At 43.9% G+C, this 72,089-nt stretch overlaps 1 pseudogene; it reads left to right on the top strand.

The window, feature by feature from the left end:
* Window positions 1-37,128: 37,128 nt before the first annotated feature.
* On the top strand, window positions 37,129-40,870 carry LOC146183599 (uncharacterized; annotated as a pseudogene).
* The last annotated feature ends 31,219 nt before the right edge of the window (window positions 40,871-72,089 follow it).

The following is a 72,089-nucleotide window of genomic DNA, read 5'->3' as shown; positions in this document are numbered from 1 at the left end:
GCAACTGCACAAGCGCCGGATCTTCAACTGCAGCGCAACATAAATCCCGGGTCGAGGCACTTGGAACTGGCTCATTCTAAATTCTTGCCGAAGGCTGAATTGCAGTAGGCGCCAGCATCGTGCACCCCGCAATGGTCTTACGAGTGATGATTTGTACGGCATATTCTATTCTGAGCGTGCAGCCCCTGGCACTGTCTCTTTTCCTAGACACTGCAAACGCATTCACCCTTCCCTCGTCAAAAGCAAACTACCGTTATGTTATAATGACATGCGCGTCTTGATGTTTACGAACTAGCGCTGTGTTGGCATGCATCATCAGTTCTGCGCAAAGTTTTTAGGAGAATGTACAGGGAAGACGGAAATTAACTTACCTCCGAGATGTCAAATGTATGCCGGGTGGTGGCCGCCCTCCAATAGTCCCGTCGTCAGCGTAGTGTTTGCAGTGAGAGCGCACAAAGGAAACGCACTACCTGTCGGGCACGCGAGCACACTTTTTGCACAGGTATGCACACAACCTTACCACGCTTCTGCACATCGCACGAGCTATTTTGTTGCGCTCTGTGCCTCGTATATCTCGAAATAATGAAGCCGCCAGCAGCAAGGCGCCCCGACAGCACACAAGAGAAAAAGGCGCGACGCCACCAACTCATAATGGCTATGGCTAGCACTTCGATCCGCTTCGGCTGCCTCGTCTGGTTTCGACTTGTTTCGGTTTCGGAAGTCGCTGACCTAACGACTTTGCTGCTCGCCGAACAGTGGCAAGCACGATGTCGGGCGTCTACGCGCTAACGCTGCATGTTTGTCGTGTATACGCACCTGTAGTTTGTACATTCAAAAATTAGCAGTGCTAGCGAAAGACCACCGTGAGTTTCGCTTCTTTTCTCGCGATGCTGGACAAACTAACTGCGTGCTTTGCTTGTCATGTACGTTAGGTTGACCGCGGTCTGTGGTTCGGCGAATCGGAGCTTTGGCCCAAATTCATTGCCAAGTTCCTTGCGAAAACTCCTGTTCATAAACAGTTACACTGGCAATTGTTTGTTTGTTAATATTGAAAGACTATACGGCGTTTTACAGATCAAGTGATTTGTTTGGAAACAGAAGATGCTGAATTGTGCTCGCTCATAAAAAACAGTGGGCGAGCCCGCCCGCTGTTCCTTTATGGGCGCCACATCTATGGCTGTCAGCTCCAACTGGTCACCTGAGAGCGATCATTTCTTGTGTGATATGTGCCTCACTACTTCAGTGTTTAACTCTGAAATGGGGACGAAATTTTTTAATGCCTGTAGCTTATAGCAAAAGCAAGGACAGTGGGGTGAAAGCCTGAACTCTCAATCAGGAAAGATATGCGATATGCAAAAATAGCTTACCGGTCAAGCTTCAAGTGAAGGCAGTGTGGGGTGTTTGCACGCTCTTTACTTCAATTAAGAAACTGACCATACAAATATTTCAACTTATCTCTGTGGCCTACAGCATACAGTAAAGAAGCTAAAGCAATCAAGCTGCTCTTTCCATGCAGCCTAATGATTATGCACTGCTGGTGGAAACTGCACAACATATATTCGTGGAGTTGCACGTGCAGCTTTCCACAATGCATCTCGCGTGACGCAGCCTACAGTTACACTGAAAAATATGCCATCTAAAATACATTTCCTTGCAATATGATGATTCAGCATATATGTGTATAGTGTGCGTAGCTTCAAGATGCAACACATACTGTTGGTATCACCTCTCATAAACTACTAGGATTTGTGTATCTCTTCATTAGTCTAAGATCACCGATTCAATCCTTTCTTTTTTTCTTTTTATTTGACATTGAGACGGACAACATTTGCAAATGTCATTACGCAGCAGAAACCTTCAATTCAGAGTAGTGCAGTTCAGCAAATTTTTGCTATAGTCTCAGGAAACTTAAAAATGGTGTATATAGGTGTAGATGAGCAAGTCAAAACTCAAAAGGCTGTAGGAGCTGTTTTGCTCAGCCTATCCTTGTGCTGAAAAAGAGAGTCAGGCTGGTTGGTTATAATGAGTCTATTGAGTGAACAGTGCTCTAAGATAGTAAGGGAGATAAAGAAGCAGAATTGTTGTCATCTTCTCTCCCATCCCATCTGTTAGTGCTGTTCAGTCGTTTGAGAATTGTCTTTCTGTGGTCTTTACAAGTGAATATGAGCTCGTGAAGTTTAGTACTGGAGTTGGCTTTCACATTTCTGCTATCATATTTACTATTCCTTCAACAGATGAAACTCCAAGCCAGTTCTTCATACAAACTTATGATGCCTAATGGTGGTAATAGTGTGCAGTTATAGTGAGTTTCCTCCATTCATATGCAAAATACAATGTAAGGGAGATTTTGATCGCCAGTTTGACCGTCATCTACTTGGCAGGCAACACATCAATGTTGTGCACACAGCCTTTGTCGTGCATCTATGGCTCCGTCCAACTTTCAGAAACGAATGGTTGAAAGAGAAGCAAATGATGCTATTAGATCTAGTTGAAGTATCTCGCTTTTGACATTGTTTTACAGTGAGCTTGATATGTCGAGTAGTTGTTGCTCAGCGTGCATGTTGTCATATAAAGATTTCTGCATAATGAAAGGAAGCAAGCACTTTTCTACTAATGTTGAAAATGTGCTGCAAGCCAAGACCAAAATTGTGAAATATGAAAAAGTGTACCTGTCGCAAATAATCATGAAGTAATCATTATATGAAAGCTCTAACTTTGACCTCTTTCATATTGGAAGGACCTACACAGTCTCAACGACTAATTTTTTAGCATGCAAGCATGTACATGGCCACGTAGTTTGCATGCTCTCTTAAAGCATCTGTTCACGCACTGGCTCCATGTGCTTCTACAAGCTCGCAAAAATACGTGACCAGCTCATTCTCATTCAATCTTGCACAGTGGCTGTGCGTGCTTCTGTGAGCTCACTCATGGGCTCATTCAAACTCACAAGAACTTGTACAATCTCATGCGTTCCTGCACAGTGGCTCTACGTGCTCTCATAAATCCACGTTTAATCTCCCAAGAACTCACATATTCTTATACATTCTCATTCACTCTCACACTTTCTTGTACAGCTCACATACAGTTTTTTCAGTACGGTTATTCAGCTCAGTACACCACGTTACATAGCGCAGCAGGTAACGCGCCCTGAGGTGGAGTGAGTGGAATATTTACAGGTGTTTCGTTCTGCAACCCGAGTGCTTTTTACTACTTGCTTGCACAGCACTGTTTCGACCGAATTTAGAATAGTCATTGGCAGGTTGGAATCACCACAATTAAATCTTGCTAATGCCATCGAGGGGGTACAAAACAGAGCTTCTATAGATTCATACATTCATGGTGTTCACGCGATGTCAGAATTTCATCCCGAAGAAAAATAATCACATCTTTAAGATATTTTATTTCGATGCCACATCACTAGTCTATGTCTTTATCATAAGTTTCACTATTCTATACTTTGTCTTTGTCAGAAACTCTATGTCCGCACACCTGCTGCATGCTTTTCGTACCGTAGTGGCAACAGCCTTCAAGTTTGACGTCCACGCGCCCGTACCAGCACCTTTTCAACGTCCTTCTTTTCGGGAATAGCAGTCCACTGGAAAGACCTTCCCCCCTCCATCGCTGGCATCATGTGCCCATTGATCTTTGGTCAAAGTGTTGCCGCGAATCATGTATAACGAGGGAGTTTATTGTATTTTACCGAACCTCTTGTGTAATCCCCCTAAGGGCCTCCTTAATATAATAGAATGAAATGAAAGACATTTAAGACGGCAAAGCACTGGCATTTGAAGGTAAACATCGATCACTTGGCAACTTTCATAATGTAGTGTGTCGTCTAGTCGTAACAGTAGTTATTACTATTTCAGTATACCATGTGTTTCAGGGAATACTTTCAAGATTTGTATGAAGGAGCACTCAACAAGGGTAAATGGGGTATGCCTCAGTTCGCAGGTCGAGCCAACGTTTCGACAAGTGAACTTGTCTTCGTTCAAAAGACAAGTCCACTTGTCGAAACGTTGACTCGACCGGCGAACTAAGGCGTATCCCATTTATCCTTGTTCAGTGCTCCTTCATACTGTGTAAACCATTGTCTTCCTCTCGTTATACCTAGATTTTCAAAATTTGTGGTAAACAAGGAACTCAAAAATGGAAAACGCACTTTAAAGAACAAACTCTAAGCCGTGGCTGAAATTTGAGTTTGGGGGTATCCTGTTCGAGAATAATTCTCTATTCTTAGGAATTTTAAAGTATTCGCGGAAATATTTGCTGAAACACAGCAGCAGCCGGTATAGGAACGGCACGGGAAAGCTTTCCTCGAACCTCACTTGGACTAGTGAGGTTGAACATTCACTCGGCAGGGTTGAAAAAGGTTGAACCTCTTGAAGTGTTTGTCAGTGAAGCATCTTCAAGAAATAACGTAAGATGGGGGCTTTGAACCGCGGAATAAGTACGGATAAAATACGTACGATGCTTCACATACGCGCACGAAGCGCCAAAATTCGCTGACCCAGCACCAAAAGGAATCTCTCTTATAAAATTCTACTATTCCTATTGTCTATTGCGCATGAGGTGCTAGAGTGTAATTGCAAAGAATGCGGATACATTGAAATAAATACAAATGTATAAGTTACCAATTTTAAATGGAATATTGAGAAATATAACAGATCAAACCAGTACAGCAATCATTCAACAATCAATGCTTTTTAGAGCACCTCTGGAGCACTCTGTCAAAATCGGTACTAGTTCGCTAGTAACAATCATGCGAACAAAAAATGAAGCATTTATTTCGACTATATATAGAGTGATCGAAACTACATATATCAACAAAAAGCAGTAATTTGTACTGTATATACAAACCTCAACCATAAAGCTTTTTGGGAGGATTTTAATAGTGGCGGATTGCGGATATTGTAGTGTTAGCACATATATACCCAGTAAAGTTTGCAAAGTCTGGTAATTCTTCAGGCCAGAGACAAGATCTAGGCTTCACGTTTTGTCGCAGTTAACTCAAGTGCGATGAAGTTCAGCGGCTCAGTCGATCATGTCTTGTTAGGCTCATTATCACAAGGAATTGAAATAAAAATACTGATATAATAGGAACACATCTAGATGTGGGTAAACGAAGGAATGATGTACGTGAAAAAGAACGAATAGTCTGCTAGCACGAAACAGCGAAGCGACGCCGGGATAAGGAAACGTCGACACTGTGCGGGTGCAACATGCATGACGCAATGAGGGAAATTAGCAAAGAAATTATAGTTCCAAGGCATACTTTCGGCATTGCAGTTTTGTGCCTAAGGGCAGACGTGCAGTCTTTGTATGAAATAAATCACAACGGTGATGAAAGATCAGCACTAGTAGCCCACACTAAAACCACAAAGGATGCAGTATAGATAGATATTGGTTAGCCATCTTTTGAGACGCAGGAATCTCAGAGCAAAATATTATGGAGAGCCTGAATAAATTGAACGGTAACATGTAGGAAGCTAAGGTACCTAAACATTGTACTGGAGAAGCATTCACTTATGATGAGGAAAAATGACATGGACACAATGCATTACGTATGCAGGATACATGGACAGAAAAATGAAGACCATTACATGAGACATAAAAAAGCAAGACAAAAATTGTATATATACAATGCAAAAGAAGACGACTCTGAAACTTGAAATTCTGAAAACTCTGAAAGACTGAAAATTACAAACGGCAGACCAAGAAGGAATCGTTTCATAATAGCGGAAGAGACAGTGCCCTATTTTTTGAAGCTAGTAGTTAGGCCGCCTCACAGCACCTAGTTACAAAATGATCCTGAGTCAGTCACTCTACTTCTAAGCTACGACTACGTAAAGGGGGGCTTTATATGTATGTGGAAGGGATGTTTAAGGTTACATAAGTGAAAAGCCCTAGTGGTATGCTACTGAGCATGTGTGAGATAATAGCAACACAAATGAAGGCATCAGAAATGAGGCCAGTAGTAAACTACATGTACTACTGTAAAAGGAGAGGCGGATGGGAGACATTGCGCGGCCACGCCTTCATTTTGTAGGTGGTGCTTACCTGTCCACCATATTTTATTGCGATAGCAATACTACGCCATGTTTCGGCCCGTCACGTAGTCCCGGGAAGGGCCAAGTTTGACCTTGAACAGCCACGAATACGACGAAGAAGAAGACGCAGACGAAGATGAATATGAAGAAGAAGAAGACGAAGAAAATTACGACGAAGAAGACGAAGAACGCTCGGTCACCCGCAGCTAATGACTTTGCTCCACATTCGGTTCAGCTGCATTCAACCCTTCTCATTTATACGTGGGCTGATAGCTTACGCTCTCGCGTCATAGTCTTAAAGGATGAGCTCAGGTGTCCCCAATAATGTAGCGCCTTACACTGACAGGGCGTGACGGGGGAATAATGTAGCAGGGAAAAGAAGCTTCAGCCGTCGCTATCGCAATTCAACTACGGTTAACCAGAGTTAAAGCACAACTAATATTTTACGCGAATCATGGATGTGTCACTTGTCGGAGGGTACAATTGCTCGAGTACCCGTTCTATATAGTGCGTGACTTTCAGACGCTTAACCCGAAAAAATAAACCTAGACAAAACTCTAGCAAGTAGATATTCTCAAAGAGAGTGCTGGGTTTATTTGATATGAAAGGTAGAGTATCCAAGCTTCGCTTGAGAACGCGCATAAACATAACGTATGTGAAAGAATGTTTATATGATTGCCAGAGATTTTGTGTAAGTGATAAGCGAAAAATACTGCTCTCCACAGAGTGGGACAATCCCTCAATGTAGCCATCGAAAGAAGTATGCTACATTAACAAGTTTATAGTGATAGGCAGCCGTACGTGAAAGTGCTGGAAGATATATATAGTGGCTGCACAGCAACCATAGTTCTGCATAAAAAAGTAACAAAATTCCCATAAAGAAAGGTGTTAGGCAAGGAGACACAATCTCCCCAGTACTATTCACAGCTTGCTTAGAGGAAGTATTCAGAGACTTGGAATGGGAGCAGTTAGGGATAAGGGTAGAAGGAGAATACCTCAGTAATCTGCGATTTGCTGATGACATTGCCTTGCTAAGCAACTCGGGAGATGAACTACAAATAATGATTGATGACCTAGACAGGAAAAGTAGAAAGGTAGGCTTGAAAATCAATATGCAGAAGACTAAGGTAATGTTCAACAGCCTCGGGAAGGAACAGCATTTTACATTAGGTAGCGAAGTAGTGGAAGTAGTAGGCGAATATGTCTACTTAGGACAGGTAGTAACCGCAGATCCGGACCATGAAAAGGAAATAACAAGAAGAATAAGATTGGCATGGAGCGCATTTGGCAAGCACTCGCAGATTATGTCTAGCAGGTTACCGGTATCGCTCAAGAGGAAAGTATACAGCAGTTGCATCTTACCTGTACTCACCTATGGGGCTGAAACGTGGAGGCTAACCAAGAGAGTTCTACTTAAGTTGAGGACAACCCAGAGGGCTATGGAACGAAAAATGGTAGGGGTAACATTAAGAGATAGGAAGCGTGCAGAGTGGGTCAGAGAAATAACTCAAGTTACCGACATTCTAGTGGACATTAAGAAGAAGAAATGGACATGGGCAGGACATGTAGTGCGAAGAGAGGATAACCGATGGTCGCTTAGGGTAACAAACTGGATTCCAAGGGAAGGGAAGCGTAGCAGGGGGCGGCAGGAAGTTAGGTGGGCGGATGAGATTAAGAAGTTCGCAGGGGTCAAGTGGATGCAGCTAGCACAGAACCGGGTTAAGTGGAGAAATATGGGAGAGGCCTTCGCCCTGCAGTGGGTATAGTCAGGCTGATGATGATGATGGCTGATAGGCACCAGCTAACGATACAATCGTTCGTCGTTACTGCGACCCCAGTAAAATATCAGAGGGTTTCTTAGATGCTCTTAAGAGGAAAATGGCGAGAGCCTACCCTTCCTATGCTATAATTTGCCTCCTATCGTCAGCCCCTTGTCGGCATTCGTTGCAGTGCGACATATAATTATAATTGTTTTGCAGGAAAGGAAAGGCGCAGTATATATCACACATTGTCCGGGAAGTTTGTTTGGACGGTACACCATTGCTCCTGTCGCATGGCATTCCTTGGCGCGCGTTCCTTGTCGTGCTTCTGTATTTTGAGAGCAGGACATGAAAAGAATGGGAATTCTGCAAATGAAAGATTTATGCGCGTTTTCTTTACTGGTTGTGTGCTTTAGAGTGCAAAGTTGTCATATGTATGCGTTATAATATTTCTAATAGCGTGACTGACAGTAAATAAAAGTGCAGAACACGCCACGTAAAAACCCGTAGTCAGCAGCTGTTACCAGGCGGAGCATCGGTGCAGTAACGTTCGTGAGCAGTTGTAGTGAGACCATTTATCTAGACGCCATCAAGCTGTGGCTGAATAAAATCTGTTGTTGGTCTAGGTAATCCCACTATATCAAGCGTAATGGCGATCATAGAAAACGTGTTTCTGGCTCAAGAAATTACGTTTTACTTCAACTTCACGGCTAACTGCAATGCACTGAAGCAGACCTTGTTCATAGTGCGTTTAGTTTTATTGTTTTTCTTCGTCATTCGTTATTATAAAATTTACATTTATAAAACGTTTTTCTCGAAACGAAAGGTGTCCAACTAGCGACCCAAGGCTGTATTTAGAATTAATATATGTATTCCCGAGTCATTTCAAATCATGAGTTTCCATTCTTATTTGAAGCTTCTTAAGCTTTCTAAAAATTGAGCCATGTCGTGATAAACTTTGGCGCGGAGCGACTGTGGTCCTCACCATTTTAGACTTGGAATGTAGAAATTATTTTGGGGTGACCTTTTCTTGCTTCAAGAATAGGTCATAATATCGATTTTCTTCTATAATGTGTTTATACAGTATGGCCGTGTCTTGTGGAGTACGTATTGCCGTCTTTAGCAGTTGTTTTCAAGTGGACGTATCTGAAAATATTGCAGTTCATTTACACTTACCTAAATGGCGTTTCAGTTGAAATTTCCTTACTCCCAGGATTTCAGACCTCTGAAATGCCGGCGGGCTGAGTGTGGGAATTTTTAGATGTGCGCAAGTGACGCCATCGGTACAATTATCTCAACAAAAATTGTGAAGGACACATAAGCTCCGCCTTTGTGTAGGATGGAATAAAATAGGCTACCAGCCTACATATAGGGCTCCGAATTAACGAAGTCTTATAAATGTACCCCTGTGCCCTAGGGGTATCATGAACTTACGGTCCTGGCAGGCTGATTCTGGTATCAATCTCCCATATGAAAGGAGAGGCCCGAGTAGCAGCTCCTGGCACACGTAATGTCAGGCAGCCCTACATCCATTTAGTGTTCGATGTCAGTTATCGCTTGCCAACTTCATGCTCGTGTTTTTTCTCACACAACGTCAAAGCCGGCAGACGGCCGTAGACGTTGGCACCTACGGCTGATTTTTTGGTGAACGGGGACTTTACGCTGTCGTATCGCGTTAAGACCGAAACGGTTAAATGCAAGACCCTCTCAGGGCGAGGACATATTAGGGTAGCTCCAGAGGCCTTAAGGGGGGATGGTACCCAAAATGTGTCTAAAACCACTTTTTTCAAAACTAGGGCCAAATAATACTTCACTATACGGAAAAGATATCCAGCAAGTGGCGTGCTCGAAGCTGCCCCCTAAGCGATTCAAAAATCGCGCCGCTGGTGCACACCCACCCGCTCACGAAAGTCGGCGCGGCTTCAAAAAAAGCTTGTTTACATCGTACGTTTCACTGTAAATGCAGTATTACAACTCATGAACCGATTTTTTTATTCGTAATCTGAGAAATATTGACAGCAATACCACTTTTTATATTTCAGTGGTTTAAATAGTTGCCGCTAGTAGCACAGCGATGTGTCGATGCAGACGAAAAACGCAGGAGCGCGACACGCGCTTGTTTTTGTGTAGACGCTGTCGCTGTGAGACGCTGCGCCACCGATTGATGTGATTGCACTTATGAACTTGTGTGACCACAAAACGGAAGGCCAAAGAAAGTGCCACAAAATGTTTTGGAAAGAAGTCTGATGCAGATGACCCTGCCGACTACGCCCCAGGTGCGTATTAGGCGGATGGGCGAGCAGTGAAATCTTTAAAACAAGATTTCTAGAAGAGCTGTTTGGACGTGTATAAAGAAGATTTTCTCCGCATTGAATAAATACTTTTATTTGAAACTTCAATCAATTGTTCCTGAGTTGTCATCGCAGAGTCTGAACCAAAAACATTACTTTTGGACGAAAGATTTTTTATATTTACTACTTTCTCCATCCCGAAGCCCGCTAGCAAGAATGCAAAATATAAACAAAATTGTATTTCTGGAAAGCAGCAAGCAAATTTATTTCTTTTGGTTCAGTCAAAACCCTGCGTTGGAAACAAGATACGTGAGAACTTTCGCCGCTCTAGAACAAATAGTTATATTTTAAATGTTCCTTGACTGAAGTAAAAAAATTATAATTTTTTATACAAAATTTATGGTATTGAAATTTTTATCCAACATTTCAGATAAGACAAGCAGACATAGATTTAAATGCGTGTGCAAATTGTCAAAGGTTTACATCTGGTAGAAGTTGTGATATTCGCCAAAAACTGCAACGTCGTGTCTCCGGGTGCCATCCCCCAGGCGATGAGCGGGAGGTAGATTGTACCGTGTCTATCGTGACAAAAAGGAGGATTACTATTATATTATTTTATTATTATTATTATTATTATTATTATTATTATTGTTATTATTATTATTATTATTATTATTATTATTATTATCATTATTATTATTAAAAGCTAACTGATAAATTTTTCCCTGGCTTGTTCAGGTACAACAATGTGGTCTTCGTCAAACAATGTAAAACAAATTTGCCTATATATGGTATTACATGGAAAAAGCCGATTCAAGGACGCAGTACACAACGCGGGTATCTTATTCAGAATGGGGCCTTGCAAAGGAATAAAAACAAAAGTCGCTAATTACAGGTGTGCATCGATTGAACACCCAGAAAAGAAATCAAACTGAAGAACAGTATTTCAGTACAAAAGATCACTCACACGCTTTTAAAAAAGTGAAAGATCTGGCAATATGTGTACACTGCATAAAATAAAGAAACGCGGATACGACGAACAGGCGCCAGCTGCTGACCCTCAACTGTTCATTACGAAATAGAAGCACATCTAGTTTTAGCACTAAACCATACCTAGTTTCACAGCTTCTGTGCCTTATCGTCTGTCACTTATCGCACTGCACATTCACCTCTGCGCAGCGAGTCTGGGAGGTGTATCAACGTCTGTCTTGGGGAGCATAGAAAAAAATAGAAATTATTCAAGATAAATATGTCACTTTGGTCATTCGTGCAACCGCGTGCAAATGCGACCCTCGAAATCTCTAAGCAGCCAACGACAGAGAGTTTAGGCATAAGCAAGTACAAGCTAGCGAGGATATTGTTTCACCAAGTAACGGAAAAGGCAGCCCTATGTGGAAGGGATACTTCGACCAATATGTAAGCCTCAGAGTTCGAGTTTATTTGCCGAGATGATAGCGCAGTGTGATTGCTGACTGCAACGGTTACCCATAAAATGTGTGAAAGTGAGTGTAGCTCGGTGTTATAGATATATGTGCTTCTCTTTCATAAAAGGCAATTGAAAGTTGCCGCCTGTCCGACGTCTCCTCGTCTCTTTATCTTGTGTGTATACAAGGTCGTCCACTGTTAGGCACACACGAGCAGCTGGCCGCTCTCTTTTAAAAGCCGTTGCATTCGACACGACCGCACATCGAAGCCGATTGGCGCACGTACAGATCCCTCTGGAGGTGCTCCTTCATATACTACGTATATTAAGTCGAACGCGTTTCATAGCTCAAGACTCGCTGGGAGGAGTGTACCACTTACTCGCGAGATACCGCGGTATTGTGACGTCATCACCTTGTGAGGTCTTCGGTCATGGCCAGATGTGATGCCATGACCGCATGTAACGTCATTCCGGTCACGTACAGTAACCGCAAGTGACATCATGACGTCACAGGCGATCACGAGTGATTACATCACCAGGTGACTCACGCATATAGGAAGCTGACCCCGCCGGCTGTCAGATCCAGGCATCCGTGCTGCGCCTTTCATTTTTCGTTTTCTAGAGCACGGCACTATTTACCCGTTAATTAAAAAATTGTGATCCAGCGGGAATCGAACTCGTGCCCCTCCGAACAGCAGCCGAGCGCGCTAACAGAGTGTACGACACGCTGGACAAGTGAGAAACATACCTTAGTCCTCCTTGTCTAGCATTATACCAACACAGTCGCCATGGAGAATGCTGCCGCTGACATCAAGGCTCATCACAGCAACAACGTGACATCGTGGCAGAAGGCGGCGGCGCGATGAGTCGTGCGGAGAGAACGTTGGCTCGATGTCAAAAAAAATGTAAAGGTTGGACGCGTCGAAATCGCTTGAGGCGATTCCGGCTTGCGTCATAATTTTACGTGGCTAACAGTACTCCGCGCGGTAGCAGGGACCCCGTGCAACTAACTGAACACTTGAGCAACCACTGCAGACACGGTGTTCCAAGGAACGCCAAGGCAAATACCTTATAGGCTCACTAATGTGCGTCCGTGCATGCTTGCGTCAGACCGTAGAATGTGTCACATACATGAATAAAAGTTTAAACATCTAATGTGAGGTTTTGCCAAGTTATTTAACAGGCGCTATAGAGTCAGTAAGCAGTCATCCACAGTTTAGTAGAGATGGCGCAAAAGAATCAACGACCACGGCGCTATAAAGGTTTTCGCCTCGCCGCACTTTAATGGTCCCAAAGTGCCCCTCCAATTTTTTTCCTTCGCTCCCCTTTCAGATAAAACGCACTGCTGCTTCGAAGAGAACAGCCATCCCACAGTTGACGACCATGTAGTACATGTACAGCCAGGTCCTTTTCCTTTTTAGTATGATTGCAATATTTCACGAGCTTTAATTGGGCCTTCATGATGTGCTTGGCTTACCCTTGAGCGTGACCTTGCCAGACCAAGCAGCAACAGCTCGCCCGTAGTCAAGCGCCAACTGAGGGTTGCATAGAGGGCCAAAAGGAGGCTGCACAAAGGGAATTAGAGGGGTCCGTGCGCTCGGCGTATTTCATAGGTAAGTGCACAGGCGCTGACACAAGTCCCCTCAGTCACGCTTCTTGACAGGGGTGATTATCGTATTAGCTGGACAACATGATTGTCTCGCTCGTGTGGCATCTACAGTGACTTAGCCCTGACGAGATGCGATTGATATCTTGTTCCGCGCCATGGTTGCCTGCATAGGCGCACCGCGCAACTGCTACGGCGCCTAAGTCCATCACAGGATGGTGAGTGAGCAGAAAGCGCACCGTGTCTGGCGGGCTGGGTTGGCACGGGCGAGGAGACGTCGTAAACGTGAATCTACCGGTCCCGAAGACATGGCTCAACGCAAGGAGAAACTTACAAAGAAAGGGCAGAAAAGAAAGGTCGCCCTAGCGACCGGAACACCGGAACAACAAATTTTTCGCGTAGAGACGAAACGCAGTCGAATATATCTAAGCCGAATTGAAGCGCAACAAGATCGGCTCGCCGAGGAAATGGACGAAGGCCGGGTGAACTGTGAAGTGAAGTTGGCCATGACAGCCTCCGCTACTGTCAAAGTTGGCCATGACAGCCTCCGCTACTGTCAAGTTTCAGCGTGAGTTTGCGCTCCACCTATTTGGCAATCCTTGCGGTGTGTGTGATCGCATGCGTCTTATCAAAGATCTGGAGCATGAAGAAGCGACCTCTTTAAAGATTTGCCAAACCACTAAAGGTATTTGCACCAACAGAAGATTACGTTGTGTAGCGTGAGCAACGGGTACACGTGTCCAGCGATGCCTGTCGGTTTGGCCCCGCGAAACGACGTAGCATAGAGAATACTTTCCACTGGTATTCCATTTATGCAAATCCTTCGTTTGCTTTACTCTAGCCGGGGTCATTTCCGAGGGAAGAGACCGAATACGGATCAACACCTAAACCAAATTAAACCGTTCTTTCGTATGTCTAACTCGATTTAACCTTAGTTGGAAACCTGACCACCGAGCCCAGATATAATCGTTACTGAAAAACGTCTAACATTTACCGAAAGCGTAAGCAATGAAGGAACCCCGTACAAAATATCAAACGAGAAAACATGACCTTTAGGGCTAAAATATAACCATAAATGCATAAGAAAGAGGTAAAAAATAGTGAAAAAAAAAGCCAAGTAAAGTTTAAGAAGTTTGGTGGTGTCAAAACTACATTTAGTGAAGAGTGCTGAATATAGAGCGCTACAAAATTGAAATATAGACATAACTAGCGTAGATTGGAAAACCTATATGTAAAGAACATAAAATTAACTTATGCACACTATGCAGCGAAAACCGGCAGTTTAGAAGCGCAGGAACTGTAAACATGGTTTAATATTGTACCAAAAAATAATATTTATTTAAGGCACACAAGAAAAACTATATGGTTTCGGTGCTAGTGCATTGTTCCCAAAGCTATGTAGAAATTTTATGACTAAGATGCGACACACGGGAAAGAAGAAATCGAATAGGAATTCATCAGAAGCTCACAGTTGAACAAAATTCTGAACAAACAAAAGTAAAAGAAAAAACTATTTACAGCAAGCTCGGGCACCCAACTAGTGCAACCAGATTGTTAAAACTGTCAGGAAAAGAGTGAAATGGCAAACTAAATTTACAATCTTCTCCACGCTACACCTAAAATATTGATTTTGAGGAAAGCGTGCGTATAGATTATCCCACATATACACAACTGAGTCCATCTCGGAGAGAACCTTTGTGCACTCTTTTCATTACACCACTTTTCAACAAACCACTTGACATCAACGAAGGCGTAGCGTGTACAACATCGAATGCTCCCTGTTATCCGCGCCTTAGTTAAGACATTTGGTTTCAAGTTTGTTTTCTTCTATATAGTTATATCGCATGTTCCAATAGAGCTAGCTCTGTGTTATTGAGGCAAAGAGGAGGCTATAATATCTGCACGGGAATGCTTGTGCATATTTTATGTGCTTGTCTATTCGATCACGCACACAGAAGCATTCGCGCAAAGTAACAAAATGCGGCCACAGGAATCACGTGCAGGAGCAAGACAATAATTCCTGAGGGAGGCAACGAATGCTATATAGACACCCCGCTGGTTCTAAGATATAAAAAAGTAATGTTTTCAACCAAACTGCTTTTGGTCATGTCGCGAGAAAACTGTGCATTCATAAAAGCAAACTTTTTTATACTAATATTTATCTCTCGTATGCTAAGTAGAGGACAGTTGCATTAATGCGACCCCTCCCTTCCAATGTTTCAGTGCATATCGGCTAGGTCCATCTGAAGTCAGTCTTAACCAAAGAGCGTCCATGCATTATGGGTATCGTGCTTATAAGGCGACCTAAGGTCCTGGTTTTGATTACCATCCGTCGAAATTGCAGCAAGTTTATTCTAAGCTCGTTTGTTTTCTTTTAATTGTCAAAATATCTCAGAGATATCGGTCGTGAATTCAAATATATTTGACCTGATCCTAAGTATTACCGCCCTAATATATCGCCATTTTCATGCAGTGTTGATGGACCACCGCACAGGCAGACGTGAAAATGAGATTGAAAATGCAGTTGTTGAGCACATTTACGCACCAAAAGCAGCCACAATGACCACATGTGAAAGCGCTGAATTTACCGCGCTTCGTAATTGGTTTTATAATACGGAAAAGCGTCAGTGATGATATCTAGACATCTAGAGTAAATGTTCTGCAGAGATTTTTTTCTGTATATAGCGAGCATCTACTCTGCAAAGTATTTGTTGTAATATCGTGTTATTACCCACAAGTATTGCTTTCTCGCAAATGTTTATTATTCATAAAAATAAACACTCTCACAAGCATTATCAACATGGTCTTCATAATCTTGAATGCACATTTAGGAGCGTATGTTTGTTGCACTCATAAATTTTTGCCAAAGAAGACATTCGCTGCAGAAACGTCTACGTTGGGTGCCAGGTAAATTGCCGGACGAAAACTCTGCCCTTGTATAGTATGGCTTCTTGCCCTTCACCTGTAACTTTGGAATTTGCGATGGCTAAGTACAGCTATTATTTTGCTTCCAGCTCGTCTTCTGCCCCGAACAGAACCACCAGCTCCTTCGTTGATGATATCGCCACAGCATATAATTAAAGTGAGTGCTTCTCCTCACGTTTCGACTGCATTTGGAATATCTAAGGGTAGTGAGTGCAAAGTTGTGAGAAGGAAGCGAGCGCCTGTGATGCTGGAGCCTAGACACGTTTAGCATTGATAACAGCGTTACGTTTGTTAGCAATGACGTGCACTTCTTTCGTGAAGAACTTTTCTCTTCCGTCTGATCAGAAAACAGGGAAGCTTCCACGCTAGATGCGAATCCCACATCCGCTTTTTCAACTTTTTACGACAATGCTATCTTCCACTCATCAACTGCGGCACCAACCACCCATCTCCACCTCACTTTCTTTTAATGGGAGCCTGCTACGTACGGCTCTCACCTGAAAAACGAGCAACGACGTTTTGAACGGACTGGTTGGATATCGCTAGCCGATATTTTCCTCGACTAAGGACTCCAAACGAAAAACGCAAGAATAAAAAAAAGAGAAATAAATGATTTCCCCTCCTCTTACATGCACCACAATGAAGAGCCCTCCCGGCCAATCTACGTTTTGCCAACACTTGTGATAGCTCAGCGTTAGTGATTAGTAAGCAATGAGCCTTCATGTGGTAGAGCGACCTACAGCCTCATGAGCAGCTCCTGTCAGGTATCTGTAAGAAATTACTCCAGGTGACACCAAAAGGTCGCATTTCGGCTAGTAGAATTATGCGTTTTTCATCAAGAATTTATAAACGAACTAAACGATCTAAAAAAGACATTCAGCTTTTTTTACTGCATGGCCACCTATTTTGCGTTCCCCAGGGAAGTGCTCTCAAAGTCCGCTTGCGGCAAGCTTGAACTTGACTCAGCGATGGTCGGAAGGGATCACTACTATAGACACTTGTGCTCACGCTGAAATGCTCAATACTTCAAGGCCAAAGTGACAATATGTTGTTTCACCCTTTATTTATTACTGACTGAAACCAGCTAAACAGAACTTCGTAAAAGAGTTGCATCCAATATCTATTTGTCTCTTATGAGAAAGGAAGTTCCGCAACCGGACGCCGCCACATAGGCAGTGAATGCAATATCGTCTCCAATTTCTGTTTACCTTTGCCCTTTTACTTGTACTCAGACAGAAGCTTTATTAGGCTGGGGATTCGACTCACCAAGAGATATACAACCTGTCATTTGGACACATCTAATTCTATTTATTTATTTGTTTGTTTGTAACACCCTCAAAGCCCGGGTCGGGTTTTATAGAGGGGAGTGGTATACAAGACCAAATGTTTAGGAATAATAAAAAAGTACACAAAAATATATAAGAGTAGAAATCAACGAAAAATAAACAGTGCAGAATGATCAGTTAGGAAAAGCAGCAAGAGCATATTTGAAACCTTATGTCGGTTATAGATACTAGCGCAGCAGGAAGGTGGTTCCAATCATTAATCGAACGCGGGAGGAATCCATCGTAGAAAGTGATTGTGCGATATGTTGAGGATCCAATTTTATGATGACGGTTCACACGAGATGATGTATCACAGGGACGCTGAATGAAATGAGCGTGAAGAGCACCATAACGGTATATTTATTGCAGCAGACATAGTCGGAGTATCTGACGCCTCAGTGAGAGAGCAGGGAGGCGTAAGGTGTTGTTCATGCTAGTTGTGCTGGCGGTACGGGGTTAATTACTGAGTAAAGGTAAACAGCAGACCGATTCTGAATGGCTTCGACGGAGTTTATTAGAAAATCGAAAAGTCGGGATCAGTACAAAGGAATACTTATACAAAGGAATATTTATACAATTGGTTCACAGGAAGGGAAAGACGCAGTATCGGTCACGCTTGTTTCTGTGAACACCTACACGCGCCGTAAGGGAAGAGAGGAAGGTTGGAGTGAAAGTGGAGAGAGAGAGAAAGAGGAGCCGCGTAGTGGAGGACTACGGAGTAATTTCGACCACCTGGGGATCTTTAACGAGTGCTGAAATCGCATAGCACACGGACGCCTCTTCGTTTCGCCTCCATGGAAACGAAGCAGCCGCCGCGGTCGGGATCGAACCCGGGCACTCCGGCACAGTAGTCTGGCGTCTTACCACTGCACCGCCCCGGCGGGGCGTACAAAGGCATGCATATTTAATTTTGGGGTGAAATAATGTTTTGTAAAGTTAAGATTTAAAGGACGAATGAATGCTTGGAAAATTACGTTTCAAATAGAGTAACGAGCGATTAGCATTGTTGGTTACGTATTTGATATGCGTTTAGTTAGAGGTGATAAAGATACCCAATAATACTTGGATGACAACTTGGCAAACTAAAGCTATAACTTGATTTTGAGAAAGTATAGCTTTTAAATGAGACATGGCGGAAGCCAGCGTGATCAATATTACAGAAATGTGAGAAATGCAGGAAGAGCATTAACACGGGCTCAGATCGTCGCAATTACGGAAACGTCTCTTGCCGACCATAATATATTATGTTCAAAATTCATTTTCGTCTCTTCCAGAAAATACTTTATTTTTTTTTTATTGTTTTACCAACCTTATCCACGAGGATACTGTAGTCACGCTTTCATATAAATGCTGAATCCAAAAATGGGGCCTTGGCGACCCTCGTGCCAACTTTATTGCAGATGACGACGGTCTAATAGAGAGATTCTTACAAAATTGTGTAATCTTCTGACGGTCCGTTCCGGCCTGTTAAACCTACGAAGCGTGCTGAAATAACTTAGGTCGCGTGAAAATGTTCTTTATACCGGCAACAGAAGACATGTTGAGATTTATAGATTTATGAATGGATAGCTTTAGTGCCAGTTTTTTTTTTTGTTGTTGTTGTTGTTGTTGTTGTTGTTGTTGTTGTTGTTGTTGTTGTTGTTGTCAGCAATTGCTGCCGTTGATACAGTGTATTCTGAGCGCCTAACGCCAGCGCTAGTAGTTGTCGACTGCCGGCACTAGTATTTTCTGGCTCTTCAGCAGCAAAAGAGAGCCACTGAGACGAAGGCATTATCGAGGTGGGAGCAACACGCCGAGTACGTTTTACGCCTTGCAAGCGGAAAAACAAAAAAAAAACGATTAAACTTATAATTGTGACCACTGAAGGACAATTCGTATCTGGCTCTGGCAGGAAACAAAATAGAGGATAACTCAAAAAACGTGAGGCAGCAAAAGGAGTGAAGGTTAGTGGCAACCATGAATAAAAGCTGTCAGACGTGGTCTGTGTAGCTTCTTCTATAAGACGGGAATAGGATTGGACAGGTTGGTAACCATTGTACCTGGGGAAACATACCGCTAGAAGAACAGAAGAAGGAAACAGGCAGGCACAAGCGCTAACATTCCAGTGTTTATTGTGAAACAGGGGCATATAAACGGATCTGATTCTGCAAACAACAAGAGTTAGAGAAAACGTAGAAAGGGCCATATGCGGTATTGCCATGAAATCGAGCTGTTTCCTTAAGAATGCCACAGGCGACCTGCTATCCCTCCAATCTCGAACGCTTGTTTGACATCGGCAGTCAGGTCATTGCAGGGCCGATACAAAATGGCAGTCTTATCGAGCAAGCGAGCAAGAGATTACAAAAGAGTTATGCGTAGCACTTTTTTTTCCAGCCAGCTGACCATCTGTAGCAATCTTACACCTTTAGTAGTGCTCTTGGAGACGCACATTCTAACATCTACTCGTTTTGCCTATAAAGCGCTTTCTATATAAAAGTGGAATTTTTCAGACAACCCTCACTTGAAGGAATAAATCTGCGTTTAAGCACTTCGGCTCCCCGGTTCACCTATAGGTCTTTTTGCACAGGCAAAATTTATTTAGTGCCCTGAACATAATTTTAAGCCAGAACTTACCCTACATTCTGGGGACCTATTATGCAGGTAGGGAATCGCGGTTGTCTGTTTTTCTTGTTTCTTCTATTTTCTTCTGGTCCCCCACTTTCTGCTCGTAACAGATGCGTAATTCAATTTTACTTCCCCGATGCAGACCTTCAGTGACCAACACGATAAAATATTAAGGATGCCCGCCCTCTTCTGATGCTCTACTTACGTTTGTACACTTTCATCCGCAGTATTTTGGCATGACCTATACAGGGAGCTAGAATTCTGCAAGAAGGAAATAATGCTGCTTCTCTTTACTAGCTTTGAGTGCACAGAGCTGTCCGTCAAAGGAGGCTTTTTAGCTCTATAGGCTGACACAATAGGCATGAATGATCCTGGTGAAAGCTCAGCCGCCGCCGTAAAACACAAATTCTATTGTAGCGACTCGCGTGGCATGCGTCCGGCACGTGTCGAAGAGAAGGAAGCAGCGCCGGCACGAGAGCTCAGGAACGCTCGCGAGCTTCACCTAGGCCGGACGCTGCCGTCGTCACCTCTTCAGCTTCTCCTCAAATAAATGTGGCCGCGGTCGCCCCTGCCTGGCGATCTCTACACTATAAATCGTACCGTTCGAGGCTTCCAGCCGGGGTCTTCCACAGTAAATGTGATTTCTAAGCCTCAAACTCTATTGCGGTTATTTTAGGAATGTAAAATATCACACTGAGTACTCCCACAGGAAATGTGATTTCTAAGCCTCTAACGATATTGCGGTTATTTTAGGAATTTAAAATACCACACTGAGTACTTCCACAGGAAATGTGATTTCTAAGCCTCAAACAATATTGGGGTTATTTTAGGAATGTAAAATACCCCACTGAGTACCTTTGTTAAGCATGGATCTTCCTTGTACCTAAAAAGGTGGACTGTATCATTGATTGCATGCCTTTAATGCACCGAAATGACTGATGTTATAAGAGTAACCAGAAAAAAAGAGAGAAAAATTACAACGGTCTATAGTGAACATTGACTAGTGGCAAAAACTACTCATGTGGAGTAATTTTAGCCGCGCCTGAATCAGCTGCGACAAGTCTCAGCACTCTTGTTTTAATCATGACCAAGGCCACAAGTCATCATCATCATCATCAGCCTCACTATACCCAGAGGGCGAAGGCCTCTCCTATATTCCTCCAATTAACCCAGTTCTGTGCTAGCTGCATCTACTTGATGCCTGCGAATTTCTTAAACTCACCCCCCCCCCCCCTTCCTAACATTCTGCCGCCCCCTGCGACAGCTTTTCTTCCCTTGGAATCCAGTTTGTTACCCTAGGCGACTATCGGTTGTCCTCTCTTCGCACTACTTGTTGTGCTCAGGCCCATTTCTTCTTCTTGATTTCCACTAGAATGTCAGTAACATGAGTTATTTCTCTGACCACAAGTATGCTACATTTGAAGGGGAAGTACAACCAAATTCTTTGTTACCTCTACTAGAAGAACAACTGTTTCAGTAGACCCACGATTGGCAATACTGCTTTACCTTTGGTTCGATTTGGTTTCAAGGTCCAAAAGCGCCTCAGGAGATTAGAGACGTCGTAGTGGAGGGCTCCGGAAGTTTCTACCACCCGGGGTTCTTTAACATGCACTAACATCGCACAGCATATGGGCGCCTTATCTTCCTCTTCCATGAAAAATTTGGTGCCGTGGCTGCGATTGACCACACATTCTTGGTGTGAGGACTCGAATGCCTTAACCACTGAGCAACCACTACAGGGCAGTAATGCCTTGAATTTAATAGTTTAAAAACGACACTGTTTTAAGGAACACTTCTTTGCGTTTCCTGATGAACTCGACCCATTTGTCGTCCTTACTGGACCAAATTTTCCCGAAAGCTTCAAATGACGAACGACCACTACCCATTCTAAGAATTTTTTTTTGTCTTGGAAGACTGGCAAGATTGTGTCTGCCATTTCGTCTTTTCGTTTGGTCCCTTCAATTCTCCAGTTAATATGGCCAGTTACTCGAAAGCGCATTTGAAATATTGTGCAATAGCTTTTGGTTTTACCGGCATTGTTCTAAGAATGTTTCACAATTTTTCAGGGAATTTTTCCTTTTTTTAAGGAAGAACGGCGCCCAAGTAAAAAAATCGTGTCCGCAAAAATGTGCGAAATGACGGCATCATACCTGAATTCTCGAGCGCTGAGCCACAGCTAACTATTTAAATATCTGTATAAGCTTGACCGCCAAAAACGCACTTGTGCACAGTACAGCACCGTTACCATCCCGGTTGTTAGTCGATTTTCTTACGCAAGCCTCCTGAAAAAATTGATTGCGTGATAAACCTATTTTCTAAAAGCTTAAAGCTCTCTAAAGAAGGCAGCAGGGAGCTTAATTCCTTTGAAGTGGAAGGCATCACATACGCATCCTCCTAGTTCACTGAGCAATTTAGCTCAATGTATCGTGAATTCTTAAACTTCTGAACCTGTTGTATTGGCTGGTGTAAAATACAATAAAATCCATGCAAAAATTCGCCACCTGTACCGGCCACCAGGACGATACTTGCCGGTGCCATGCTGGGGGAAGGTGGGAAAAAATTTGCACTTTAGTCCTCGCATAGATAAAACGGGCCAAGAAAGGCTAATGGTTCAAATGATCTAGTACCTCCTGCTTTCTCTATATGTATGGATCATTTTCTTACCTACAAACTTTGAGTATTTTCCGGAGAAGAATTCTTGAACGCAATTTTTTTAATATTATCAATATTCATCCTAGCATCATTTTTGCGCCGACATTTTGTGAGGAGTCTTCTAGTGTTCAGCTATTATTTTTCAAAAAGATGCCCAATGGTTATGAACGGCAGACTGGCTTATTTCTTGCGAGCGCAGATGCGCATAATATTTTAGTACGCTTTTTGGAATCATCAGAAGATACGATCATTTCAGTGCTTATTTCCTCCAAAACAGTGCTAAATATTTGACTGCTGCCAAGTAATTCTTAAAACAAACCTCATTATTTTTCAAGCGAAAAATTTATTTACTGATAGTAAGCGCAAGGAAAATTGCAGAACCAAGCAATTTCTGTGCATCGGTAGCTTATACCCTTTCTAGCAATAAATAGATAATAATTATCTCATAACATTTTTGCCTCATGATTACTTTCAGAAACGAAGACGATGCACTTTTTGTGGCAACATTACGCACTAGATGGGTATGCAGGAAAGGCTTTAGAAGCTAGTTTTTGCTACGCGTAGAAGCTTAGACCAATCCCATCAACGCGAACATAAAAATGTCTCAATATATCCGACATTTGCTCCAGAATTAAAACGGTGTACTCTAGAACCATAAACCTGAAGATTGTTGAGCTCCTGCTGCGTTTCACAAAGTCGTCACTACGAATACCATGACTGGATTTACGAAAAGGCACCGTCTTTGCCAGAAGTAACAGGCTGCATGGTTTGCTTCTCGCTTGCATTCTAAAGTCAACATTGATTACCAGACGATCACCACTTGTTAAGAAGTGAGGACAGAAATTCGCCTTTACTTTACGCTGAATTACAGCTTAGGACGGCTTACGAATTCTCTACTTCCCGTCTTAGAAGCGGAACATGCAGCCTCGTTACTTTTGGCAAAGACGGTACAGCCGGCTTTAACGGTGACGAGCGGCCGTGAACCGCCCGGTGCTGCCTCTGCCTCTTCTTTCTTTTTTTTTCCTTTTCTCCTTTCTTCTCCTTTGTTCCTTCGCTTCTTCTTCTTCTTCTTGTGAGCTTTGTCTGCTAGGCTGTTCTGACTGATGCCAAGCAGCCCCTGCCATAAACGGCTGAGGGGCATCAGTGCCCGAAGAAGCTGTCACTACATGTTTTTATACTCTGCATATGGTGAGGATAATTTCTGTAAAGAACCCACATTTGTAGTAAACAACCTGATATGCCGAATATTAATTTTCTAGCGTTACGTTTTGAGCAAATAATTGCCGAGAACCTCAAACCCCTCCACATAGAATAACTTCAAAAGAAACCTCTTCGAGACTGTACGCGCAAATGTAACTGGGGACAACTGTAGTACTTGGAACATTTGAGGTTTGCACCAATGAAAGCCACAAGCGCGCAGTATATAAAACACCTCTCAGAAATCGGATATGAAGCTTGATTCGAGGCGTTGCTTCCGGCAGAGCAGAACAGTTAAGAACAAGTTAAGAACAGTTAAGTTAAGTAATAAGAAGACGACTCTTAATTCCAGCAGCATGATTTCACTCCCATGTTCATTCCCGCCACAGATATCCGCTTTGCTTCAGCTCGGCTTTGCTGTACTAGGCAGTTGACGGTCACGCAGTACTGCTAAAAATTGTCCGGGCGTACACTGTCACCACGCACGTTGACACCTAATGCTCGACAGAATAGCCTGGACTGTCACCAGCGCCGCGAACCATAGCCCGCTTAGGGAGCCTGTACCTACATTGCCTTAGCTAGAGCACAGTTTGATATTACTAGTCTTTCGCAGTCGCAGTGACCGGGCTATGTCTCCACATTTCGGTAGTCAGCGGTCAAACACACTCACATTGATAGCAAGCTGCAGTTTGCATATCTCCGCAACCCGACATGGCGCTCTACTTCGCTTGCGGATTTCAAATTACGCAATCCTTAATTTACCGCCTGCTCTCTCGAGGAAAAGAGAAAGTAAGTTCCCAGAAAGGATGGGTCCTATTTGACAAAGAAACAGCTATAGAAATATCAGAGGTCCATGATTTGGAACAGTCAATTTTTCAGGTCTCGTAAACGATGTGAAGTGGCCAATCCGACACTCTTGCTCCTTTCGCAGAAGCATCAAACTGGGATGTTTTAATAAACTGGAGAAAACATGCAGTGATTATAAAACGCTCTTCACAGTTGTATACCCCTATGAGCTATGATGCTGGGAATGCAAAAGCAATATTGTCAATACGAAATTGTAGAATTGAATTTCATTCTGAAATTGAACCATTGATCTATTTTAGCGCTAAGCGGTTGCTCAAATATTAAGCTGTATGGTAAAAATTGTTATGTTGAATGTTTTTATCACTGACTTTCCCTCCGCACCCCCCCCCCCCCCATATAAAAGTGTAGCCATAACGCGTATTGCGTTCTACTATAATTAGAATCTTTGATGAAGTTTATGAAGCTTATGATGAAGTTTATGAAGTTTATGAAACCTCAATACAGCTGCTTGTCTGGTTTTAAAGGACACTTCTGTTCTGTTAAGAGGCTCTGTGCATCAATCAGGATGTTATAACAAATGCCGGTTAAGTTTTTGCCAGGCGCAATACATTTTGAGTCGGCGGCTGGCAAAATATGACAGATTGTTTGCTTTATTTGTCGGCACTGCCATCTCTCGGAACCTGCATAGTGCGAACGAACTTTGGTTTTGTGCGTAAAAGCTTTCAAACACTGATTTCAACTTTTCTTTTCTCCACGTTTCTGCTGGTTTCTGGGCTTTAGCATTCACTCTCCCTTTTATCCCTTTCATGCCGAACCGAAATTGACTTTCTTTATATACGCCCTCTTCGGTTTTCCAGATTCTCAATCACACCAAATCTGTGCCAGCATTAAAAAAAACCTTCCCGTTCATGCCTTGCATAGCGGAGAAAAATATAATTGACTATATGCTTCTTTTAAGTATGTCACGCTATTCTTGTAAAATCCTGTCATATTTCTTCCTATCGCAAAATTGTCGATGACACGTGCTCTGTTTTTTGTTCATATAGTTTCAACTGAGCCGACTCTCGTTGTACAAACCTTAATGAGCACTTTTTTGCACCTTGTGATTCATCACACTACGCGTTGTGTCTTCGCTTGTCGATTCGACTCCAATTAACTGCTGTATTGAAGGAATAAAGCAATTGGTTGTTGCAGAGTAGCCTAAAGACTCACAGACTGACCCTTTCATTTATTTACTAACAAACGACCTAACTAATGCAATTATCAAGCTCGTTGATAAACTGTAATCTTTATCATTCATAGTTGCTTTTGACATGTATGGCAACAATTCAATGAGCTTTTAATAACATAAATATTATCTCTTAGAACTTACACAGCCGAATCTCCATCCTTTCTTTTAGACAATGTGGTTTGCCAAAGCCCGCTGTGAATAAACTAGGGTGCCTTGCTTTTTACCTACAGCTTCAGACGAAAATAACATTTGCTGATTTAGTATATGGAGCAGCCTAAACGGTAGCATCTATACGCCAGTTACGCATCATTCCCATAGAATAAGCTTCAGAAATGAAGTTGTGTTCAATCAGTCTATTTCGATCTCAAATATTTTCTTGTTGTTTCAATCACGTAAGCAGTATTGTACCTAGGGAGCATCTTTAAGGCAGATACATATATTTTATCGCATAGTAATTCTATCTGAGGCAAAGTGCAGAGAAGAGACGAATAGTTCCAACTACTAAGCTCTTGATAAACTCTAATGGCTGCCATTCTTAGTTTATTATATCAGCGTCTGGTTTAAATTTCATGAGATGGCTTTTAGTAACAGTGAGGCCAGGTTATAAAAGCTAAAAAGGGGAATTTTCGTCCTTTCTTTACTTGCGTTACTGAATACAGAGCTGTCTCAATCTCCAACCATACCAGAACAGACCCATGCAGCTGCTGCACACATGCAGTTTCAACTACAGGCGTACGTTTGTGTCGACGTGTGTCTCACATTCCTCTGCGTTCTACCTAGGCAAGAGCGGTCTCTGGAAGCTGGGCTCAGGCAGAGAAGACCACATACAACATACCGGCGAGTTCGTGAGACAGCGGAAACTTGATTTTTCCGGGCTCTCTGATTGTTAAAAAGCCACATTAAGAAAAGGTACATCCGTACGTTCATTTCTCGGTACTTCCGATACAAGAAGTACAGTTTGGTTCATTTGATTGAACAACAGCTAAAGAAAATTGGCGGCTGACTGGTTTTTCTAACATGCTAAGGGTTTCTTTGCAGGTTTAACTTCTTGTCATTGCGACAGAATGAAACCTGAATCATCTATATGCTAATATTGAGAAAATGCTACTTAATGGGTGAGATCAGCTCTTAGTTGCACAAAGTGGGGGTTCTTCAGTTCTTTGCCATGGGGGCGTTACCGTATAGCGAGACATTAAGTCTACTGATTGGGGCATTGTTAGTGCAGTTCTACCTTGAAATGAGTAAGATGTGGACACTGACAGTCCTGGTTTTTGAGATTTTCTAAATAATGCAACAGTTTATTTGACAGAAAGCTGCACGCTTGTAAAGAAGGCTCGCTTGCAAGAAGCCTGTGAGTAAACCGTCCCGGAAAATTTTATTGTCATCAAAACAAATAGATCGATGATTCAATTATCTTTCAACCAGTTATTGAACCTGTAATAAACCTCTGCGGCTATACCTAGTTACTCAAACACTGTGGCACTTATCCGCTCTCTGTAATGCACCTTGTTTCACTCCACTGCACTCATTTATTAGAATACCATTTTTCCCTACACGCGCTACATTTATAACTTTGTCTAATCACCATGCAAAGAGCAAACACCTCTAATGCGCTACTTTTAATTTTCGGAGAAATTGAGTTGTCATTGTATTGTTTCCTTAACATCATTCATTTCGTGCTTAGTAGATTAACTGGCGTCCGACTGTGCCTCATTTATCTAGAAACGATGTCCTACACACGAGTGACAGGAATACCACTAGAACAGAAAGACGGGCGTGTCCTTTTTCACGTACTCCGTCGGTGAAAAAAATTGACCATGTACTTAACGGAAACTCGAAGCCGCAAAAATACGTGAGCCCTTCGCCGAGCACACATGAGCAGGAGCCACACCCACGACACGCGCTGGGTGCACTCATTTGCATTCTCATCGACACGCGAGATCATTCGCCTGCAGGGTCTATTATACGGGGACAGCATTTGCTCACACGCGCGCCCAGTTTTCGGCAAAGCTTTTTGCACCCCAGGCGTTGTTCGTACTCTTTTCTTTCGAATTGGTCTGTTCGGGTGGATGCACACATGCGCATCCATTACTTGCTATAACGAGAAGCAAATGGCTTGCCGCCCTGCAAAATGGCCTGCAGGGACAATTTTCATACTGATGGAGCCATTCAGTTTTCTCATCGTGTAGTCTACACGCGAATTCCAATAAGCGAGCGCTAGTGTAACTTACGCTCGTGTTCTGTGTGCTTCGTGACTCCGTATTACCTAAACTCATTAAGGCGAATATGGCGCCGCAAGTTGATAGGTTCATCCAGGCACGTCTAGATTATCCCATAATACACGTCCGCATGAACACGTGATGGGGAAATGTTTGGGAACTGTGTAAAACAGGACCGGGTTGTATTTCTTCTCACCTCCGTAAGCAGTTTCATTTATGCATCGAGACGATGACGGTGGCCTACTTGAAACTGCTGCAGTGTCACTGAGTACGCAACTCGTTCACGCAACACATCTGAAAAAGAAACGTCATATGCACTGTCTAATGAAACTAAAAATAATCTAGCCAAGCTGCACCAGCTTTTATGTACAGTATGTAGTGCGTAAAACAATTGATAACACTTCAAACAAGCATATCAAAAACGATATATGCCTTACAGAAAAACCGTCTAATGGGGGTCGATTTCGGAGATGAATTTACCGTTGTTTTTTTTTTTTTTTTGCTCGTTTTTGGTTCTTCCAGTTTTGGTGCGAAACCTGTAGTCAAGCAAAATTCAGTTTTAGGTTGGCTAAAAGCCAATAAAAGCGAGGACTTATTACTATTACTATTATGTTTATTACTATGGTTCGCCGAAATCAACAAAAAATGCATGTCAACTATTTTTGAGCACTCAATTCACACGTGCCGTTAGAGAGTTAAGAGGCCCCGGCAAGGTTTTACATTTCCAATTGTCAAGGGCAGTACGTAAATAAAACCGCTTGCGCCACCTGCGCAACATAGTGGGTGATGCAAGTTCTGGCATAGAAGAAAAATTGAAAAATCCTTTTTATCTTCACTTCTCCCAAAGACAGCTTTATCCACAGCACGAGTACGCAGCGGTTGGCTGATTGGGAACAGTTAAATATATATAATTTGTTCATTATTATAATCAAACATAAGGCGGATGACATTCGTCAGCAGCTGGCTTCTCTCGCTCTTTCTCATTGCGCCGATTCTTTTCCTTTAAAAAAAGACGCCATATATTTTCTTTACTTGAACTCCTTTCCTTCTCCGCATGGTGTGTCTTTCCCTTAGTTTATTTTTGACTGAGAGTCGTGTTTTACGGGAATTACGGCATACCATCAGGTTGTGTTTTGGGAGGACAGCTTCTTGTAGGTTATCAGAAGAAAGACCTACCTGCAATGCACCAGGATGTGAAAACGAAAATAGCTCGTGTTTAGGCATGCGCAAAACTAATTTTCTCATGTACTTCGTGCATCCGACTCAATATACAGAGCAGAACGTTGTGTTTGCGAAGACTCGCTGCCTGCACGGTTGAGACAGACGAACCCGAAGGGGGCATCGCATATTATACATGGCAATTCCCTTTGAAAAGGAACATAAAAAATTACTAATTATTTTGCCGAAACTTTTAGAAGTGTAAACAATTACATCACTAATTACTGCTTCCGGATAGCAATGAAATAATGATAATTATTCCTGCTGAGTTACTTAATTAGTTTAAATTACTTCCTTATTATGTTCCATGCAAAAACTAATAAAGATAGTAGACAAAATAACTCTCCAGATGGTGACGCCCACATCCTTTTGTCTCATTCCGGCCTAAATTGCAGTTCCAGACAGCTATTTCCTCCTGCTTTGCTACAGACCATGGTATTAAACATAAGACAAAGGCAAAAAAAACTGGCACATGGTCGAACGTCCGTAAAGTGAACAGTAAACCTAGCTTCTTTTCTGGCCCTCAGCTGTCTCCACCATTTGAAATCCTAGAAGAAGCCAAGAACCGACCTCGGCCCCTTACGCTCAGTAATGCTCAAGCCATGGACCCTTCTGCTTATATTCCCTGCCCATACCAGCTCTAGCCCATGATTACGAGTGTAATCAGGCACTACTGAGCCCTAGTCTACGCAACAGAGAGTGCCACTTCGGGCTCCAAACGTGTTTTGAACTCCGGCCATCTTGAACCGTCATCCCTGCTTCTTTGGGAATGGTTGCAACTACCCGTAGGACAGCCGAACTAAGTAACCCCGCTGCACAAGACACACGAGGTCTCGACACAGAGTTCCGCAGAATTCTGCCTATTTTTGCCGATCCGTTACGCTGGACCAGACTTGCCGCACGTCGCTCCGGCTTTTGTGGCACTCTGCAGCATTTTATATTGAAAGAGCAGCGGTGCACTTTAGTAAAAGTAGTTCAGTAAAGAATTGATAAATCTGCTGCGAAATTACTGGCAAAAGGTTATTCATTAATTTTCTAAATTACTATGCCAGAAAAGTAATTCATTACATCACAAATGACTTGCAAGGTAATAGTAATTCAATTACTGTCATGTCTGTTGCAAAGGAAAGAAGAAGAGATAAGTGCCGTTGGAGTATTATGGAAGTGCTCGATGAGCAGGTTATTTAAGAATGACCTGTTTGAACAAAGTATATTTCGTTTCGAAACAAAGAGATCGGATAAGCTATGTTATTCTTACACGCTGCAAACGTATTTGAGGTACGCTTGATAGGGCGTCGACTTTTAATGCTTGTGCATGGCTCCAATAGCTTCCGAAAGGCGCAGGAGAAAAAAATTAAATTAGTAGTTATTTTTTTCAAATGTACCTGTATCTGCGATAAACCCGAATAAACAATTTACAATTTTTTTTTTTAATGAAGTCATCATGTAACGAGTCTTCAATTTCAGCAAGTATTTCAGCCCGATTGCCAGACCAGCAAACAGTGGTATGAAGACACGATTTCTTCAGTGAATTCGCAGAACAGTTAATAATGTCTCATTTTGCTGGCTACAAGTGAGACTAACTATGACGTAATAATGGAAATTTACGTCCAGGCTTGAAATACGGGTGCATAAGGTGGACGTAAATAGCAAAGAAAAATCAAGAATTCTGATGCAGACAAAAAGTCGATTCTGCTCCGCTTTACCACAGTAGATGAGAGACACATTTTTCTTCTGAAATGTCTCAAATATTCCCTGGATATGTATATAAGCTTTTGTGATTGAAGAAGTAATTAGCGACTGCAAACATATAATCTAAGGACGAAATAAAGCCTTAATGTGTATCAAATCGGCAGTTCAAACCTCATAACACATGAACTCGTAGGTGAATTTCTCTTATCAACGCCCATAAAAAGCTTCCCGACATTTCTAAAAACCACATCAGGCGGTCCGAAAAGGCTGGTTATCTCACCTATGTTATCTACTGCGCCCCTAGCATACTGGAAAAAAGAAAGCAGGCAGAAGGCTCTAGTTTTGAAGTTGGAATAGTCGACTAATTTGCAATTTAAAAGTCAATTCTTATTTCGATAAATAGAGAGCGGCAGTAGATATGTTATGATGGTGATTTTTTACATACGCACTAGGCTGTACAGCTTTTCGAAAATCCTCACCATGAAACAACACACAAGTGAAAAACATCGCATATTGCATATCGAAAAAGTACCAGCGTTGAAGTGCAGATTGTTGGGTCAGTTGGTGGATCGACATATTCAAGAAAACTGTGTGCAGAATGCGATCAGACACAAAGGAGAAACACGCACACTCACACAAGCGCATTGCTTGTGTACGGCATTCCACTTGGCATGCGTATGCCCATTCATTACACAGAACTGGTGAGTGCTAAAAAAGCAGGCAGTATTGAACATAAAATGAAAAAAAAAAAGACGCCACCTTGGAGGGAAAACTGAACCACAAGCGCCAACCTTCGCATAACGGGCTGCAATTCTGCTACGCACAAAATCAGTGCTTCAGAGGGAAACAGAAATAATTGACACTTTCCAAAGAATTGCCGTTTTTAAACGCCATATGCTGTATAAAGTGTTCGTATTATGTTCCCAGTTTCGGGGGCTTTTTTATGTTCAGAACAAGGTTCGCTTTGTTTATACATGATAAATTCTTAAAGGCCTCATGAGCAGGAAATGCTGTTTGCCGAAGTGTCTGCAGAATGTGCCGCCAGATGTTATGGTCCCAAAATACAACGCGACTTTGTATGAGGGTATGTCATCTCAACAGTCATATTGCATTGTTAGTGGTGCAATACTAAGCCGTGCAGCATAATACTCCGTCATATGACGTGATACCAAGTTGTGTTCTCCTGAATACTCGCTATGTGTTCTGTCATGAGATGCAGAAAAATGGTTTATGTAACCTTATGCAAATTACGTGTAACTTTATGCTAATTCTGTGACTCATGACTAAGTCGTAATAAGAAGTACCGCATGTTCCAGGATCACTTGCAAGAAGGTTATGACGTCACACCAGCGACATAACAAAGAAGTATGAAAGTGCAAATAACAAGAGTAGAGGGGGAGGGGATCAGTTCGCAAGTCGAGCCAATGTTTCGGCAAGTGGACTTGTCTTCGTCTGACCAGCGCGATCATCACTGGCAGGAAATTAAATACTCTTGTGCTTCCGAAGGAAAGCTATAGAGGGAGAAGAAGGGTGGGAGAGGAAAAAGTAGGTCAAGGAGTGAAAAAATGTTTCTTCGATATGTATTTCTCAACCTGGAACCGGTGATCCCGTGGCCCGAAAAAGAAAATAAAAATAGGCGGCAGCAGGAAAAAAAAGCCAACCAATTACCCTTGAAGCCTATTTGTAGCGAAACCTACACTGCGCTAGGTTTTCAACCCGTCGGCGTAGCACGCGGAACGTGGCCGTTGCCTAGCAACTGTCACGTGGTATATACCGAGAGCTGGGCCTAGAGTGGGAGGAGGAATGAAGAAGAAAAAAGGTGAAAAAAGAAGAAGAAGAAGAAAGATAACTGTTTACTTGGTAGAGGCGAACGACAAGAGCGAGTTGCTGGGACAGCAGGTTCGTTCGAAAGTTTTGACGGCGGCACATTAAATAAACATGTCCGAAGAAAAATTGACTGCAACACAGCATTCGCTCTGTCATTGGTTCAAGTCATGCTTAAGCCCTCACAATTTTTTCAGGACATGGCGGGTGTGGTTCACTGACCTGTTATTATTCTCTTTTTATGTCCTTCCCCCTCCTAGCGGAAAGCTTTTGCGAACTGTTCCCCTGTAGATGTATTCTATATCAGAACTCTTTGAAATGCCTGTATCCTTCCTAGAAAGGTGTGTCTGCACCGAACCTGCTTTAGGTGCTGACTAATCATCCACCCCGCTTGTAGGTTCTCGTATTGCTGCCGCTTTTTATTTCATTTTTCAGGCCGCAGGATCACCGGTTCCAGGCTGAGAAATAGATACCAAAGAAAAATTTTTTTCACATCTTGACCTACTTTCTTCTCCCAACCCTTCTCCCTCCCCCGCTCTAGCTTCTATTCCGCGGAAACAATAGCGTATTCAAACTCCTGCCAGTGATGATTGCGCTGCCCAGACGAAGGCAAGTTCAGTTGTCGAAACGTTGGGTAGAATTGCGAACTGAGGCTCCCCCTCAACCATTGCTCTGTGCTCTTTCATTTCGTGTAGTCATCTTTCTCTCGTTCTACCCTGGACGACAAAGATGTGTCACGTGAACCAGGATGGCTTGAAAAAAGAGACCGTGTCACACCGGATACAGGCAAAGCAGTATCACTTGATTAAGCGTCATCAGCAACAACACTTAATGCTTTCGAATTCATTCATTGAAGCAGATTTTACTGTCTTGGTAATTTTCCTGCCTTGCTGCGGCGTCTTTTCACACCGTTAACAGGAAGTTTTTGGTATTATTTGTTATAGTATTACCTCTTTGCACTGCTTTTCTGATATGAGTTGCATCGCGCTTTATGCTCACCTTTTTCTTTTGTTAACCATGAATTTTCATACACTGTTGCTGCTCTTTGCTTTGGGGGTATCTGAGTTTCAATCTATCCAAACTTACAACAGTTTATACTTATAAGTACTGCAGAACTACACAAAAATCTTACGTTAGCATAGAACTATATAATATTTCCCGTCTTCTCTCACAAACAGTTTTGTACGTTCTTATTTTGAATAGGCTATAAAAAGCTGTCGGGGGGGGGGGGGGGGGGGGGGGGGGGTAAAGTAATAGACGAGTACTGAACTCATTATTGGGATCGCTTGGACCGACAAAATAAATGACATCTCTTCATCGGCGGCGGGAACAAGTGCGCTCGCCGTTCGGTGGCAAACAGGAGCGACAGCTTTTCGCTGTTCAGATTTTCAGCATCATCACCATCATCATCAGCCTGACTATACCCACTGCAGGGTGAAGGCCTCTCCCATATTTCTCCACTTAACCCGGTTCTGTACTAGCTGCATTCACTTGACCCCCGCGAACTTCTTAACCTAATCCACCCACCTAACTTTCTGCCGCCCCCTGCTACGCTTTCCATCCATTGGAATCCAGTTTGTTACCCTAAGCGACCATCGAATATCCTCTCTTCGCACTACATGCCCTGCCCATGTCCATTTCTTCTTCTTACTTTCCGCTAGAATGTCGGTAACTTCAGTTACTTCTCTGACCCACTGTGCACGCTTCCTATCTCTTAATGTTACCCCTACCATTTTTTGTTCCATAGCCCTCTGGGTTGTCCTTAACCTAAATAGAACCCTTTTGGTTATCCTCCACGTTTCAGCCCCATAGATGAGTACCGGCAAGAGGCAACTGTTGTATACTTTCCTCTTGAGCGATACCGGTAAGCTGCTAGTCATAATCTGCGAGTGCTTGCCAAATGCGCTCCATCCTAATCTTATTCTTCTTGTTATTTTATTTTACTGAAGAAAAATCAATCAAGATAAAGAGACGAAAGAACGTATATATAACCAGACATGTGACTTGAAGCACTGCGGGGCCTACGATGATCTGAGCCAATCAAGATGGTGCTTGCCACAAAAATGTTACTCCGTGCCCGTCATACCGCGAATGATGGCTCCGTCACAGACAAGGAGAGGAATCAGTGCGCAGCGGCTGTATGTAAGAGGCGTCAGATGACTGGCTGGACCAAAGACATTTTACCGAATTCTGTCGCACTACTTTGCTGCAGGCCTCCGCATCACTTGAGAGGGCTTTCTCTGGCAAGTTAACGAGAGAACAAAACTTTCGTAAGTCTTAAACGAAGAGGCAGGAAATAGTTTGAGCTGCTTAGGTCAATATTTAAAAAAAAAAGAACAGTTCATCATCGCACAGGTATTTAAAGGAGAATTTGTGCTGCTTCGGAATTGACTGCACCAGAATATTGTAGGTTGCATATTGCTGCAAATAACTTTTGAGACTGACCTGGAAACAATCTTTAACGACGCAAAAGATGTAGAGCAGAGCTGCAAACATTCAATGTAGGTCTGGTCGGAAGTTACCGTCGGCAAAAAAAGAGATAAAGCCGCATGCGGTTGATATATGAGCAGAAATTAGGAAACACGAAAATCTTGCAAGGTATTTTGCTAGAAAATAACTCTTCTTCCCTTTTTCATCTCCTTTTGAGCACCTGAAGCAAAATGATCTAAAGAAGCACACGACCGATTGCAGAGACGCTGTCAGCCTAGAAATTGGAGCCGCCAATATTGCCATACTTTCACTACTCCGTTACTACGGTAGCGTACATATCCGATATGTTCTAGGAAGCCTAGTTATGCATTGGTTGATGACGTACCGACGTACTTTCTTTCCCAGAACGAAAGTAGCACCGAGATCTTTTCTAAGGCAAGTCAAATGCGTCCTCATGATGAGACTTTTGTTACTGCCCGCCAGTAAGGTAATGGTACGCGGCGTGTTTTTGAAACTAGCGTTTCTGGCTTGCCTCTTCCACAATAAGATCCAATTTACACTTCACAGCTTGCGCAAGCCGGCAAGCATCGAACACCACCAGAGCCGCGGATCAAACAAAGAGAAATTAGTCCTTACCAAATACTGTATAAACTCGTGTCGGTTTACAGGCAAGCGCCGCAGGCGTTTGCAACTGCATATTGCACACCAGTAATGTGAACACAGGGCTGGGTCTTAATGTTTTTTCATAATCAAGGAAAATAAAGAAAACACAAATGTATTTTTCTCTCCGTTCCTCTCTGATTACGCGATTCGTTCGTTATTGATAACATCCGCTCCCTTTTTGACAGTTATCTTCCAAACACCAATCACTGCTCCCACCCCCCTCCCTCCGCAGCATCTTGTATGTTGTAGAACATTTGTAGAAATTACCGCAGCAGCATCACATTACGACTTCTATTAAATCCGATGTCGCTTTGGGACGTTATTACTGTTATGACCCCAGGGCACAGTGGCGGTTTTGATGGCGTTTGTGTGTATCTCTGAGCTCTGTCTTCCCCTTTTTTCGTACTGTTCTGCCCGGCACTTCTAACTACAATAGTATCTCACTTGCATGAACCACCATAAATTCTACTGCCTGCCGCGGTGGCCCAGTGATTAGGGCCTCGCGGAAAACAAGTAGACGTATAGCTCTTACAGTACACTATCGAGCCAAAATTGTAGGCACACTGAAGGGTGCTAATTAAACTTCCCACGGTTAATGCTCCTTTACGCTATACTTACAAGATCATGCATAGAAATCTGATGTCTTGAATACCAGCAAGGCCTAGATGGCTTCCAAAGCTACTGCTAAATGAAGCTGTGGTGCATTCTTGGTCGTCCCCTACTCCCATAAGCCTGATTTCAATCTATGTTTAACGCCTCTGCGCGCCTGAATTCAATTTGAACATCATATGTATCATCACTCAGTATATGCGCCCTAGAGCCGCCTAAATAGTTATTTAGGCGGCTATAGCAGTCCGTACGAACAATGTACCCACCGAATATAGACATTACCAGTGTGTGACTAATTCGACACGTGCCGATGACGGGAACTTTGTTTACTTGTCCTTGAAAATTTGAGCGCTCATGACCATTTTAGATTCCTACCACTCGCCTTTCGGGCGCCAGACGATTCACCTGTTTGCTTCGCGACGGAGTTGCGAAACGTTGGCAGAGTGAAGTGAAGCAATGTTCGGGATGCTAAGAGAAGCCCTCGTGGAGGAGCGGCACGTGTGATTCTATTTATGCGCTCTAGAACTTGAAGAAGCTGTGCTCTAGTGCAAGTGCCGGGAATTTTCTCATCTGTGTCGCACCTTTGCGAATGGCGAAATAGACCAATGCCGAGGGCAGCGCCCAAGACGACTACGTTTATGGCACTGAAGGGCTTCTTCACTCCAGTGGCTTCAGCGACGCTATATTGTGAGGATGAGGTGACCTATTCGGTATCCATGATCACGACGCGTGCGCATTTCATGCGAGCATTGACACAGAATCCGTCTATATGCTCGTGCTTTTATTTCAAATCAAATGAAATCAAATTAAAGTTTATTTTTTTTCGTACATAGTGGATGGATCAGCCGCAAAAAGCTACTGCTACCAAGAGCTCGACGAAGCGACTTCCCCCCCTCATGACAGCGTCAGAGGCATAATACGGAACAATCCATTAACAAAATAACAAAGAATAGTTACAAATGTACTGTCATGCGAGTCAACATATACAGCGTCACAAAAAAAAAGGAAACATAACAAGGGAAAAATCTCACTATCAAAATAACAAAGGAGCGTTACAAATATAACGAGCCAACATATAGTGTTTCACAAAAAAGGGAACATGGGATTCAGGGGATAAAGAGAAGAATCAAACTGAGTTTACATTTCACATGTTTCATTAATATACCCCAATAAAAAATGTTTTAAATATCTTTTAGACATCGTAGTAATATTGATGGGCTGATGAGCATAACTGTTGAAGAGAACTGGCAGAGTAAATGTTATTGACTAAAGGGCGCAGTTGTTTGGCGGGGTTGGTATATAGAACACATCTGGGCGTCGTGTGTTATATTTCTGAACAGTTGGCTTCAGTGTGGCGATGTTGTTGTAAAAGAGTTATTCTTTTTAGAGCTGTGGTGTACAATACGGTAAGACGTAGTTATAATATTCACAAACCTTAATAACTGCAAATCGTTTAAAAAGTTCTTCTGTGTGGGAATCATACTTTGCGTCAGCAATAATTGCTATTACTTTTTTGTAACAGCAATAATTTGTTCAAGTTTGTTTTGGCTGTAGTTCCCCATACCAAATGGGCATATGTCATTTGGGGTAGAATTAGGGAATTATAAAGCAGCAGCTTAATCTTCTGAGGTAACCCATGCCTACAGTTGTTTATTATACCAATAGTTCGCCAAACTTTCTTATAGGTGCCATCAACATGTTGTTCCCAAGTTAGGTTACTGGAAACATGACCACCCAGAACCTTCATACTCTGTACAATTTCAATCTGACTGTTACCAAGCACTATTTTAAGTGTGGAAACACATTTGTTTTTAGGTCGAAATAGGACTGCCTTAGCTTTTCCTTTATTTACATATAATGAACTATGCTTCGTTCATGCTGCAAACAGCCGTATTGACTCACAACTGACTGTTTCTATGTCTTGGGTTGTTTCTCCTGTGATTAATAAACTTGTAACATCGGTGTAACAGATCAAAGAAGCCGCTGAGTTTGGAAACATCAATGCCAATCATTTACATACAAGCACAATAAATGTGGCCCTAGTATACTTCCCCGAGGAATTCTTGTTTTTATGTCTTTAATGTCTTAAACAAAATTGCCAATTCATGCAAACTGCTTACGCTGACTTAAGTAAGACGCTATAGTAACTGATGTGAAGCACCACGAACACCGTACAACTAAAAAGGAAGTTTTCATGTCGCAAGGAATCGAGAGCCTTTGAGAGATCTGTGTATATTCCAAGTGTTAAATTATTTTACAAAACGCTTTTTAAATTATTTCCTTTTGCTTGAGTAGCGTTGTCTCGGTAGAGCGATACTTGCGAGAACCGTACTGGAAATCATGAAGCACTGAATGTTGAGTGAAGTAGCTGGATAATCTTGAGCGTATAAGTTTTCCAATGCCTTGGAAAAGACAGGCAAAATCGAGATAATCCTGTAGTTTTTCATTATGTTTCTATCCCCCCACACACACACATATATATATATATATATATATATATATATATATATATATATACACATATATATACGTGTGTTCAGACAAGAACGAAAATGAGGTCCCATCACTATTTTTTGTTTTCACTGAAATTTATATATTATGCGGGAATATGTCTCTGCACAATGGAATGTACATTAGTTTTGCAAGATATGCAGTACATTTCTCGGAAAAAAAATCGTATATTACTACAGGTGAAAAACGCCTTTTTGCTATTTCATTAAGTTGCAAGTTTGGACGCCGGTTGCATACACAGTAAACATGTCTCGTAAATTATTTTCCTAAGCGAATATGTTTACGCAACTTTGACTAACAAAAGCACTAAAAGAAAAGGGTTTTGATGCAATATGTATTTTATTAAAAAAATTGTGTACTTTGATTCAGGAGCAGCGTGCTGCACAAAAGTCAATATTCAGCCTTTTTTTCTGGCATGATGTTCCTAAATTTTTCCGCTGAAACCTTTTGCCCGCAGTATGTAGGTTATATTTTCTATCTGAAGCAAAATATGCAGTTGTAAGAGTGTAAAAATTTTTTCCATGCCGCATCAAACTCTGCTGAGGTTCAAAAACGTCAGAAAATGAGCGAATTTGATTTGAATTAAAAAACAAAGACATCTTCTATTTTGTTTCAAATTGTCAGAATGATCGCACATGTCTCGTAATTATAACTCGCTGAATAAGTGTTGTATTATATTGTTTTAAATTATAAAAATAAATAAACATTTGAGTTAACCTTTTCATTCATTTGAATTTCTGAAAATGTGCTCTCGGAAAGTGCCTTCTATGAAGCTTCGACCTAGAAAAGGCTAGGTATATTTCCACATATTTAGCGGTGTAATTGTCTAGTGCGTATGCGGAAATGTTTTGCGTTTTTAGCCTTGATATAAGACAAAAACGAGTATTCGCTTTGAAAACTTGCATGACACGGGGACATGTTTGACTCGCAGCATACTTTAGCTCCTAATATTAGAGCTCGGATATTTATTGGTAGTCTAGATATGTATTATGACGCGAGTTGCTGCTCTCAAGGTATCTTTAACGAGATGCCGCTGCTCACGACTGCAGCCGCTACATAGGTGTATAACCCCCGGCTGTGATAGCACCCCTTTTGCCGCCGCCGCGTGGGGAGTTAAGCTAGATCCCATCGGTCTCAGTCGCAAACTACCTCTTTTCCAAACGCTTCACCCATTTGTTCGAGCTATGGTCTTATACGCAACCGAATCTATCCGTTGTGCTTCCCTATACGCACGTACCATGGGCAAAAAAGCAGGTTACCGTTTATACATGCGTTGCCACGTCAAGAAAATCTTGGAACTACGTGTTATTTCTGACAACATGCCAATTATGATTCAGCTCATGCATGCTTGGCTCTGGCGAAGGTCAAAGCCCACCTCGAGGGCAACGCACCAGTCTACACCAAGGTACCTACGTAAGCGATGGAGCTCCTGCTCACTTCGAGAATACATTCAGGTTTCATGAGCTGCAACATAATGAATGCCTAGAAATAAAATGGATGTTTTCAGCCACGGCGCATGTCAAGAATGCTTGCGACGGCGTCGGTGGATTAGTTAAGCATTTAGCAAAGCACCACAACCTGAGAAAGCCTGCGAAGGAGGTCATAGAAACGGCAAGCAGCTTCGTAGACGCACTTCAAGGAACGCCTAAGAACGTCTATATTCTAGAGCTTGCACAGAGCGAGCTCGCAGATTTCCGTGAAAAGAAGACAGAATGTAAAGTATCAAGGGAAGTGTCTGGAGTCCAGACGCTTCACATGTGGAGGTACGTGCACTCGACTGAAGGCAAGGCTTTTTACGTGGCCCCTACTGCAGATGCAGATTGAAAGAGACTGTGATCTGGTTAGTTCTGTGCCAGAAAATATGTGACGCAAATACCGACGTCAATGACTGCTATTTTTTTTTCTCTTACATGATTTTCCTGTATTAGAATCTACACACAAAGTGGCATCATATCTGTAACTTGCCTCACCGGTTAACCCTTTTTGAATTTTGAAAATAAAATGTTTCCCTTCAGAAGAAACAAATTTTCTACTGTGGCAGTGCCCTGCAGAACCACAGGAACTCTAGGTATATCAGATGTATAGGGAACGCCACCGTTACTAAAAAAAAAGAGGGCTGTAGAAAAACAGACGACTTTTTGCGGCAGAATGATGCCGAAAAACGTCACCTTACTCCTTCAGTGTCAAGTTGGGGGCATGGCAGCTCTGTGATCGGGGAATCTTTCAACACAAGTGCTGGGTTTACTAACAATTATTTTTTCCAGCATAAGGGCGGAAAAGGTAGGTACTGATGTTTATTGCAAGAGGGTGAGATAGACGCTTGCTAGAGGAAGAGGATTGCTTCCAGCTCCGTCGTCGGGCACACGGCCATATGAGTGAGCCGTCACCGACAGCGCCGAAGATATCAGATTTCGCTAACCCGCGCCGCTATCGTGGGTATAGCTTGTAGTCATTGCAGTAGTAGCTATCTCAGAAGCGGCCACCTTGTATGCGCGAACGAGACAGGCAGCTGGAGCGGTCCTGCATCGGTTAGAGCGCCCAGAAATCAAAAACGCAATATTTAACACTTTTGGCAAGATCCCTGAAGATTCCTGTTATGTATGCAGATGCAAAAACGATTTTAAAAGTGCAGTTATTTTATTTCAATAAATAATCTATATCGTAGTAAAGCGCCGCATACAATGTACAACTTACACAGTGCAGAGACGTTTGACCGACGTTAAGCAGTTCTTAAATAATTATGCCAAATAGCGAATGTGCCCCAATTTTAACACCCTGTAATCGCAAAAAATAAACCAGGGGGTTGATGAGAATTTTTTAAACACTGCGAAAGGAAATCTGCTTCCATTTTCATCGCGGCAAATTTATTGACCCTTTCGCAGTTAAGCTTTACAAGGGTAGTAATACTAAATCCCCAGGAATGCGATCATAAGTTTGAGTTTGTATTTATTTTAATTATAAAAGACAGTATAATTGCAACACTTTTTCAGCTTGTTATAATTTCGAGACATGTGGGATTATTCTGACAAATTAAAAAAAAATTCAAGTTGTTTTTTTATTTCAAATCAAATTTGCTCGGTTTTTGACATTTTTGAACCTCAGCATGTTTTAAAGCACCATGGAAAAAAAACGTTTACAGTCCTACAACTGCAATGTTTCCTGGAAATAGGAAATATAACCTCCACTATGCAGGCAAAATGTTTCAGCGGAACAAATTAGGAGGATCATGCCAGAACAAAGGGCTGAATATTGAATTTTGTGCAGCGCGCTGCTCCTGAATCAACGTTCACGAGTTTTTAATAAACCACGTATTGCATCAAAACGATTTCTTTTAAAAGTTTTTATTATTTAAAGTTGGGAAAACTTATTCGCTAAGAAAATAATTTACGAGAAATGTTTAGTGCGTATGCAACCGGGTTTCAACCTTGCAACTTTTTGAAATGGCAAAAACGGCGTTGTCCACATCTAGTGATATACGATTTTTTTTTCCAAGAAATCTATTGCATATCTTGTAAAACTATGGATCATTCCTTTCCATCGAGCCATTTGCCCACCACATATAAACATTTAATTGGAAACAAAAAATGGTCGTGGGACATGAATTTTCGTTCTGCACACCCAGCTTTGCTGCCCCACCGCCGCCCGGATTTGAGAATAAAAGCAAACATGAACTTAAATGGCAAGAGCTAAAGAACCATAGAAGAAATGCTGGATTAAACTTTTTTCATACCATTTATTACTATAAAATGGCATCAACCTCGAAAAGTATATCCAGGCACCAAATTATATATCGAAGCGACTGGACCACAATTTGAAGGTCAAGGAATTTTCTTGTAGGGGCTGACGTCTTGCGTTACTATTTTTTTGTTAGAACTGTCCGAGAATGAAACAGTTTGTCATCAAGCACTGTGTATATACCTATGAACGATTCTTTTTACCATACATTGTAATGATATGTGAAGTCATAGTTAACAATTATAGTCCCCTGCTGTAATGATCTACGGGTGATTAAGGTATCCAATAAATAAATAAAATAAAATACGTGTTCTCGAGACTTCGATGCTGTGCTGTTGCTGATACGGGATCCGCCGTCCCTGCGTTTCAGACGCCTTCCGCTTGGCTCATTTGGGAACACCCAAACACGCTGATGAAATTTATCTGCGTTGTTTGGCGGCACTAACGACCATGCGTCGCATCCGGTGACTTCCACAAGTAAAAAATGTCACAAAAGGGTCCGTGGAGCTTTCTAAGCGTTTAACGACATCGACTGCTCTGAGCCTGCCATAAGACATTGAAGGTTGCCCATCACGTGATGCCCCGCCTGCTTGCAGCGGGGTCGTCACAGATGCGTCCCTCGCTTTGACTTACAAAGCTGCAGCATATTCAATAAGCTTCAGCTTAGTCCTGTCGTGAGGATAATGAGCATTTACAAGCGGATAACGTTTAAATCCCACGTTACGTCTTCTATATGTAATTTCTTTCTTTGTTGTGCTTCCTTACGAGGGAACTCAGCGCTTGTTTCGGGCCGCACTGTGTTTCTTCGTGAGGGTCTTGCAAGGCACCGATTACAAGAGCAAGTACTCTTTACACAAACCGTCTCATTTTTCGTCAGGAAATGTGAATGCGAGGTCACTGTTTTTGTCGAGGCTGCTAGTGAACCCTATGTTTAAACTGACTGAGCACGGTTTTGTAGTAATTGGCTTCTTTAATCAAAATGCTGTATTGGCGGTCAAATAAAAACTGCGTTCATCCTAAATTGCAAGGCTCAGTGATTTGCACGCATGACACACTCAAGGCGCCCCACAAGCGAGCCGTCGTACCAGCGTGACATTTTTCTACGGACACTTCATTGTGAGCACTGGTTACGTCTCTACCCGCATTTCTAGACTTGCTGTGCCTAAAATTTCCTAATTACCCGAGAAATTTCGGCCTGACTGGCAACAGATTTCTTGCCCGTATTTTGTCGTGGTTCTCACCACTGAGTGCAAAGCAGAAACTTCACGCAATGCATTAGCGGTCTGCATTAGAAACTTCATTACCAATCTACACAAGCGATTGCATTTAATTACAACTCGCGCCGTGACTATTCTGTCCAATATTTCTATCTTGAATTTAAAGAAGCGCGTAAAAAGTAAAAATTGCTTGTTCTTGCCGTCCTGTGAACAGGCACCACTTTCTTAGAGGTATTAAATGCGGGATCAGCTTGCTTTCTCAAAAAGCACTCATGTTGCCATGGCTTTCGAAATCTGAAATTTGCCATTAGCAAATTGACCTCACTCGGGAATGTGAAATACGTGACCAACTCAGCAAAAGTGTGATTAGTGTTTTAGGATTAGTTTGTTGCACTTTTGTAACCTTGCGATGTGGGGATATCGGATGTAGTGCTGCGCAGCCTTTTGGTAGCTTATGATCATTGCCACCTTTAAAAGGGCCCAGCCTGTGCCTCATCTTACGTAGGCACTCCCCCCCTCCATCCCCTTCTCTACCTAAGATTGAGTGTAGTTGGCATTGTTTAAATATCGCTAAATGCTCATTACAATTCTAAGACGTATATGTCCTCATTGCGGGTACCGATGTCTTTTCTGCTTTTTAGATGTGTTCAAGATACATTAAACATCTTAAACAAATGCAGCATACCCACCTAATATTTACATTTGCAAAAAGGAACGACTATATTCCGAGCAACTAACTCACCATCTGACGCAATATTTAGAACGCACTATTTGTGTTACGGAGATGACACGGTATTCACGCCTGATTTTCCTTTTCTGATATTCTGCTTAAATTATATTTCTGGTTCTGAAACCTGCTACTCTCGATCACAGATATATCAAACCCGAGGGCGATCGCGAAATATTTCGCTGTATCTATAGTTCGGTGTTTCAAGCAGGCCAACAGATGAGGAAATCGATAACACAGAAGAACAAATGCGGTGTACCCATAATAGCGCCGCGTTTACTGCTGCGATGTGGTGCCTGCCTGCATTCTGGAAGCCACCGCACGTAGCGTTGCGTTGATCACATAGGTGCATGCAGGCGCAGCAGCGCGCTACAGTACTCACCTCGCGCCAGGAGTTAAAAGCAAGGGTGCACTAGCAAGGCCACTTTATAGAGGCACGCGGTCCAATCACGCATGCAGGCTGCAAATATGTGATAGGGAGAAGTTGGAACGTCCGACATTGCGCTGATCGCAATTCGCGCCTCGCGCACTGTGGCGCAAGGGCTGCTAGGGCTTGGACAGACATCAAAGCTCATGAGGAAGGTGCTTTGGGTGTTGGTGGGGAAACTTTATTTCCAGCGGATAGAGACAAACGACACATAGAGACATAGAGACAAACGACAATCTACAATAAAGCTTTCTGAAGACTCTCTCTTTCGTTGTGTGAATGGAAAGCCGAACTGCTTGTTTGAGGGATTTTTTATTACGGCCTCCACTTTCTCTTTTTCAGTTGCCTTTAGATGTAAGTAAGGGCATATGTAGGCTATGAGACTGATCACATAGGCTTTTAATAAGTGGAGAAGATTCTCTTCTTTCAAGACGGAATGGCGGTCACCAATGCGGCGGATGAGTCGCTTAATTTGCTGCGAGGTTCCTTGAAGCTTTTGAATTGCATCACTATTGAAGCCGTGCTCTTGAGAGGTTACGCCCAGGATTTTAATGAACTACAGGACTCCGCGAATATTGAGTTCGAATATTGAGGTGGTTGCGCAAGAAATCTGGTTTTGCGAAATATGTAAAATTCAGACTTAGCCGGAGAGCACCACAGCCCCATGGAGGCTATACACAGTTAACTACGATATCAATGGCACACTGCAGCCTCTCCTCGATTCGGGTATCACTGCCCTCTGTGGTCCACAAGGTAATGTCATCCACATGGAGGCTATGATGGAGCTGAGAAACCTCCGCTAATTGATGCGGAAGTTTGAGCATTGCCATAATAAAGAGAAAGCGCGAAAGCACCGATACCTGCGGAGTATCCTTGTAGTCGAGGGGGAAGTCATCCGCGTTGAGTCCCTCCTCGAAAGGAGGCCTTTCTACCCGAGAGAAAGTCCTGGGTATAGCTGCAGGTGCGGGCTCCGACCCCGAGTTCGGGGACGTTTTTTAAGATCGCATCATGTCTGGCATTATCAAAAGCCTTCTCCCGGTCTAGTCCGAGAATGAGTGTAGTGTGCCGCGTTCTCAACTCAATAATTCTATGTTTTAGCTGGGTCCTGTGTAGAAAGTTTTGGCCGGAATCCAATCATGGGGGAGGGGGGGGGGGGGGGACCGCTCTTGCTTCTCCATAAATCGGTTGAGGCGGGTCTCAACTACATGCTCTATGAGCTTACCTACACAAGAGTTGAGCGAAATAGGCCTAAGGTTTTCAAGGCTTAGGGGTTTTTCTAGTTTGGGATTGAAAATGATCTCTGCCGTCTTTCATATTTGTGATATTTAGAGCGCTCCGACCAGCATTTCTGCATATAGATAGTTAGGGAATGTAGAGTATCTTTATCCAGGTTACGAAGTATCTTGTTGATTACCGAATCTGAGCCAGATGCGGTGTTACAGTTTAGCCTGGCAATTTCTGCCCTTACCTCAGCAAGAGTAAGGGGGAGTCGATCGGGCTGCTTCTTTTCCGGACCTGAATAATTTGGGAAGGCTTGGTTAGGAGCATTGTCAATATATCTGTCTTTCATTTCAAAAAAAGGCCCACTGACGTGCCTGCATATACATGTATGAGCTTTTTGTAGACTCTGCCTCTGAGTGGCTCTGCTACCTGTAGGGTCAAGTAGATAGCGGAGAAAACTGCAAGTCTTAGAGACTCCCATATTGCTTTGGGAAAATGCACCGCTGATCAAACGTCGCCTAATTAGGTTTCTTGTACAGTATAATTGCCCTATTACTTTACTGAAATAGGCTGCAGTCGATTTCTTCATCTCCTTCAGCTGAGAAGAACCAAGCGATAACCGCAGAAAGCCGTCAAACAGGAAGGCTAGCTTCACCACGCGAAGCCCTGCACCGAACTCTGGCTTGCTCGCATGACAGAAAACCGCTTGACGAGGTAAACATCGTGTTCGATTGCAAGTATCCTTTAGTCGGTGATGCGGGCTACGTGAGACAGAAGTGTCACGTCACGTAATAATAGAGCTAATAATAATAATTCACCTTGGACTGCTGAGAGCTGAGGCACGCGCGCGTCCAGCGATGAACGTCTGTATTGATGCGGGAAAAACGTAGGTATACATAAGGGGTCGCTGGGTGAGACGAATGTCAGGATGAGCCAAAAAAAAAATTGCCCACGATTACGTTACTTCCTAATGTGAAATTTGAGCGCAGCTCATCAGCTGCTTCACCTTTTCGATAAATTGAGGCAAAGATTTCGAGCAAGACACCTATGTACAATTTACAGATATCTTTTTTTTTAATTCTTCACACGTATTCCTTCAAGAAACACTCCACTAACAATTCCTGGCTGTTATGAAAGAAGCTTTGTGATCGGAGAAATGAAGAGAACAATTGGGTTATCGGGAGGTTGCGGGAGGCAGCTGGGTCCATGCATAGGAACGTTGCGCGATGAACAGATAGCAGCGACTGACTGATGCTGGTGACGCCGCTAGCGAGTAAAGCGAGTGAGAACGGGATGCACGCACCGTGCTCCGCTTAGAGAGCCGGCATTACGGCAACCGGAGAGCACCCTTGCCGCCACTCAGGAAGAGTGGAGGGGGCGGGGCTCCTCCTCTTTCTCCATTGCGGCGACGGTGTTCTACGCAGCGCCTTGACTCGCTAGCGGCGTCAGCGGCACCAGTCAGTCGCTGCTAGCGCTGTCTTGGGCGAACCCCCCCCCCCTCCCCCCATTTTTTTCCTCGTGCTCTCCGGTTTCTGCGCGCTCTCTTGCCCCCATCGCCCATCGTTCGCCGCTGAGTGTACGACCCCCCCCCCCCCCAACTCTTCCTGCGAGGCTCCGGTTGCCGAAGCGCCGGCTCGAACTGGGGGGCTGAAAGGGGGGAGGAACTGGTTACGAGGCCGACGACGCCGACGCCACCGTGAAACCCAGGAACAGGGGCCGAAGAGCTGCGCTCTAAAAAGGGAGGGCATCAAAGGCGGTACGGCGGTATTGTCGAGGCACATAGAGGCGCAGTCGTCTGACGTTTCACAAACGAGTGGCACTTCGCAGCCAAGAAGCAAAATGTCTTCAAGCACGAGAGATGTGCGAAGCGTGCTAAGGAACAGTAGCTCGTTATCAGTAATGTGAGCCGTAGCCATGGTAGTAAATTCGATGATTTGGCGAGAGTTGTCTATTTCACTGACTACTGCGTGAGAAAGCGCGTTAGTAACTGTGTTGGCCTTGCTACTAACGTGACGAAGTGTCGCTGCTGTATTCAGAAATATTTGACGGGGAGCATAGGAATTGCTGCTAAACACAAGCGCTGACTTCAGCTGTTTGCGATCGATGAGGATATGAAAACGACATCCTTCGAAGAAACGTCGGAAAGGCTTCAAGGCCAAATAGGTTGCCAGTTTGCTACACGGGCACTCAAGAGGCGCCAACATCTTGATGGTGAAGCATATCGGTTTCCAAGCACCGGCGACTAACTGCTTTAAGAACATGCCGATGACGGTGTCCGATGCGTCGTTCATGACGGATGTTGGAGCATCAGCTTTGCGATGGACGAGGAGTATCGCACTGGAAGTGATTTCTTTGATGCCTCTGAGTGCTGTGTCGACAGTGGGGATTAATTTTACAGGAGCCTTTGGTGACATGGGCCCGAGAAAAGTTCACTGTAGAAGAGTGCGACGTGCACTGGTATTGTAGAGAACGGGCGCCTTATTATACTATAGCCTCCATAGAAACGCCACTTTCGGGGCGTGAATTTAAAGTGGCACTTTGAAATAAACCGAGCACCGAAGCCACTGAAGAACCATAGTTAGTTTTATGAGCATAACATAGAGCGGTTTACGTTTAAGGGGGGATGCGGGGCTAAAGAGTAAACTTTTTAACTGTTGAACCAAGTTGGATAAAATTTTGACAGATAGCTTCTCTTCCGCCTATTAGAACATGTTCTAATTTTTGTCACCTTAGGGCAAATAGAAAGTTGTAGCAGTCACAATGAGTAATTGTGTCAGCTTAGGCAACCTATCATTTGTTAATTACTGAAGGTGTACTGAACGTTTGTGCTTAGATACCTTCTAAGTAGTTCATTCTGCAGTAAAGGGCCAAGTACGTGTTCTTGTTCATATTTTTGTAAACGTCTGAGCGCTTTGAATATCAACGTCATTTTTTCTCTTGCCATTACATGTGATATATTTGATACTGTCTTTGTCTTAGAAAATACTTAGCAATCCAGAAGGTACCTTACCTTGTTGCCAACAAACTCTTATTGTAGAAACCACGTTGAAAGCAGCCTTTTGCTAGTGTTTATCACATGTAGTTTTTTCCAACGATGGTGCTCTTGAAAAACGTGCGCACTAAGAAAAATGAATGGAAATATTTAATACCATGCAATGCAAATATATGCTCCAAGTTAATAAATCAGAGTGCCCTGTAGTGTACACGTTGGGCCGTCATTTACAATACGACACTGCTTTGTGGCGACTGCTTCGAGTTGATTCTTCTCTTTAAGCCAAATCTTGACTACGCCATTAAATGTCAAGGTCACCATGCATGGTAAAAACCGCTATTGCGTATGCCCGTAACCAAGGCACCAGCTGTGCCGTTCCACAGTGGTTCCGACGTGCGCTCGTTACAGAGATGAGGAGGAGGGTAGCGGCATCCTAGCAGATGAACGCCACATAGAGCTAGTCTAGGTGGCGTTGATCTACTAGTATGCCGCTCGCAGAGAGAGGAGTAGGGTAGTTTCTGCAGTGTGCATGCGCGCGCCGCCGCGAAGAGCTGACTGAGTGAAGCAGGAAAACGTCTCCCGGCTTTGCATCCGCAAGGCAGAGAAAGTGGATTCTGCCTATAGTGGAGTAATTTCGACTACCTGGGGATCCTAAACGTGCCCTAACATCCAAGTGTAGGAAAAGGGACTCGAAGGGAAGAAAAACGTAGCAGGAGCGGCAGAAAGGTGGGCGGATGAGGTTAAAAAGTTCGCAGGGGTCAAGTGGAAGCCGCTAGCACAGAACCGGGTTAATTGGAGAAATATGGGAGAGGCCTTCGCCCTGGGTATAGTCAGGCTGATGATGATGATAAAGATCGCACAGCACACGGAGGCCTCACCATTTCGCCTCTATCGAAACACAGCTACCGGCGGTTGGCTTCACAGCCAGTTACTCTGGTTCCGCAGCCGCTTTCGCTTCACATTCGGTTCAGCTTCGTTGGACACTTCTAAATGTTTTCAGGTTTAGAGCTGTCCAGTGCGCGTATCTGCGCCATCGAAATGCTTTCCTTCCTTGTTTAATAGGCGTGCCTCTTCATTTTTTTAACCAGCCTCCCAATGGTGTGAAAACAGCTTTCAAAAGTTACGTGCTGGATTTTAGTCAGTCCAAGCTTCTACTGCGTTTTACCAGCCAATCCGCTGTTACCACGGTCCAAGAAATGCCCTTCCTTGTATTTGCGTTTTAACTCTCTGCTGTACTGATGCCACGTTCTTTTTGGCCAGCGAGCGAGTAAAAAAGCATTCAATTTTGGCCATACACTCCACGTTTAGTTTTTGTCCGCTATGCGGCCTCGTCTTGAAATCAGGTTTCATAGACGCTTCTCGCAAAAACATTAATTTAAAATTTTCTACGGCGCAGTTGACACTGGGTCGAAGTTTATTCCGTACATGCTCAAATAAAAACAGGAAAACTTAAAAATAATCGTTTTTCACGAAAATAATTATTTTAACCCCGCATCCCCTCTTAAGCAGTGGGAGACCTGTACTAAATTTAATTTCAACCGAAGGACATGTGGGAATTCAACATTTCCCACTCCCGCACGACGCGGCGAACCCCCACCCTCTCTCTCTCCTTCACGGGGATCTCGCATCATTCCCCTCTTGGCCTCTTTCCCCGGTGCTGTGGCGGAGAGGGCGTGGGTGAGAGATCTGGCATAGCATGCCGGGAGGCCCCTCCTCGCCATCCCCTCGCATCTCGACAGACATCCAGAGAGACGACGCCTCGACGCCGGAGCGCACGGATGCTGCTATGACGCTGATGGAAATTTGACACTCCCAATAAACAGCTTGGCCCGCTGGCTATGCCTCCTTTTCGTTCTTCGATGCCAGGGGCTAGCGGCGGAGCGTTCGATTCCGAGCGCAGAACCAGCTGAGAACCCCCTTAAACATCAGTCCAAGGAACTCTCAAGAGTCTTCGTCAGCACCACAATTTAAACGCGTCAATTCTTCGGCGGTCAGCCTTTTTCACAATCCAACTCTCGCATCCATACATCACAACTGGAATGACCATAGCACGAGTTATACGGATCTTGGTTGGCAGACTAATGTCTCTGCTCTTTACTAGGCGGTCAAGGCTAACCATTGCTCTCTTTCCCAGAAGCAGGCGTCTCCTAATTTCATGGCTGCAGTCTCCTTCCGAGGTAATCTTGGAGCCCAAGAAGAGAAAATCTGTCACAGCTTCCACTTCTTGTCCCTTGATGCTCCAGGACTTGATAGGGCAAGAAGCTATGATCTTTGTCTTTTTAATGTTCAGTTCAAGCCCAAACTTCTCACTCTCTTCTTGTACGCGCATCAGAAGTCTCTTGAGTTCCACTTCACTTTCTGCCATTAAAGTGGTATCATCCGCATATCTAAGGTTGTTGATATGTTTTCCAGCAATCTTCACTCCAGCTGAAGACTCGTCCAGACCGGCCTTCCTCATGATGTACTCTGCATATAGGTGAAATAGGCACGGCGACAGTATGCAGCCTTGCCTCACTCCTTTCTCAATCGGAAACCAACCAGTAAGACCATGCCCAGTTCTAACTGTGGCCTCTTGCCCTTCATACAGGTTCCTGAGGAGACAGATGAGGTGAATTGGAACTCCCATCTCTTGGAGAGCTTGCCACAATCTGCTGTGGTCTACGCTGTCAAACGCTTTCACATAATCAATAAAGCAGAAGTAGATGGGTTTCAGCAAACGGAAGAACCGGAAATGGACATGGAAAAGTCCTAATGGGGAGACTGAAAACGAAATCGACTTCATAATGTGTTCAACCCCCGCCATTATTCAAGATGTAGAGGTAATCGGGAAAGTGCGATGCAGTGACCACAGGATGGTGAGGTCCCGAATTAGCCTAAATCTGAAGAAGGAACGCAACAGATTAGTAAGAAAGAAAGCCATCAACGAATTAGCGGTGAGGGGGAGGGCAGAAGAGTTCAGGATCTCGCTACAGAATACGTATTCAGCTCTAACTGAGGATGGCGACATTACCCTAGAGGCAAGGAACAATAATTACTGAGTGCGCGGTAGAAGTAGGCGGTAGGATAGTTAGAGAGGATACTGGTAAGCTGTCTAAGGAGACGAAAGATTTGATTAAGAAACGCCAGAGTATGAAAGCTTCCAATCCAGCAGACCAGATCGAATTGGCCGAAATATCAAAGCTAATCAATAAGCGCAAGGTGGCCGACATAAGGAAGTATAACATGGAGAAAATTGAGCATGCTGTAAAGAACGGGGGAAGCCCTAAAGCGGTAAAGAAGAAATTGGGCATAGGCAAAAACCAGATGTATGCGATAAGGGACAAGGCGGGCAACGTCATCACTAATATGGAAAAGATAGTCAAAGTAGCCGAGGAGTTCTATACAGATCTCTACAGTAGCCAAAGTAGTCAGGAGCGTACTGAGATTGGCGGTAAGGAAAAACAGTCAGACGTTCCAGCAGTGACAAAGGACGCGGTCAAGAAAGCACTAGAAACTATGAAAAGGGGGAAATCAGCTGGAGAAGATCAGATAACTACAGACTTGCTGAAGGACGGGGGGGATATCGTGCTAGAAAAACTGGCCACCCTGTATACGCAGTGCCTGGTGTCATCGACAGTACCGGAACCATGGAAGAATGCAAACATTATCCTCATTCACAAGAAAGGGGACTCTAAGGACCTTAAAAATTACAGACCAATCAGCTTACTGTCTGTTACATATAAGGTATTTACTAAGGTAATCGCTAATAGAATCAGGACAACCTTAGACTGCAATCAAGCAAAGGATCAAGCAGGGTTTCGGAAACGGTACTCTACTATCGATCATATCCATACCATCAATCAGGTGATAGAAAAATGCTCGGAATATAACCAGCCCTTATACATAGCATTCATTGATTACGAAAAAGCACTTGACTCAGTTGAAACCACGGCGGTGATGCAGGCATTGCGAAATCAGGGGGTAGACGATCCGTACGTGAAAGTGGTGGAAGATATATATAGTGGCTGCACAGCAACCATAGTTCTGCATAAAGAAAGTAACAAAATTTCCATAAAGAAAGGTGTTAGGCAAGGAGACACAATCTCCCCAGTACTATTCACAGCTTGTTTAGAGGAAGTATTCAGAGACTTGGAATGGGAGCAGTTAGGGATAAAGGTAGATGGAGAATACCTCAGTGATCTGCGATTTGCTGATGACATTGCCTTGCTAAGCAACTCGGGGGATGAACTGCAAATAATGATTGATGACCTAGACAGGAAAAGTAGAAAGGTAGGCTTGAAAATCAATATGCAGAAGACTAAGGTAATGTTCAACAGCCTCGGGAAGGAACAGCAGTTTACATTAGGTGGCGAAATACTGGAAGTAGTAGGCGAATATGTCTACTTCGGACAGGTAGTAACCGCAGATCCGGACCACCGAAAGGAAATAACAAGAAGAATAAGATTGGGATGGAGCGCATTTGGCAAAAACTCGCAAATTATGACTAGCAGCTTACCGGTATCGCTCAAGAGGAAAGTATACAACAGTTGCATCTTGCCTGTACTCACTTATGGGGCTGAAACGTGGAGGCTAACCAAGAGAGTTCTACTGAAGCTGAGGACAACCCAGAGGGCTATGGAACGAAAAATGGTAGGCGTAACAGTAAGAGATAGAAAGCGTGCCGAGTGGGTCAGAGAAATAACTCAAGTTACCGAGATTCTAGTAGAAATTAAGAAGAAGAAATGGACATGGGCAGGACATGTAGTGCGAAGAGAGGATAACCGATGGTCGCTGAGGGTAACAAACTGGATTCCAAGGGAAGGAAAGCGTAGCAGGGGGCGGCAGAAAGTTAGTTGGGCGGATGAGATTAAGCAGTTCGCAGGGGTCAAGTGGATGCAGCTAGCACAGAACCGGGTTAAGTGGAGAAATATGGGAGAGGCCTTCGCCCTGCAGTGGGTATAATCAGGCTGATGATAATGATGATGAGATGGGTTTCTGGAACTCTCTTCCTTTTTCCATGATCCAGCGAAGCGAAGGTTGGCAATTTGGTCTCTAGTTCCTCTGCCCTTGCGAAACCCAGCTTGCATGTCCGGAAGCTCCCGATCCCCATACTGCTGCAGCCTACTTTGGAGGATTTTCAACATCACCTTGCTAGCATGCGAAATAAGCGCGATCGTGCAGTAGTTGGAACAATCTTTGGCACTGCCTTTCTTTGGAATGGGGATGTAAACTCACCTCCTCCAATCCTGTGGCCACTGCAGGGTTGTCCAAATCTTCTGACATAATGTACGCAGAATGTTAACAGCGTCATGGTGAGGTTTTGAAGCAACTCAGCTGGAATGCCATCAATTCCGCTAGCTTTGTTCTTAGCAAGGCTGGCTAAGGCCCATTCAACTTCACTCTTCAGGATGCCCGACTCGAGATCAGTAATCACAACCGTCATATGTTGGGTTTGCACATTCGGGTCCTTCTTGTACAGTTCTTCTGTGTATTCCTGCCACCTCTTCTTTATCTCTGAGGCTTCAGTGAGGTCCTTGCATCGTTTGTCCTTTATCACGACCAGCTTAGCACAGAAGCTTCCTTTGATATCTTTGATTGTCTTATACAGAGCTCTTGTGTTCCTTAAGTGGCGGTTGTCCTCAACTGCTTGGCACTGTATGTTCAGGAAGGCATTTTTATCTCTCCTTGCTATTTTCTGAAAATCCACATCGAGAACCTTGTATCTTTCTCTTTCCCCCATAACTTTTGCCATCCTCCTTTCCTCAGCTATTTGCAAAGCCTCTTCAGATAACCAGTTTGCTTTCTTAGTAGCAACTTCTTGCATTATATCACGAACATCAGTCCACATCTCCTCGGGCTCTTTGTCTTCTAGATCTAATTCTTGAAATCGATTCCTCACTTCCACAGCATATTCTAATGGAATTTGACCCAGATCATACCTGAAAGGCCTTCTAGTTTTCTGTGTTTTCCTCAATCGAAGCTTAATTTTGGAAACAAGAAGCTGATGATCGGTGCCACAATCGGCCCCAGGCCTTGTTTTTACTGCTTGTATAGTGCTTCTCCATCTCTGCCGGCAAAGAATATAATCGATCTGATTCCTGTACAGACCGTCCGGTGAAGTCCATGTGTACAGGCGCCTCTTGTGCTGTTGAAAATGCGTATTCGCTATGGTCAGGTTGTTTTCTTGACAAAACTCTACTAGCCTCTGCCCAGCTTCATTTGGCTTACCAAGACCGAACTTGCCTGTAATTCCGGATATTTCTTCACTTGAAGAATGAATAAGCAGTCTGTAACGGCAAGACATTAGAACAAAAGAGCTGGTGCAAACATGGTTTGCCCATAGTTGGCCTTTTTTTTCCTCGGTCCGGTAAAACTAATTGAGCCCTAATGGCTAGACAGCCCTGGCATTCAGAGAGAAAAAATATGTCCCCGGGAAAAAAAAATTAAAACGAGACAGCGACAAGCCGAGCCGAGCAAGAGGAACTCGTGACGAAGGGGAGAAACAGAAAGCGATGCGAAATGTAACTTCATACGCCAGCATATTTGTGCCTTTGCCCTGGCGGTTTTAACAGCGAGACCTGATCGGCCAGCAAGCGTACGAAAAAAAATACAATAACTGAGATTTCCGCTTTGGATGACAGCGAGTGACAGCTTCGTCTGCCTTGTGTACAGGCAGCGTTGCAAATAGATTTTAGTATTCTCATGTTACTGGCGCAACGTGGTTGCATCTGCGGGTTTGTTTCCTCGCTTATGCCCGCCAGAAGCATATTTCGCTCTCCCAGAGGATATGGCTGACAGTGCATTTCTTCCTGTCTCGCCATAGATTTCGCTTACATGCGTTTGTGCTTATTCTGATCGTTTCGAGTTATATTGCGGTTCAGGTCGCATTACTTCTTTTATAAATGGGACGCCACCCCATTTCCCACAGTCACATCTTCAAGCCGCCAAAGCTCACGTCGCATTTTGTGTTCTCGGTCGCAAAATGCTCTTAAATATTAAGTATTGAGCGCATAGCCAAATGCAAAACTTGCTCCTAGAAATCCAATGCTGGCGGTTTAGAAATTTCCCTGCAAGAATATGAAGCAAGAGGTTCTCTTTCTCGGTGTCAGCAAAGCGATTGCAAGTTTTTCTATACTGGAGAACAATATTCGGTTTTAATGAATTCGAAGGGTTTGATTGCGCGGTTTGTAATAGACCAGTAAAAACGTATTGCCTTTCTTTTATTCTTCTCATCGGTTTTGTTGTTTCTTATATGCGAAGAAATCTTAAGTGCATTATTTAAACATTCTACCTTAATAAACGTTTGTGCTTACCGAATACACCTGGAATATGAAAAAAAAATTCTAAATAAACCTGAATATCTCGGTACATCGGAGCATATCTAGCATCGAGAAAACAACTACCAGCAGGCAGCACCGGGCAGAATGCTCACTATGACTGGCCCGTGGTTATAGCTGAGCTTCACATATACACTAAATTCTATTTGACATTTTTTTTTTATATGCGGCATGCATTTAAGGCCCATTTCATCCGAACGTTCCTCGACAGATTGTCTTGACCGTGCCCATTTTCAACTGATACTATGCCTCTTTTTAGCACTTTGGGGGAAAGCCTTACTTTGTGGTACTGAAGTGCATCATTAGCCTACACTGCGGGTATTTAACGGGTTGATTCAGGCTTCGTTAATTTATTTGCAGAGAATTCAATCGCGAAGCCAGTGTGCAGATGCCCTAATTTCTTTCTGGGACCTGATTACCCAGCAACTGCTTTAGCATTGGTCCATATCTTTCACCAGAAGAAAAGGCTGCTCTGCATGTTGCCTGTCCAAATATGTCTGTACTTGCGCAGACAAACCCAGTACTGTGCCAATAATGAAACAGCTACAGTGCAGAACGCATTGAAGCCAATGTTTGTAGAGAAACGGGTCCCGTGAAAAGCACTTTCTACGCTACAGATACGCCTGATGGACTGTAATATACGTGCTCAACAAAAGCGTGACAAAGAGTCAACTCCTCGGCTTTGTTACTTTTTTGTTGCGCACTTATATTACAGTCCATCATGAATCACCAACTCGCCCAATCAGCCGTTCTTCTACGGATACTGCCTTTGCCACAAATTTGGAGCTCATTGCGCAAGGATTCGGAGCGGCTGCTGGACGGAGCGGTGACGCTCTCATCACCAAGTGCTCTTGGTCCGAGGATATAGAGGTGGAAGAAAATAGCCCTTTTATCTTTTAGGCGGCTGAGGGAGAAGGTGCCTTACTTGCTTTCCTAAAGTGAGTGCTGTCGCTGCCTTCCCAGTAATTCGGTATAAGCCACTTGCATCTAGCCTTAGATTTAAGGCCTGTAGACTGTGGCTTCTATCACGCGTAGATTGCCGAGTATTGTGTGACAAAGTTAGCAACTTATATGACTAGCCGCGAAAAAAAGAGCCGAAATAGAGACGTGGACCACAGCTATGGAACAAACATCCGGCCACGCTCGCACTATACCTGCTGCCTAAAGCAACACTGCGGCACCTTTTGCAAAAGTCGGGGTTTCGGCAGCAATGTACAGCTTTCCATTCTGCGAACTCAAATATCAAATTGCAGGTAGCTAGAAAAAAAAAAAGCAGCAATTGCCTTTATAGAAAAAATACGCAGCCAGCGCCACGAGACTCACCGCGGGTCACACTCCAACCTATGATTGGCCAAGGGGTCGCGTGACATTTCGAGGACCAGAGGAGATGCTAATGCGGTTCCGGCGTTGTGCTGCTTACTGATCGCATTCCTAGGCGCCGTCGTAAAAGTGACCACGGCGCTTTTTTGACTTGAGTGACCATTGGGGGTTTTAATATATGTATCTGTACCAGAATCCCACGAAACCCACGTACAATATGCGTTGTAGAGCTCGAAACTCATCCCTCAGCGTGTACCCGCTTTGCATGAAAACTTGCTCTGGTGCAGAGTGAGGTTTTTAAAAAGCAGTGCATGCCAGTAATAGTCGAAACTGCATGGCCTCAAACGAAACCTTCCTGCGCATAATCATGGGAAGGAAGGGCAGCGAACAATGCAGAAGCCAACCACCAAGATTATATGCCTTCTCTCCAGGCCGGAAGATCATTGTTCTGGAAAAAGGGCAATGCGCGGGGTATCAAATTTCATGCTCCGAATATCCGGCGTCGGACGTAGGGGAAACGAATAATTTTGTGGAAAGGATGAAGCAGCACAAAGCTGCTATTTTAAAAGTGGACACTGAAGTAAGCGCAATTGTCGACCTGCGATAAATCTGGCACATCGAAGGTATTATGGCGCTGGAGACCAAGTCTAACCGCCGCAAAATGCTGCTTGAGTCATGGCATATTCAGCAGACGTAAGGAACCTTCCCTTTCCGCAGGCTCACGATATAGGTTTTGCGAATCGACGGCTGCCGAAGGGTGAAAGCTAACCTGCAACTCCACTGTATTCATAATTTTATGTGAAAACCATGTTTTGAAATTTGGGCTCTTACTAGAACCTTGTTGGCTTTCTTTATCACTTAACTTGAATCCCCGAACAAGACACATCTGTGTAAAATGTTTTCATCTGAATCGGCTAACTATCATTCATGACAAGGCAGCAACGAATGCAGAACATATGAACAACTTCGATTATTGCTCTTTTGGGCACAACCAATTGAGCCTCCCTCAGGGCGCTCCACACTCAGCCCAGCGGTACACGCCTGGTCTTCTAGCAACAATCCAAGGGCTGCACGAGCCTGTGAGGCACGCCCTGCGGAAAAGAATCTCACAAAGCCCTAACCACCTGCGATACAACAGTAGGGTCTTCTTAATCACTTGCTCGTGCGCAGAGGATCACCAGTGCGGACAGCTGATGAGTTATGCAATGTTTAGTCTAGAAGCCGTAACGTGTATCCTGGTGGAAGACACAAAAAAGGCGAGTACAACTATGCACCGATGTTGTCTGCGGGTACCATTGAAAGGTTCCTCGCCGTGAACTGGTCACAATCAACGCTTAACGCAACGGTTCACATAATAATGAAGCCTGAACGGTCAGAAAGTAATAGAAATACAATCATAAGTACAAACCCCTGCCGCTTTTTCATTCCTTTTAGTAAACGCGGTTCTTGGGAATCGTGACTGGCATGACTGTTTAGTGAGAGAAAATATAAAGAACCGCGTAATGGTTTAGCTGAGCCTTTTTGAGAAAATCCTATAGAAATTGCATTGCGAACAAACTCTGCACGTAGTGACAGTCACCAAAATGCTTCGAGCAGAATACGTTTCATTTGGTCACTTCGAATTTATTTCTCTTCTCAACAGCGTCACATTGCGCTGTGAGCTTTTGGTATTGCGAGAAACGATGAAATACTCGCGTGCATTCGAACGCGTGTTGAGCAGTAGTTGCTCAGGTACACAAGTCTAAGACCACCACGCACTCAACTGGGCGAGAAAAAGCGCGCGCCGAAAACTACCGGGAGTGGATCGGTGCGCCTTCGGCTCCTGAAAGTGGCGTCGTATTGGACGGAATAAGCGAGGTTTCTCTCTCCGCTGTCCTCTTCTGCAGTGGTCACTCGGGGGGCAGGAGATTGGAACGGAGTGTTTTAATTCGTTGATTCTGGCGGTGTTCTATATATAATAAAAACATAACTTTACAGACGTGACCCCCCAACCGATAATATACTACAAAAAAAAAATCTAGGGTATTAGAATATTTGAAAACTCCTCAGTGTCCCTCAAGGCCAGAAACGGGCTTGTGCTGCTATACTATAAAATGTTGGTAGCCTCCTCCTCTCTGAGCCGTGGCTACGCATTCAGAACATTGTGAAACGCAGCCGATTCGAAGTAGCTGTGAAAATCCCGATGGGTCGACAGTACTGAGCAGAGACCGAAACTGGAGTGCATATTTTACTCAGATACGGCCGACTCTCGCCTCCGTATATGAGGGCATCACGTCGTCTGAGGAGCTTCATTTTCGGGAAATTGAGTCGGGCAGCGGTGACTAGAGTCACGTACTGGAACTTTGCAGAGTATTGCATTCTTTTTCCGTTCGCCGGCGTCCCGCTTACAGGATGATGCGAGTCACGTGACACCGCGTCGCCATATGTCTTCCAAGCTCGCGTGCGGAATAAGTGCCTTGTGCGGGAGTTCTTTTTTAGGTTGTCCGTCAAACTGGATGGAAACAACAGACAAAGGCAGCCTGCCTCTAGATGTGGTAACAGGGTTTGGACAGAAAAGGCGTTATCTCTGTTCCTGAAGGAAAACTGGATCTGCAACGGCGGTCAAAGTGGATTCCCAGAATCGGTTGAGAAAATTATGTGCTAATAAAGAAGACCTTATTGTGCGAGGTACACTGGTTCGCTGGTATCACATTCCATTTGCTTAGGCTCAAAGCAAGCGCAGGAAATAGTCAAAGCGCACATGGTGTACCTGAACGGATCAGGTGGTTGCATTTCCAAGCAGTGTGCCGCACTCGCGCAGGAAGCACCGAGTCTTTTTTGCTTTCGGAATTTCTTAAAAGCTATGCTGACCATAGCTGGAATATCTATCATATTGGTGAGAGATACATGAATTCAATTGTGCATAAATAATCATACTCGGATCGTGCGTGCACATGGGTGCCTTCTCATGAGCAGATAAATACGCTCCCGCACCTTTTTTGAATTTTGATTGTTACTGCTTATGTACCAGAAATCTATCTCAGGACATTTGTTAGCTATTTATTTCAACTTTACTGTTGCTGCGGCACTCAGCACTAGAAAACCAGCGCAATACATATGTTGGGTGCTAGCAAATAGTAATTTCAAGGTCAGTATACATCAACCACACATAAAGGCGATGTACCGTCTTTGCCAAAAGTAACCCGAGTAGGCCAGCCGGCCGGCGGAGCAAGCGCAGGGCCGAGCTGCGGCGTGGCGGTCGCCGTCAGTGGTCGCTGCTCGCCGGCTGTGAGTGTAAGCGTGCTGACGTAAGGCTGCTCCCTCGCTATCTTTTTTGGGATGTTAAAATGTAAGCGGGTACTATGTGCGGCGCCCAATTTTGTTCCTTTAGAACGCTGTGCTAGTCATGGAGGGCGCTGTGCACAGCAAAACACACTCAACGCTAATTTTGGGCTGGCATCGTGAATCTGTGCTCTTCGTTAAAAGGCCTTGCATGTTGAATCCCAAAACACAACTCCCGTAGATGAAGTGATTCGAAAAGTTTTTTTTTGTCTCGTTTGGATTGTTAGCACTGGGAGATAGGACACAATATAAATCTGGGTTTGGTGTTACTCGAAATTCCTACTCTGCGATGGGACACTTCGCTGAGCTAGAGAGAAATAAAACGAGGCGATATTTTCCGCGGTTTCTAGTACAGCTATTCGTGTCCATGTAATGAGGCGAATTCGTTATTTTCGCATTAGCCGCCGCTTGTTAATGCACAGAGGTGCTTAATGATTTTTGAGATCGCAACGCCAAACTGAATGCCGAAAATCTGAGCAGAGATGGCAACTGCTTCAAAAAAGCCGGATGAGTGATGTAAATGTTCCCTAGCATGTGATGCCCCAAGAAAGCCTTGCTATTGGGAAGGATGCCCATTAAGACGTTTTGCTCCCACTTGCATTGAAATTCTCTCCGAATTAAGCTTCTTTTTTGCTGCCAGGGAGTTCAGTAAAGACGGGACTCGCAGGTTTGCAAGCTTGATGTTTGTTGCGCTTGAAGGTTCTATTCCAGTAACTTATTTATCGAGTCACCGATGCACCACTCTGCCAGCGGGCACTTAAATACCAATCAAGTCACTAGGTAATAGGCAATAACACAAATATAATTTGCAGTGCAAATCAAATGCTGCGTTTCCGGATTTCTTTTCACTTCCAGAACGTGTTGCTGTAGGTTGGTCGCATGGTGTTCCCTCGCAAAAGAAACAAACAAAAAAGAAACGGCCGCACTTATTGAGAAAATGGGCGACATATGTTTAAGGTGTGAGAATTACATTTTTATACAGTTCACTAAATAAACGAAGAGATTAGCAGCAGGCTAACACACGAACGTAATTACCAACGCGGAAAGCACTACGCGCTTTTTGTACGTTTCCAAATAGCAGTAAAGAGGTATTCAGCAAGAGGGGCACATGAAACAGCTGGAAGATTTTTTTTTTCTTAACTTTGCGTCACAACAAATTCGTAGTGGTCACAATAGGTCACTAGAAACCGCAGGAAAAGCGCATCGAGTTTTCGAAATCAATTCCTCGTCATACTCTTCGGACAATCCAAACGAGTAGAAGAGCGTGTATTTGTTAATTCGTTACAACTACGAGAGCACTGTACCGATAATAAACGCGAAGGCAATTTAACGAAGAGCGAGCTTCACAGCGCCAGAAAAAGGAGCATTGAGCGAGTGATGCTATGCGGAGCGCCCTTACTCTGTAGCGCAGCGTTTTGAAGGCGCCAAATCAGGCACCGCACATGATACTCGCTTACTTTTTATTATCCCAAGAAGGAGAGCGTGGGAGCATGTTTACGTCAGTTAGCTTACACTCGCCGCCGGAGAGCAGCGGCCAGCGACGGCGATGGCAGCGCCGCTACTCGGCCCCGTGCCTGCTTCGCCAGCTGGCTGGGTTGCTCGCTTACTTTCGGCAAAGACGGTACCTACTATGTCAACGTCGTACTGATTTTGAAGGTTTGAAGGTTTATTTCCGCAACTGGTGTTGCGAGGACAGCCAGGGAAAAAGCTGTATAGACAGCTTGAGAGGTCCTGGCTTCCTCTTACAGAGCAGCATTGACGGCGGCGGAGTACAATACATGAGGTTTAGCGAATTGGCGACAGAGGGGTTGACGATGGAAGTACAACATTGCTATACTATCTAGCAAGCTAAAAGTGCAGTATATTCACATCCGCATGATTCAGGAAATAATAGAGCAAACCTCATTTTTGTTTTGACGATAAAAATAGTCAAGACAAGCGCATCAGCGTTACTTTCCCGTCACGTTGATGGCAGTGCAAACTAGTTAGGCTCATGAAAACAAATTCGCTTCAGCAAAGCAGCCCAGTCGGAGTTCTTAGTGCAGTGAGAGCAAGGTAACTAATAATGATAATTAAAATGAAATTAGTGAAATGTATGTTGGTTGGTTTACGCTGTCCTGGTGAACCCGAAGTATCACTTTTCGTGCTCTGTACAAAGCAAGTCATTGTTTCATAGTGTAATCAAGCTCCGTAGCCCGTCCTTCGTGTCTGGCGCAGCAGTGGCGACGTACGACATTCTACACGCCTTAATAATACACACATTTTCCTGCGATATTCGCGGACATGCGCATTCGCACAGTCACTTTATAATACACTAACGTCAGCGCGCAGCTTGTAGAACACGAGGTGATCCAAACAGTCCGGAATTTGCGAGTGCAAATCACCTGCAGCTTCAGCCAGTCCACACACACGCACGCACGCACGCACGCGCGCGCACACACACACACACACACAAACACACACTAAAATTTTCCCATCGATCGCAGACTACAGTAATAAAGTTAAGAACCACACAATCACAGTTGGTTGAGTTCTTAATAAATGTGCAAAGAATATTATTCCTTTGCTCATTTTAAAGACATGTTCCGTGTTTACGAAGGCAGTCACTCGCCGTTCAGATGGCGGCCGTGCCCGGTGGTCTGGAAGGGAAATGACATCCGCGGGAACCTTTCCGGTACTCTTAAAATTTTCCAGTTACTCTAGCGGTGACAGTGTGCAAGCGCCGCATAGCTGAGTGCTGGCCTACAGAATGCGGGTAGGAGGTTATTCAAGGAGCTCTACGACTCGAAACATGGCATGCACTTGCCGCATCGATCTCAATTTTAATTCTTGTATATTGACCGAACGCCTCAATCAGGTGACCACTCAATATAAAGGGAATGGACACGACAGCATCATTATCAGCGCCGCTTCACTCTACTATCGCTGAGAAACCGGTGCGCGCTTCGCAAAACGGCAAGCTACTGCTCCCGCTGAAACATTCCTCCTTAAAACTATTTGGAGTGAGTGTCGAAGCTACGAAGAAACTAAAGCAGTCCTACCGCGTCCACCTTACGTATAAGCGGTCTGAAGCCAGCATTGTGTTCTGGAACATGGGACGCCTGTTTTTAATTCGAAGGTACACATGCGGGCGCCAGAGACGAGCAATAACAATGGGTCTCACGCGTTTTATTCCACTTTGGCTCGCAATATCATTCCGTCAGAGTCCACGTGTGATTGCACAAGTAATTGAAACAGAGCTTTCGCATCAGTTCAACGAGGTTAAATCCAGTAAAAACATGTATGCGCCCTAATAACGGTTTCTTTTTGCTTGTAGCCAGTTACTTCGCAAACTTGACTTTGGTTTATTGCTTAACTCATTTTGAATTTTTTTAGCAGAAATTTAAAAAAAAAGTTTGTGCTAAAAGAAAAAGTCCAAAATGAGTTAAGCAATAAACCAAAGTCAAGTTTGCGAAGTAACTGGCTACAACCAAAAGAAACCGTTATTAGGGCGCATACATGTTTTTACTGGATTTAACCTCGCTGAACTGATGCGAAAGCTCTGTTTCAATTACTTGTGCAATCACACGTGGACTCTGACGGAATGATATTGCGAGCCAAAGTGGAATAAAACGCGTGAGACCCATTGTTATTGCTCGTCTCTGGCGCCCGCATGTGTACCTTCGAATTAAAAACAGGCGTCCCATGTTCCAGAACACAATGCTGGCTTCAGACCGCTTATACGTAAGGTGGACGCGGTAGGACTGCTTTAGTTTCTTCGTAGCAGAAAGTGAAGTGGAACTCAAGAGATTTCTGATGCGCGTACAAGAAGAGAGTGAGAAGTTTGGGCTTAAACTGAACATTAAAAAGACAGAGATCATGGCGTCTTACCCTATCAAGTCCTGGAGCATCAAGGGACAAGAAGTGGAAGCTGTGACAGATTTTCTCTTCTTGGGCTCCAAGATTACCCCGGAAGGAGACTGCAGGCATGAAATTAGAAGACGCCTGCTTCTGGGAAAGAGAGCAATGGTTAGCCTTGACCGCCTAGTAAAGAGCCAAGATCCGTATAACTCGTGCTATGGTCTTTCCAGTTGTGATGTATGGATGCGAGAGTTGGACTGTGAAGAAGGCTGACCGCCGAAGAATTGACGCATTTGAATTGTGGTGCTGGCGGAGACTCTTGAGAGTTCCTTGGACTGCCAGAAGATCAAATCAGTCGATATTGTCGACCATAAACCCTGGTCATCTGATGAGAAGAGAGGAGTCGCTGGAGAAAGATTTGATGTTGGGAAAGGTTGAGGGTCGCCGGAGAAGGGGTAGGCAGCGAACGCGATGGTTAGATGGCATCCTCGAGGCGCTGCAGATGAAGTTATGTGATGTTAGGAAGATAGTGAGAGACCGGAAAGCGTGGCGTGACATGGTCTATAGGGTCACGAAGAGTCGGACAGGACTGAACGACTTTACTGAACTGAACTGAACTGAACTGAACTGAACTGAGCGCAAATTTCACTCTGTCCAGTGCTCTTTGAGGCCTTTTGTCAGAAAGTAGAAGGTGGCGCAGCGGTGGATGGAGCAGGAACAATGCTACCGGCGGTCGACGGTGCCGACGTATATAGCTTCGTTTGTGGAGGAGTCTCGCTCTGTGTCTCGTTCTATTGCAGATATCTGGGTTTCGCAAAAGCTGGCGCGTAGTGTTTCTATTCTTGCAGCGCACTTTGCGCACTGAGAGAGGCAATACGCTCTTGCTGGGAGAGTAATTTGCGATACATTGCTGTTTCATTGTTTCGATACTGCTTTGTTACTTATTTTTGAGGCGAAACCTTTATACGCCCCGTTAACGCAAAAGTCGGTACCGTCCATCATATTTGGTCTAGGGGATCTGTGATTGGTCAATTAGGACTGCGACATCGTCGCTGCATAGAACAATCAGCAACCGACTGCAAATTCTAAAGGACCTCTTTGCCCACGTGGCGCCGCGCAAAGAACGAAACTAATTACGTACCACATAGCATGGAAAGCGCCTTAATTTTGCAACCTGTGTAAAATAAAGTAAATGATGTAACTGATTTCGGTGAGGGAAAGTTTTTCTTTGTTTTGGGGATTTCAATCCACGACCCTTAGGTTGCAAGAAAAAGAGCTCCCGAGCCACTCAAGATACGCCCCTAATCCTTCAGAACAAGCAGGTTTAATATGCATCTCGCACGATTAAGGAGTAATGCAACAAGTCCACGAGAAAGCAAAAAAAAATACAACTGACGAAAATAAAAGGAGAGATGAGAGACACGCATTAAACAGGCAAAAAGTAAAGGCTGTAAACAAAACTCACGATACTACAATTGGTTCTTTCGTTTTCACGGTATGTGAGGAGTCTTTAGTTGACACCGAATTTTATCACTTTTGTATTTTGCAGCATAAGTAAGTGGTACCCTCCCCCGTGGTGTAGTAAATAGGTCGCTCGATTGCTGTGCCCAAGAGTGCGGGACAGAATCTGGCCGTTGTGGCAGGAAAAAACGGCGCCGTTCTAAAAGCTAGGCGATGTCAGTGCACGTTAAAGAACCCAGGTGGTCAAAAATACTCCGCAGCCCTCCACTATACGGTGTCCCTCAGGGCCTGAGTCATTTTGAGACGTTAAACATACGCATGATTGTCAACTTCGAAGCATTACCTAATTCAGCAGACCCCGTCAGTATGTCCAAGGAATTGCAACCACTGACGTTGTCCACATGAGGAAAACAATAAATAAATGCGCACGCGGATCAATGGACGAGGGGCTTGTGGATATTTTAGTCATCTAGAGCCAGTCAATTGCATTTTCAGAAACAAGATGATTGCGCATGGAGATTCTGGTATGTTATGAGCTCTGCTAAAACGTGTGTGTGTATGTCGGGCTTTTAGGTGATACTGCGACATGATGCGCTTTCGGAAAGCGCTGAACATCGCTATCTGAGACTGGACCTCGTCCCTCGAAACGGAAACAGCGCTTGATGATCGGATAGCCACAATATTAATGTGGGATCAACTCCTTACCTTTACCGAGAGCCTAATATTAGCAAGATTTACAGGTCAATATAAAGATTCCTTCCCATACGCCGAGACATTTCTTACGCGTAATACGCCTATAAAGATTCTCCTGAACCTTCTGTGCTCTTGAAAACTTTTTCCAAGGTCGTAGGGTGTACCAGGCATGTTGGCATGTACAGGTTTTATTTATCGTGCTAGCAGAAATGCCAGCAGTAGTAAGTTCTTTGAAATTTCTGGCCGAAAACACACAAAAACCGAAACTTGGAATCATACGAAACATCCCGGTCGTCTCATGCCTCAAAACAGGAAGCCGGCTTGAGCCTCTTTTTAAAACCTGCGCACGAGAAGAACGCGTTAGTTTCAACATGGAATTGTTCTGACGACTTGCGTCTGACCGGCTGCAGCAGCTTGGCTGTTTCGACATTATGCACCAATGTTTTGCCCGGGGAGTAAGCGAACGAGTGTGAAAGAAGGCCAGGTCCAGACGGCAAGGTCGTGAAGGCAAGGCAAGGTATGCCGTGTCAGCGTTTAATCTGATGGAGAAAACCCAAGCGCGCGCCAGAGCCGGCGCCGCGGGACGATGATGATGGTATGTACAAGAGGAAGAAGATCATGGTATGTACAAATGAAAGAAGATCCGTGGAGAGCTCACACGAGTTTTTCTAGATGCAAGCGCCCTCAAGGAAATGTTTCTAGGGAAGTGACGACGAGAAGGCTGCACTAACGTCCGTGAAGGTGGCACCACAGACACAGACTATCCCTCATCCTCAGTAACCTCGAAGCAAAGGCAGCAAGTACACTTGGATGACGGCAGTTCAGTCACTCGAGCGTGCAAGGACCTTACGGCCCGGAGTGGTGCGCTCTAAATTTGCGACAATGGCTGCACACGCTGAAACGACGCCGCGGAAACGTCTCTATAATCATCGGTCTGCGAATTTCTATTCTGGTCTCCTTTCTTTATTCCTTCACTCCAGGCAGACGATACATGCGCACAATCCTTAGCGATTGAAAGGCTCTCCGTTACTCACCTAAGCAAAGCCGATACACGTGAGTTGTACTCAAGATTGTCCGCTCAGATGTACAATAGGAGTTTAATCCTGCACATTACCATTATAGAAGTACTTGCTGCAGTGCTAATTGGTTCATGCTAATCAATGTGACAGCGCAAGAACAAGATCATAGGAAAGAGCGGCTTTCTTTCTATCCCTCTTCTTTTGAACGCTACTACTGGCAGTCATCCGAGCTTGAAATTTATTTTGAAGTTTCTGAAGACGACGTGGTAGGCATATATTTCAACTCCTGTCTGCTTGCGTTGGGATTTCCAGGGTATGTTGCGTCCCACGTGATCCACTAGTAGGTGTTGCTAGCGCAAACTAACAGCTCTCAGCAAGTGCTGTGAGAGAGGTTGACTTCCGCTTTGGCGAGAGAAGGAGCAACAAGTTTTAATAAATGGGCGACGATTGAAGCTGCCTCACCCCACTAGGGACATGAACGATACGCCCTCTTGGTTAATCTACGCCTTGCCCGGACGCGTATTGACAAACCATATCCCGTAGGAGCACTCGAGCAGACGAAGCTCTGACGCGCTAGCACGTGACACAATGCCACTTCCGCGAGTAGCAGCGACGCTGTTTCTCCCTAGCGCCTTGTGACGAGACTACTCATGGTTTCAGTTTCGTTTCACGCAGGGCTCGCATTTACGTCTTTTTTCCCGCTGGTGTTTGTCAAAGGTACTCATGTTTCGGTGTCGTTTTCGCGCAGCGCCCGTATTTTCGCACGGCTGTCGGCTGAAGTTCCCGTAAAAATAAAGCGAATTGCCGTCGGCTAAACGTTCGGGCGCGCCTTATGACGAGACTCCTCATGCTTTCAGTTTCGTTTCGCGCAGGGCTCGCATTTACGTTTTTTCCCCACTGGTGTTTTTCAAAGGTACGCATGTTTTGGTGTCGATGTCGCGCAGGGCTCGTATTTCCGCACGGCTGTCAGCTGAAGTTCACGTAAAAGTCACGCAAATTGCCGTCGGCTAAAAGTTCGGTGACGCGATCACGTTAATTTCGGTCCACTGACCACTGCGCGGGCTTTTTGCTCTGGTGTTCTGTAAACGTCGGTCGGCTACCGGTCACGTGTCACGTAAATTTCAGTCTAGTGGTCACTTGCGCGGCTGTTCTTGTTCTGGTATGTTCTGGAATCGTCGCTCGGCTCGGCTACATTCCGAAGTTTGCACTTCTCTCCATCCGCATTGCTCCGCGCACTCCGTCCGGTGCTTCTGGGTTGTACGCACGTGCACTTGGTTCATTCGTTGCACGCTGCGCTAACCAGGGTGATTTTGTGCTTGGCGAACTTGTGTGTCAATTGCGGATAACTATAGATTATGGATGAGCTCCCAGAGCCGCTCGAGCTCGTAAATGATGACCTCGCGACAAAAGGGCACGGATCAGTGTATCGGGCGAACCTGGCAAACGAGGCAGCCGTTAACGAATGGCTGGAAACTTACAGCGTCGAAACCAACACGTCTTGGATCGTGCAAAAGGTTCAAAGGGAGGGAGAAAGGTACGTACATTGCCAATCAGCTCGCATTGCTCTTAGCAATATATTTCAATCATTGTCAAATTATGTATACTCGGCTAGTGCTATATGTGGGTTGAATTTTAGTCAATTTAATAAAAAGTGGAGCTACATTTCTTGCTTATACTGGAGTCGAAAGTACACGAGTGCAATATATTAGGCGATGCAGCTAACTGCATCGCCTAATATATTAGATGCAGTTAGACCTATGCAGTTAGCTGGCAAGCGCCAGAGAAGAGACTTTTGAAGGAAGTCATCACCTCGAAGCTAAATGACTCATTGTAGAAATGATGACACAAAGTGCTAGTCACATGCCGTCAATCTGATAACTTTCCCTTGTAAACGTTCGTAAAATCAGTTTACAAAAAAAAATCTTAGCCAAAGAACTTATACTCAGTGAACATCCAGTGAATATCTGCCGCAAATATTAATAATATATCATTATAGTATACATTGTAATGTTCACGTTGAAGAGAGTAGAAAGTGGACATGTACCAAATACCCACATATGCCCACACATCTCTTGAAGAGATATTAAACGATATTCTGTAGATATGTAGCCAACATCTTTTTAGGGGTTGTGAGCTGTGTAGAAAGAGTACTGCACTTTATAATAAGAGCAATCAGAGCAATTGCTGAAAAATGCTAAAGATGATAATTGTTTATCAGAGGTAAAAATTTCCTACTTGTTTCTTGCTGGGATCCTACTAGTTCCAGTAGTACTGGTATATTAACACATTTCCCATAGCCACTGGAATCGGTAGCAGCTGGGTCTCCCTGCAGAAGGTCGGCTGGGTGCATTGGTTCTGGCGGGCCTGTTGACCTATGGAAATCTTGGTGCAGCAGCTGCCTAGGGCCACACTATCAAAACGAAGACAAGGGCAAAGGTTTCATAAGTATGAATCATACTTTATTATTTTCCATGTCTACAAAAGTTCCGCAATCTGCATGGACACTTTTGTCTTGTTGTCTGGTACTGCTGCAAATGTTCCAGATTCAATCAGATGTTGCAATGAAGTTAGCTGCAAAGAAAGATTTTTTTCAGAAAAACATGGTACCAACACCACACTACTTTAATTTAAATATCAACAATTTGGAAAACAGCCATTCAAGAACAATGCATTTGGATTACGTTTGTGTACTTGCATCGCCAAGGGCTTAGATTACGTCGAACCAAAGCCATCATCTCAGCTTTTAAATATTAGTTGATGGCATGGTACCCTGTCAGTTTAACAGTCAAACCATTCCATATGTGACACACCACAAATTGTTAGTGCTGTGCTTCTCATGCCTATACAGCTGCTTACAGTGCTATCAATCTTGTTTCTGTCTAGTTGGAGCTTATTCAGAATCAGTGCGTGGCGAGCCTGTGTATGCATTTGGACAGAATATGAGAATGAAAGTGTGTGCAATGACAACTGGTGCATGTGGAGAACATGAACTTCATGTGTTATACGTCAACTATGCGAGACGAGTGCAATCCACTGTGTGCGTAGTCTTCTCTATAACTCGAACTAATTCACTGCACTACAACATTGTTATCAACCATTTTTATCCTCATTCTCCTTTAATTTCCCTTTTCTCCCTTCTCTAGTGTGGAGCAGCACGCTAGGGTCACATTGCTGCTGGCCGAACTCTCCACCTTTCTTTTCATTGAATTATTTTCATCGCTATCATGCTTATTCACGGTGCTTTGGGCCTCCTTGCAAACACAAATGTGGCTATTTGCAATTCAAAGTAGGTTCTTTGATGACTGCATGGCTGCCCAGTGTCATTTGTAGAACTGCAGTCACATCTGCTACTTTTTCCTGCCGAAAAGTTGAAGGCATTTGCCAGTAAAACAAACTGCTTCTGCATAAATGGTTTACAATGTATTGCTTGCCGTGCATTTACTAAACAGTAAAGGCATTGTTTCACCTAAATTTAGAAGCAGTGCATTTAAGTTTTGTTTAGTATAGTGTCCCAAATTGACTTAGGCTCTGCAGGATTCTGTAGTGTAGGTCTCCGGCTCATTTTTGACCAATGATATTTTTTTTAACATGCACTTACATCACACAATAAATGGGTGCCTTATATTGTTTTCTATAAAAACATGGTCGCTATGGCTGGAATTGAACTCAGGTTCCTCAAATTTAAATGCCTAAAACTGGTTCTTTCATACTATTTCCTAGACAACTTTCATCGGGGTAGCCTTGTAGTACCTAATTTACTATAAAC

The sequence above is a fragment of the Amblyomma maculatum genome, chromosome 7 (assembly GCF_055883805.1).
Source record: "Amblyomma maculatum isolate TAMU_Amacu chromosome 7, ASM5588380v1, whole genome shotgun sequence".
NCBI lineage: Eukaryota > Metazoa > Arthropoda > Arachnida > Ixodida > Ixodidae > Amblyomma > Amblyomma maculatum.
The sequence above is the reverse complement of the archived record's forward strand: the minus strand, read 5'-3'. Positions and strand labels throughout refer to the sequence as shown.